Genomic DNA, 72089 nt, shown 5'->3' with positions numbered 1-72089 from the left:
TTATTCATTCTGATGTATGACAATATATTATATGTGATCACATTTGTGTATATGAATTTGATTCTCTATGACTTTATGTATTATTGATTTTGCATAAAGAATCTCTCATATGAGTTAGAGAGAATAACAGAATAACAATATTAGAGGACCAATAGAATAGGTAAGAGATCAACCTATTCATAAAGATAATTTCAACATGCTTAAGCACAAAAGGTGAATTATAATGTAGTACATGAAAATATGATATTTCATAAAGGAGTGTTCATCTCCATGACTCATATGATTCATTCTTGTGATAAACAGTAGCATGTGAACCTACATGAAGAATTAAATCGAGATAACGGTATAAACCTCAATTTAATGCACTTTTAGCATCAATGGGTCAAGTAGGAGAATGTTGAACATAACAGATTTGGGTTCAACCCATTGGGTGACCCGATTTTGACACCATTAGTGGGCCACATAATGGGGGTGATAGTGAGTGGGAGTTACATGACATAGAGAGACCATATTCACTTAACTGCTTATTCCCTTCATTATATAAGGGGGTAGGCTGCCATGAAAATGATAAGACATTCATAGCATATTTGCCTACCCCAAAACTATCACATAAGGTTTATGTGGTAAGGGTCCTGCTCACCATCGACCTTAGGCCTGGGCTCATCGTGGGCGTCTATCGGCTGAAGATAACGCTGAATACTCCACACTCGCACACCATGGCGTCTTCAGGTATGCATTATGTATTTGATTTTACAGAAAACACCAACACAGAGGCATAACAACGCTAGCTCAGCCTGCCATACTTACGATCATTGTTCTGTCAGCATAAAACTCCAAGGGCTTACCCCTCTACCCAAGGAGTCAACAAGTAACGCCTATGAGATTTGAACCTAGACTAATAGTCTAGGCCCATCCCACTACGCCAAACCCCTTGGAACTTGTTCTTTGAAAAAAAAGGATAGACTTTTATAAAGCACTTCGTGCATTGTTGGCACCGTCCATCATCATCAATAGAGGACCCTGGTGGATAGGTAGGCAACTATCCTCTTTTTATCTCTCTCTCTCTCTCATTATATATATATATATATATATATATATATATATATATATGGTCCATGCTAAATCCATTTGGTGCTCAACTGAGTGCTAAATGGGGTTTTCGGGCTTCTCCGGTGCTTTTTATGTGGTTTCGGTCTCATAAATGTGTTGTGCATGGTTGATTTACTTAGAATCCACACTTGAATCATGTGTTTTTTATAAAAAAAATGATGTTTGGAGGCTAAAAAATTTATACAGATTTTTGCACAGTTGACTTTTTGAACTTTATAAAAACCCACCCATGTGTTTGAATCAAATGCTTCAAGAGCTAATCCCTATAAAATCAAGTACATAGATCACATATGTACGGTCAAAATTTTAAAATAAAATTAAAAAAGCTCGAAAAAACCATTTAGCATAGACCCATATATATATATATATATATATATATATATATATACACACACAAAAATGTGTAGGTGCATTATTACTTTTGAACATGACAAAAAAAAAACTCGCACTGTATAACACCTTTACAAAAGTTGCTGGTAAAGGTCCCTACTAAGACTTTTAGTGGCAACAAAATAGTGTTGCTGCAATGGACGCTCAGCGCAAGTTTGTTTTGGTTCGAAAGTCATCATGCATTTACACACACACATATATATATATATATATATATATATATATATATATATATATATATATATATATATATATAGAGAGAGAGAGAGAGAGAGAGAGATGATCATACAGAATATATATGGATGCAGGGAATGACTGAAACATTCAGAAGAAGAGAGCCCATGTAAAAAGATGATAAAAGGATATGATTTAGAAGAGGAAAAAGAACAAATAGTTAACACAATCAACCAATATTTTAGGATGAATGAAGCATGCTTTCCACACAGTTCACAGCGAGCGTTCAACTTGGTCATGGTTTCAGCTAGAGGCACAATATCAAGTAATAATCCAAAGCTTCTCTTGCCAAGTATTCATTAAAAAATAGTAGCACCAATGCTAAGTTAGTACGAGGAAAGCAAAATAAAAAAAACTAAATTATAAGACCCCAAATAAAGAACTCCGATTCAAACTGAAACCCTGTACTATGAACCCTATATCAAATCAAAACCCTAAACTAACTTCCCCAAACAAATTACAAACCTAAATTAAGAACCTCATATCAAACCAAAACCCTAATGAGGATCAAAACCATTATATGAAACCCTACATTAAGCACCCCATATCAAATTAAAATTCGAAACTAAGGGAACCAAACAAATTAAAACCCTTAAATTAAAATCCCCATATCAAACCACAACCATAAATAACGAACAAAAATCAAGACAAAACCTTAAATAAGGAATCCAAATACTCAAATCGAAACCTCAATTGAAAACCCTTCAAAATTCTAAGTAAAATATACTTACTTCAAAGAGAGTTGTCCTCTAACACTTGGTGCAAACGGGTCTTTCCAAAAGGTAGGTGAGATTAGAGGATCGATGGGGGGCAGTGGTCATCCTTTTGCAGCAAGCTAAGCTACTACGTGGTAAACAAGGGGTGTTACTGTAGGGTGGTGGCATACATGTAATTTTGAAATAAAATAGATCCCTCTTACCCTGGTAAGCTACTAACCGTGGTTAAACTCACCTTACCAGACGGAAAGATTGATTTGACCTGACGGAGAAAAAGGCGAGGGACCATTTTAAGATTAGGTGTAAGGTGGGGACTAATGTGAGATTAGCCTATAAGGTGGGGACGAATTTGTAAAAAACCACATATTGTATGGCCCGATTTATCATGGGTTAGGTCGGCCGCTCGTTGGGCCAAGCCGACCCAGCCTGCCATGTACCCCGGAAGGTTTTAGGCCCAGGCCCGTTAGGTACTGGGCTGAGACTGGGCCGTGGGCTACCAGGTAAGCTTGATGGGTTTGAGTTATTTATTATTTTTTTAATAATATAAATTTTTTAAAAATTAACTATTACATGATAACTTGGTAACTATTATTATTTACCTAATTAGTTACATTAATTTTATAAAAACTAGTAAGATAATTAATTGGGTGCATGAAAAGTTAAGAACTTATTAATTATTACTCTTTACAAATGGATTTAGGTTGAGCTGCTTTACATTGGCTCATTGGGTCAATGGGCTGTGTTGGAGAGAAGATTAGATGGGTGATAAAAGTGGAGATATAAAATTGAAGATGATGTTGGAATGTTGTCAGTGTGGGAATCGGACATGTATCATTTGGCCAAGGATCCAGGTGAATTGGTTTTGAATTGGCCAAAAAATAATTTAAAAACATTACGTGTCAATCAAACCATGACACATGTTAAAACTATTAAAATAATTTTAACTTATTTTTTACATTTATTAAAAAATAGCCAATTTTCTAACTATATGATTAACATCAGCGGATACTGACAACATATGTTGAAAATGACTCATCTTGACTCTCAACACCAGCCTCATCTCCTAAAACAGGGTTTTCAAACGGGGGGGGTATGCAAGCACTTTTACCGAACTACCCTTGCACTCATACACCAATTCCTTCAATGCCACAATTGTAAATGTAGCAGAAACCAATTGGTGGCTAAAATATATGTCAAATTAATATCACGAAAATCTTTTCTTTTTATCTTTTGAATAAAAGGTTAAGGGAGAATGTTTTATAGAAGCCATTTTAGTTAGGGAGGTAAACACTTTGGATTTGGCCAATACCAGATTGGTCTAATCAGATGTTGGCTAAACAGATCATACCCTATCTGATTTTTTACATCATATAATCAGATTTTGATATCTATCAAATCCAAATATCATTTGGACTCAGTAGCAAAAAACTAAAACCATATCTGCCGTCAATTAGAATAGTTTTGGCTTACCAAGTCCGACTAAACTAAGTTGGACTTGATCGGGTATCCCATAAAAATCTGCTCCATTGACATCTCTAATTTTAGTGAAATGCAATAAAAAACAAAGACAAACTGGTCAGTATTTAAACATTTAGTTGATTTAACCATCAGATTCACAAGAGGTGACAGTAGCATAATTCTTATATCAAGAAAATGCACATATAAGTTAAAGGGTAAATCTCCCGTGACCAGTCCGGATCAGGTGCAATCACATTCAGAACCTGAACACCCACCATCTTTCTCATGGTGAAAAGATCAGGTGCAATAATCGCAAAACTATTTGTGCATTAAGCCCTCCATGTTGGGGACAGGGCCAGTCAGGTGTGGGACCCAGGACTTGATGGAGGGCGATCGGGTGCTTAATGCATATGTTTTTGTGCAATCATATCCCCCCCCCCCCCCCTCTTCCGGACTCTTTCTCATGCAGCCTGTGAACCGTGTGGCCTAACAGTAGATGCATGGTGGGTGCTCAGTGTCACACAAAAAAATGTAATGTGATTGCACTTGATAGATTTCGATTTTTTTTTTTTAAATCTCGCATTTTTGGTAAAATCTCAGTAATAATAAATAAATAAATAATTTTAAAATAATTTTTATAACAAAATAAAACTAAAAAGCAAAAGATTTTTTCATGATAGATAGCTGTTTAAAACGTTAATATCGTGTTTAAATCATGATATTTATGTTTTGCTGAAAATCATGATATTTTGAAAATATCACAAGAAATTATCGTTTTTAACTTTCAAGTAATTTCTTGCGATATTATCGTTAGATTTTCATAAATCAAGCGATATTTGTCACTATGTTGTACGGGACTCATTTGCCATCAAAAACACATTTGAAACTATTAAGTTCTTTAGCTTATGTTGACTCAATTATTATTTAATGTTTAAGTTAATTCTGAGAGAGAAAAATATGTTAAATGAAACACGCTAAATGGGTTTTTTTGGCTTTTCTTGTGCTTCTTTTGCGATTCTGACCACATAGATGCATTTGGCATCGTTGATTTACTATCAATCAACACTTAGACTATGTGTTTTTTTTTATTAAAAAGCTATTTTTGGAGTCCTAAAAATTTACAAAGATTTTTTACAGTCGATTTGTCGAACTTTATAAAAACCCACCCACGCATCAGATTCAAATGCTTCAAAAGCTGATCAAAATAAAACTAAAAAAATTAAGAAAAACAGAAAAACCAATTTCTCTATGCATGACAACAGCCAACAAATAGTTTCTTTTGCTTAATTAATATTTGTTACCAGAAAATGTAATTAGAATCTCCACGAGGTTTAAGCTATCAAACGGAACCCATTTAAAAGAGTAAAGCTACCTATATGAGAACAACGCTATAACAAGGACTCTACGGCGAAAACGACGCACAACCAAACAACTATGATGACCAAAATGAACATCCATAAGATCCTCTCTCTCTCTCTCTCTCTCTAGCATTATTTCACTTATCACATCTGATGAAGGCGACCACCTTGTTGGTTAGGTCCACAGCCTCACTAGATCTTTTGAACTCATCATACAAGTAGAAGCAGTGGCCCATCTCCTCCTGCTTCACCACCTCCACCACCTGACCCTCCGCCCTCATCCTCTTGCAGAACTCGGCCTGCCGATCCCTCAATATGTCTGCACCACCTATGAACACCAAGCAAGGAGGCAGCCTCACCTCCCCCACGTTGGGCACGCCTGGGTTCAACAAGAAGTAGTCTTTACTCTCCCCCTCCGGCAGCACCATCCTCTTCCGGGTCTCGAACGAGCTGATATCCAACAGAGCCCTCTCCGAACCGGTTTTCTCCGATTCGCTCGTCTCCTCCCTGATAATCCCTGGGTGCAACATCACCAACCCCAGGACCTGGAAAGTCTCGGATATCGATTCGTCTCGGGATGCTTGCAGCGCGACGTGGTAGGCTAAGTTCCCGCCGGCGCTGTCGCCCACAAGGAACACGCGGCGGAAGTCACCGAGTCGGGTGAGGAGGGATACCGGCGAGTCGTCGTCACCGGAGCATACCGACTCGGACAGACAGCGGAGCCAGCCGAGCGACTCAAGGCAGTCATGGAACCCGGCCGGGAGGCGGCTCTCGGGGCCGAGACGGTACGCAAGGGATACCCAGATTGCCCCTGAGGAAAGGCAGAAATGACTGACGGTGGTGTGGTACATCCTCCATGAGGGTGAGCCGACGCAGAAGGCTCCGCCATGGAAGTGGAGGGCTATGGGGAGGGTGGCGGCGTGTTCGCCGGGTGGTGGTGGTGGAGGGAAGAAGATGCGAGCCCAGAGGTTGGTGGCGGGGTTGAGGGTGATGTCGTAACAGGAGAAGCTGCTGCCGCTGGTCCTGGTTGGTGCAGCGGGAACGCTGAAGGTTGGGGCGTCAGGGTCGGTGGATTCATGGCGGACAACTGACCCGTCTGTGTATAGAGTGACAAGGCCAGGGAGCTCTTCTAATACTTGCTTGTTTTCTCCTTTACCTTGCTTTGCCATTGCTTTGATGAGAGAGAGAGAGAGAGTATGATTCCAATTTTATAATGCAGAGAGAGAGAGAGAGAGCTGCGAAGTTGGCTGCGCTCTTTGAATTTTGAGGCCAGGGCCGCTTATTTGAATGGAGTTCACGTGGGATGGACACATGGCATGCTCTGATTACGTATTTTCTACCAATATCAAGGAAAATGTTGCTAGTCAAACTGATGGCTTTTGTTTGGTCAAACCGGGCACAATCAAGATTCGAACAATCTATTTGAATTGAAATCCGAATCCCAATCATCTATCCTATAAAACACAGATTTCATACATGTAATCCAGCAAAATGAATGTGGGTCGGTCTGCTGCCCGACCCAAAATAAACATTTAAAAAACTTACCAAAATTTACGATAAAAAAAATTAGAGAAAAGAGAAAACGGAAAAGTAAATAAAAGGTGTAGCCTTTTTAATAAATATTTAATTTTTTATGTATAATGAAAAAAAAATTAGAGCCTTAACTTCTCTTGGGCGGCCCCATGCTAGTTGCTTATGGTTTCAATTGTATAATATATATATATATATATATATATATATATATATAGAGAGAGAGAGCATTCATCATTCAACATTACCAAAATACATCCAAGAGAATATTGGATGAGAGAGAAACATAAGAGTAAGACAGCCACTATGTAGATGGTGACTGTGCACAATTTAGAGTACAAGTAGATCGAACCCCCCGTCTCTACTATGTAATTTAAGAGCCAGATACACCTCAGACATAACCCGCTGACGTAGCCTTTCAAAATCGATTTTGATGCCCCTGAAAAAGATATCGCTTCTTTCAGTCCAGATCACCCAACATGCTGAAAACAACCATACCCGCCACAATAATCTCCATTTTTTTTGTTTCATAAAATCATGGGACCAAGCACGAGGTCCCGAATAACAGAACTCGAACGAGTTTAAACAGACGGTGCACCCCCCAAGTTTGAAAAAATAGGTCTAGAACTACCGGGCAAAACCAAAATAGGTGAGTCGTGTCCTCTACTGCCTTCTCGCAAAGAACACACATGCTGGGAAATTGAAGCTCCTGTTTCCTGACATTAATCTGGGTTTGAACACGATCCAGAACCACTAGCCACGCCAAAGCTTTTGCCCTCAGAGCAGGCCCCTTACCCCATATACAATCAGTGGAAAACCAGTTCATCCCGGATGGCAACAAGGAATGGTAAACTTGCTTAATAGAGAACCTATCTTCGTTCGCCATGGCTTAGTGAAACCACGGGCGGCCATGGCCAGGCCTAAGATCCCTGTCACTGAATGAGCGAAGTGTCTTCCGTCACTCCAACCAGAGGGACGAATGGCACACTAAAATGGGCGTTGAAAGAAGGGAGTAAGGTAGACTATCATATTTTTGCCTAACAAACATAGCCCAAGGAGATGGAGATATGGAAGCGAACCAGGCCCACTTCAAGACTAAAACGATGCTCCTCTTTCTCAGAGTCGGAATCTCCAAGCCGCCTCGCTGCCTTGGGAGAACGATCTGCTGCCAAGAAACAAGTAAGAACTTTTTGTAAGACGCATTCCCAGACCAAAGAAAGTGCGAAAGCAAACAGTTAATCGTTTGTTCTACTGTCGTCGGTATAATGGACATGCTCATATGAAAATCTGATAATCTGGCCAAAACATGGCGAATTAGCATCAATCGTCCCACAAAAGATAAATATCGGGCCTTCCAAAACTGCAATTTTCCTTGCACCCGCTCTATAGTAGACATCCAAGATGAAGTTCTCGACGGCTTCAGTGAGTGCAATGATAGACCCAAGAAATTAACAGGAAGGTCGGATATCAGGCAGTTGAAGATCCTTGCAGCAGCCGATTGGAGAAGAGGGTCAGCATTGAGTAAGACCAGAGCACACTTACTCTCGTTCAGGCGAAGGCCTGAAATTGCAGCGAATACTTTAATAATGAATCTCAACCTAGACATTTGATTAACATTCGCATGACCAAATATTATAGTATCATATGCATATTGAATTGTGTGACCAACAAAACCAGGAATGCCCAACGAATTCAAGAAGCCTGTTTGTTCTGCCCTTTTCATGAGAATAGATAAACCTTCTGCCGTGATATTAAAAAGAATGGGGGCTAGGGGGTAACCCTGTCGCTCACCTCTAGCCAACTTGAATTCTCCCCCTCTCAGTCCGTTGATGCAAATCGACGACACGAATTTTGTGACCAGCTCCTTAACCCATGCTATAAACTGATTGTCGAACCCCATATTTTTTAGAGATTCAAACAGAAAATCCCATGCCAGACTATCATAAGCCTTGTGAAAATCTAATTTTAACAAGAAGTATGATGCTCTAGTCGACTGTAAAGAGTGAAGAAGCTCAGTTACACAAATAAACGACTCTTGCACACTTCGGTCTGGAATAAAAGCTCCCTGATTAAGAGATACAAGTTGATCAATGACAGCGCACAACCGGTTAGCCAACACCTTAGATATAATGCGATACAGAGCGCCCATCACCAAAATCGGCCTGAAGTTGGATACGTCTGACGCCCCTTGCCTCTTAGGAATCAAAGAGATGATTGTCACATAGTATGGTTTAGGCAGCCCAGCATTACGATAGAATTCATCATCAAACAAGTGGAGCAGGTTAGCTTTAACAATTAACCAAAAAGCTTTGAAGAAGTCTACGTGGAAACCATCAAGGCCTGGAGCCTTCCATCCTGAGAGGCCGCTAATAGCATTAGAAATTTCAGCTTCGATGAATCGAGCCTGCAGAGGAATAGATTGGTTTGCCACCAACCACTTATAACCCATATCGCCGATGACCCCCCCAACGCCTACATCAGCTGAATACAACCTGAAAAGATAAGAACTAATAACTGGCAGACAATTTTGCTGACCAAACTGACATCCATCGATCTCGACTGAGAGGAACTGGTTCTTACTGTACTTATTTGATGCATTCATATGAAAAAATAATGTATTATCATCGTTATTAACCAGCCATGCGACTCTGGCCCTCAACTTCCATCTAAGCTCATCTTGCGCTCTCCATTCTGCAACGAGGGCAGAGAGGACAACAATACACTCCTACAATTGAAGCACTTGACCCTTCGGCTCACCAACAAGATCGACCTGACGTTGGGCCAAAGAGGAGAGCTCAGCTTCCCATTGGCCGATGAACCTAAACTTGTTCAGGTTATTAAAGTTGAGTCATTCCTTAATACGTTGCCGAAGACGAAGAAGCTTTGCATGGATACGGATGGCCGCTCAAGATCCTGTAACAGGTTGAGCCCACGATTGTCCAACCAGCTGCTGAAAGTCTGGCACACGAAGCCACCACTCCTCAAAGAAGAACCTGCGACACGCTTTAAAGCATGCACCCCAGGAAACAACCAGTTGTCCATGATCGGACATGATCCGCGGCAACAGGCATGCAGTGACATCCAGAACTGCGTGAAATAGATCTGGAGAGAGAAATATACGATCAAGTATCCGCAAGCAAGGGCGAGACCTCATATTTGACCACGAGAATTGCTCCCCCACGTGAGGTACCGAGTAAAGCTGATTCCGCCGAACAAACTCTTGAAACCCCTTAATAGAAGGGTTGAGAAGAACCGATAGACTAGAATCCTGCATTGACAATAGGCAATTGAAATCTTCTTCTAAGCATTGAAGAGCTCCAAAAGTAACCAAAACACGGTCCAAGTCAGCCCAGAAAGTTGGTCGCGAGGTCGACACGATAGGGCCATACACAAAGGTGAAGACGATATCTTGTAGGGATGGCAACAAGTTTGCAGAAAGAGAGATGGAATAAAGACCAATATCCACTATTGTCGCCTTAAGAGAAGCTTTTCAAATAACCAGAATGCCCCCAGCAAACTCAACGACCGGTTTAAAAGCATATGCCGCACCTCTCCATAAGTAAGACACCACTGATAACGAAATATCCTCCATTTTGGTTTCACAAATTGCAACAATGTCCAGACTTTCATATCTAATCCAATTAGCTAAAAACAAGCGTTTGCAAGAGCAATTCATGCCCCTAATATTCCAAATACACATCTTCATGATAAATAATCAGGTAGCACCTAAGAACGCATTTGCCTGACTAAGCGTCGCACTGAGCTTGATCCATCTTCTTGAAATTGGGCTTGCGAATGGGCCAATGATTTCGTTCTACGAAGACTATTTGCGACCTTTGCTGCCGATCGTGCTCGAGGAACAATTTGTTGCTGGATCGAAGAAAGTTGCCCGAGTGAAATCTGTACACCTAGTGCCCGCGCAGCCTCGGCGAAGGACATACCCCATATGACGAACATGTCATCGACCCCCTATGACCCACACCCCGAACCTAACAAATCTGGGCATGGTTGCGGATGCACAGGTTGCAAGAAAGAGACCTCTGAGGCCCCCTGAACAGATGCTCTGAGAACCTCCACGGGACATCCCCCATCTTGATCGGGCAGACAGTCCGTCGTACACAGAAATTGAGTTTGTTGCGGCATGCAAGGTGAAAGTGAGACCATGCAAGTAAAACAAAAAAAACACATCGGGACAGACCCCATGCAAACCAGGACACCTTTGCACGAAAGGAATCTCGTCAAGATACGACGGGTAGAATCGATAGAACAAAAGATTCCACGATCATCAAAAAATGAATGACCCCCGGATCCATCATGGGCGATAAATGTAGCACACCTCCCGGAAGCAAGATCATGTTGGCGGCCCAATAATCGAAGAGGCAAACCAGATGAACGTACGGGGGATGTACGAACAAAGCCCAAAAATTTCTCCATGCAAGTAGACCCACACCCCTTCCCGAGAACAGTCGTACTCATTAACTCGTTAGGACGAATGTGATAGCTTGCTGACTGAGAAGGACACTTCCTGATGGTTGCTCCGAGATACGAGCAGTAGAACTCTGATGAACGATCGGCCTCGCGGGATGAACATATAGCATCAAATATCTTCAACGGTACCCAAAACGATCCTATCTTTACCGTCGAAAATGGAGAGGTGCCCGCCTCCAAGGTACACACCTGCGCCACATCACAGAAGGATGCACCAGGTCGACAAGGAGCAGGTACCCGTTGTCTGGCATGTGGTGAATGTTTTGGCATACGAGACTCACTGGCGAGGCAAACAATATGTCGAATTCTCGAACTATCCGAGCCACACCTATGACAGAAAACTCTTGAACGAAAATTGCGATTAAAACAAAAAATACACCATCAGTCCCTCGGCTTTGCCCGACCCACATCGGCTCGTCGCCTAAGGTTACAGAAAGAAGGTTGTCACGCCGGCCTAACCAACTTTCACCCCTCTAATACATCCTTGTTAGAGCACGACCAAAGAAAAGGAGCACTGAGTGACCCCCGAATCCCATTGATTTCAAGAGCTTCTGTGTGAAGGGACTTGACAAACCACCGAACGTCACCTAAATCAAGCGCTCGTCGACGCAAGCCGCGGACCAAGAACCTGGATAAGGATGTGAAGAATCCCTGAGACAACCTGAAAGGGACCCTAACCGAAGCCTCCCATTTTCGGAGCGACACCGCAAAGGCCCAAGCATTAATCCCATCTGCCAACCCCCGAAGAGCCTCTTTGTTGTGAGAAACCGAACGACTACACAAGATACTCCAAAATCGATCGCCCGTGGCTTGCCTCTCATCCTCAGCAAAGAGAGGGAGAGAGAGAGAGAAAGAGAGAGAGACTTACCGTCTCCTTCAACGAGACCTTTGTAGGGAAGGTATGGAAGGCCAATCTGAAGGCGGGAGACGCGATACTGATCCTCCTGGACTGGAATGGGGATTTCACCAGGGCTGCTGGGGTAATCTTGGATCTCAACAACAAGCCGTGGAGGTCGGGGGTGCGGTCTAGGCGGTACGCTCAAGGGAGGGAAACTGCGTGGCGAAGGTCTAGAGGTGCTCGATATTAGAGGGGGGAATACACGTGTCTGCTGCAAGGGTTTTGCAGAGGGAGAGATCGGAAGGGGCTCCGTTGGCTGAGCTCTGCCACGATGAGGAGAGGCTCTGCAGCGTTGAACAGGGAGGGGAAAGGGGAAGGGTTCAGCACGTACTGGTCAAGCTTGAGCTGCCGCTGACGGTGGTGGTCACAGATGGCTGCGGCTGGGGGCCGACGATGGTGATGGGGGTTTGGGAGTGTTGAGAGAGAAAGAGCAAGAGCCGGTGGTGATGGGGGTTTGGGGTTTGGGAGTGTTGACAAAAGAGCAAGAGCCGGTGGTGATGGGGGTTTGGGGTTTGGGAGTGTTGACAAAAGAGCAAGAGCCGAGAGAGAGATAGAGAGAGCAATGAATCAGATCAAAAGAGCAATAGCCGGTGGTGACATGGGTTTGTGGTTTGGGAGTGTTGAGAGAGAGCAATGGCCGACGGTGGTGATGGTGGTTTGGGAGTGTTGAGAGAGAAAGAGCGATGGCCGACGGAGGTGATGGTGGTTTGGGAGTATTGAGAGAGAAATTGCAATGGCCGAGAGAGCAATGGCCGACGGTGGTGATGGTGGTTCGGAAGTGTTGAGAGAGAAAGAGCAAGAGAGGGCGGTGATGGGGGTTTGGGGTTTCAGAGAGAGAGAGAGAGAGAGAGAGGTGGGATTGGTACAAAAGAGCAAGAGCAGGTGGTGATTGGGGTTTGGGGTTTGGGAATGTTGAACGAGAGCAATGGCCGACTGGGGATGAAAATACAAGACTTTACAGCCCCAAGGTTTTAGGGTTGTTTCTTAGAATCACTCCAACAAATATGGCCGATATATTATGCCGTTAAAAACACGATAGTAAAAAACAGTTTGTTTTTCTTTTTTGAAACATCGCGCTTTAGACAATTTTAAAGTTCAATTAATGTGTTAAAATAAAAGCTTTATTTTTTTCTTTTTGTGACATAGCTTAATTTGAGCCTTAGTAAGGTTGAGGCACAACCAATTTGGTCAGATATCAGACCTACCAAAGCTAACCCCAGATTTTTTCTTTTGATGATGAAGTTTCCTGTCAAATCAGGTAATCTACGAGTGGGGTCACCAACACTCGAGCTCTTACTCAGGCAAGCTGCCAAAGGTACTCGCACATCAAATTAAGAGTCAAACTTAGGATGAACTGGTCAGCACCTTCTCTCCAAGCCCACTACCACAAGACCTAATAACGCATAGCTGGGTTTAATGGGTATCTAGTATGTAAAACTAGGCTTTAGCCAACTCACTTTGGTTTGTATTTGGCCCAATCTCCATATGGTGACACCACTATCATTTTCATTTGTTGGTTTTCTAGAACATATCTTTGCCCTTTGAGCAACAATGACAGACAAGGGTGGGCCGGGTTAGAGTTGTGGTTTCACTCATCCCCTATGTCATCCTTCATCTTCATACCCCTCTTAAATCTTATTATGTAGGTTGTTTTGATCCATACATTTAATAAGAATCGACCATATTGTATTTTTCTAACAAAAAAAATATGATTTTTTAAATCACAAAATTTTGTGTTATGTCAATTGTTAATTTTTGAATTGCCAAAAAATCCTGCATACAAGTCGGATTTCGGGCGATTGAAATGTGGATCCTCACTAACTGAAAGACGTAGTAGATCACATTTATGGAGTCCGGTTTGATCAAAACAATATCCCAAGGATGGGTATTAAGATAGGGATGAGTGGAACTGATTTGACTGGGTTAGGAAATATCAGCCCTTGCAATGCTCGGAATGGCCAAGGATGGGTATAATTTAACCATCTTTCTTTTCCTAGTGCACTGTTAGAGCCAGCGGGTTCAGTATGAACCAGGCATACCTTAATTTGACTAGTGAGATTTTGCTGAACATTTAGTTCAATGCAGACCGTATGGTAATTTGACTAGTGAGATTTTGCTGAACATTCAGATCCAAACCAGCCATCAATGTAGACCGTATGGTACACCCGAGGAATTCTGACACTGATACGTACGATGACTCGGTACGAGTAGGTGACGTGTCGAAGATGCGATTTTTTATTATTTAACTGATGAAATATATATATATATATTTGAAAGAGATAAACTGGGTCCAGTTTATTAGATAACGCAAATAAAGCTGTACAAAATTACAAAGGAGAAACCCAATCTGGGTTCATATGGGACCAGTGCCTTTCTTCCAAAGAAGTGGCTGAAATGGCAAGAGTTAGAGCCATGAGATTGAACTCTTTAGAAACATAGTTTACCACACACCTCTCAAAACTCAGAAGGCATCGTATTAAAAAATCTAATTGTTCATGACATGGGCCCCTGCCTTCCATTTTTCTATTAATAAGACACACCAAGTCTTTGCAGGAAGCCTCTATGATGACCCTTGCTGACATGGGTATGTGAGTCAGAATTTTAAGCCAACATCTATACTCCCTATCAGTAACTGCTACTTGATTAGATACCCATCCTGCTTTAACGAATCAGACATACGAATCTCTAATCGCATATTCCACCTTCCAGAAATTCCTGTATAAACTGGACACATTGATCTTTAGCCATTGGTAGGGAGGAGGCAGGCAATGACCTGCAAATCCCCATCGACATGTAACAGGATTATTAGCATCCTTACGTATCCTTAAACATGTGCTCTTGCTGACAAGAAACAGAACTTGAGAATCTGCTTGAGGTTGTGAAACTTTTGCCTTCAAAAATAATCTGATCGCAGATTTTTCAGATTTGCCAGATATTGATTTGAAAAAATACTAACCATGCTTGCTGAAGAGATTTACCACAAAAGTAGCATAGACTCCATGGCTGTAGAGCTTGCGACAAACTACCAAAGGGATGCCCATGTTTTCTGAGCACCCTAAATGTGATGAACAAATGAGTAACTGTTTCTTCTGCTGCCCCACATAACCAGCAACGGGTTGCCACTCGAAAACCAAGATTCTTAAGCGGGTCCTGGCTTAACAGTCGTCCTTCAACTACAAAAAATAAGATAAATGCTGCGTGGGGAAAGTGTTGTTTACACCATATGAGCTTTGCCAAAGGAAACACAGGTCGTCTTTGCTGCCATGCACCACTAGTGGAAAAAGAATTAGCCGGTCCCGTAATCCCTTTTATCCTGATTAAGAGACGCTGGATTAAGGGTGATCCCTTCATCCGCTAAAACTTGAAAATTGTTAACAGGTACATCTCTACCAATGTCCTGCTCTATATTCATTATATCAGCCACTGTAACGGGAGCCAAGAACCAGCATAAAGATCCGAAAATGGGCATATGCAGATGATAAATGAGAGGATCAGAACCCGTCCAAGGGTCTTTACCCAGAATGAAAACTGATTGCCCCTTCCCACTTCTCATTTAAGGCCTCCCTGAATGAATTGTAATCCGTTAATTATGCTCTTCCAACCATGAGATTTTGGGGGTCCAAACTGTAGTAGCCTGTAAGTACTTCGGCTACACTAGCTGAACCCAAGGATTTGCATGTTGTTGAATCAAATTCTATCCCATACCTGATAGACATGCTGCAATTGTTGGTGTTCATGTAAAACCATAACCCAAATGTAAAAACAAAATATACATACCGGTAGATGCCAAGGATGAGACGAGCGTTGATGCAGGTGCACGGCGTTCTCCTCAGCCTATCGATATCCACGATGAGATTAAGCAGTCAAGTCGAGGACCCTAAACCCAATGAAAAAAAGAAAACACCTTGGTTGCTCTCATCAAGCCACCATGCCTCAAATTATAGTAGGAGGAAAGTGTGTGTGTGTGTGGGGGGGGTTAATGTCATGTATGTGAACCCTTCCCATTGAATGTGAACCTAACACTTTTCTCACTGATTCCCCACTAATGCCTCACTAAAGCCTTCATAACTGTCAAACCGGGTCACACTTAGGGTTAAACACGATCAGAAATGTCCAACATAACCTACCACCAAAAGGAACGGATGATGTGCTCCATTTGGGATATCACAGAGCTAGGAAGAGAAAAGCATGCCATCCAAAGAAACTAACATAAATTTTATGAGCACATTCTTTCCACATGGATATAACCCGGCAACTCCAGCTCTCAAATTGTTTGAGAAACTTGATTATCAACTGTTCACCGATGGATTTTTTCACTTTCCCTTTAAATAATGGAAGACCAAGATATCTCATAGGCAACTTTCCCATTTGCCACCCACTTAAGTCAGAAATAACTTGTGTTTTGGAGAGGGACAAATTAAAGGAATAAAGACCGATTTGCCAGGACTGACTACCAACCCAAATTTACCTTCAAACTCACGAATGATAGCTATAAAATTCTGAATGAATTGCTTTTTATCTTTCAATAAGAATAGGGAATCATCCGCAAACAGAGAATGACTCCAACTAAAAAATTTCACTGTAATTGGGAAAATGAGATTTTCATTTTCTGCCTTCTTAAGCCTTCTGCTCAACCACTCTCTATGACTATGAAGAATAAAAATGGCGACAAGGGATCACCTTGGCTGATGCCTCTACTACTGCTGAAATTTGGCCCTGGAACGCCATTTATCACTACATCAAACTTAGGCATAGATATGGAGATTTGCTATGGCCCATGGAATCAACAAGTTCATGGGCCAATAAAATACTCTTGAAAATTTTATATTTTATTACAAAAAGATATAATTAGATTCATTCATGAGTAGGAATGGAAATGGACCGGGGCGGGGGCGGGGGACAGGGTCTCCACCCCCGCCCCGTCTCAAGATTAGAACCTCCATCCCCACACGGGGATGGATTTTAACCTCCACCCCCGCTTTCATCCCCGTTAATTTCATGTCCTCCATCCCCAGTTCAAACGGGGGTGAGGCGGGGTGGGGCCTGTTTCCCGTAGTCTATTGCCATCCTTTAGAAGGACTGGGGATGGGGCGGAGCGGGAAGTGTAAGTCCATCCCCGAACAGGGATGGATTTTAACCTTCGTCCCCGCCTCCATCCCCGTTTCATACCCTTCATCCCTGGTCCAAACGGGGCGGGGCGGGGCTTCGCTTTCCCCCGGTCCACTGCCATCCCTATTCATGAGCGGTCTGCTCATGTAGCCTTTCCTAGATTATCCAACAAAATATAATTAAAATTAATTTATTATTATTAAAAATATAAAATAATATTCACACATTTTCTAATGCCATTAGGATGTCCACGTGTCGTGTTCCCACCCTAAATGTCGTGTCCATGTGACTGGATGGCTCATAGTTTAAAGCCAATGAAAGGGGATGCCAAGGACCTGGTACGGGAGGAACACCTACACCGAGCCACAAGATCTTGCAGGACCAAATTTAGATGCATAGTCAGGTTAGTTTTAGGGTTTTCCATATATAACTGAAACCTGAAAAAGTCCAAAATCCTACATATCAGAAATTTACTAGGCTAAATTCATAAGTACTTAGTGTGGAAAGCTAATTAGATCTAGATCTTTTAAGTGCTTCCCTTATCTAATCCAGATTCATAGTGAAACCGGTATATGTCATACCTGTTTGGGTGGATATCCAGACCCGAGCCAGATCTAAACAACTTACATCCTTTTGCTATGGCCCAAAATATTGTTTTTGACACAGAACCATGAGTGAGATTCTACCGGGTCTATAGGGTCCATTCATATCCATCTTTATTACTTTGTGTTTTTTTATAATTATTTAATTGGATATTAGTTTTTGAATCTTGTTTTAGACATTAGTTGGTATTGGATGTACCTCAAATACTTATTAAGATTAAGGTTTTATTTGGGTTTGCTATATATATTCATTATAGAGAGACAAAAAGAGATTGATGATGAATTATTAATAAAATTCAATTATTTTTCATCAAATTTTTGCTTTTGTTTTAGTTAGGGTATCGATTTTGCAGGGTTAAGGAGTGATCCTCATGTTCATTGCATGAAAATTGGTATTAGAATTTCAGTTGCTCTTCTTAATGGTCTCCCTATTGCGAAGTTTGACGGTGGACCTTATTGGAGCAAGGGATGGTTAATCTCGATTCATTCTGTTGGATGATTCGAGGAAACAATCCCGTTAGATTTAGAAATTAATCAACAAATGCATAGCTCAGGTAGCAATATCGCACGAGAGTCCTTGTTTTATGGCTACCCAATTGATGTTCCAGATCAACAGCAACTGAGGTCACCGGTGAACCAATTCTCTAGCAAGGCCGCAGGATGTTTCCATGCAGCAATCGAGGGTAGCCGCTAATCAATATGAAGATCCACTCTATTTCTCGATGAAGGAGCAACACATAAAAAGCTTTCATTGAGTTGTAGACACGATCACCACTGCCAACATCAGTCAGATATGAGTTTCTAACCGAGGTGGACCTGCTGGTGAAGCAAATAAGGTGGGATCGAATTCGTTTGAAAGAAACCCTAAAGATGACACTTGAATACATAGTTGTAGTTGTCCAAGCTGTTCATCTGCATAACCAGGTGCTTGAGCTAGCACACGGCATCACCAGCAACCACCCTCCGGTCATGGCCGTCGACCTAAGACAGCCCCGGCTGCTTGGAAACCCATTCGGGATGACCGGTGATGGGTTAAACCCCACCGTCGACGGACCCCATTCTATTTGCCTCAATCTGACAGCCGGAATATTCATCGTCGGTGTGAATCAGAGCGGCTACCACCCACCATCCAGAAAGGATTAGCTTGGTGGTCAGCCACCGGACGGGGCTCCTCCCCCACCGCATTCACAATCGCCGGGAGTGGGGCTGTTGCACCCTAACATGGGTGGGAGTTACCCACTTGACGGAGTATCGAGTGGGAGGCTCGCAACTGATGAAGCAGGCAATCGAACTGGCTCGACTTCTCATATTCAATCTGGGTTGGTTTAGGGACCCCTGGCTTGGTTCATGTGGGTTTAGGTCTGGTTCTGGCCCAAAACTGCACCTTTGGGCTAGTTTCGAGTTCCCAAGTCTGATTCCTTCGGGTCTGAGACCCTGTTTTGGCTCAAAATAACCCTCATGAAACCGGGTTTGGTTTGGATCTGTATCTACATATCATGCTCAAACCCAAAATTTTTGTTCTCACACTATAGATCTACACCAAACTTGGCTTTAATTAGACCCAGTCGACAGAGCTCCAGCTTGGTGTTGAACCAGGTCAAGATCAGAGCCATAATCTTTTTAGACTAGGATATGGATCAAACCAGACCTATTATCTCTCATACCATGATTCAGGCTTAGTCACATCCCATTTCCGGTCCGATGACTCATAGTTTACTTGATTTGGTCATGCTCTTACCGGATCTTAGCTGAAACCATTATCCAAAGCACCTATACTCCAACTCAAATTAATAGTGATCCATACATGGGCCCAATCAAAACCCAACCTAATCTACACCTAGCCCAAACCATTTCAACACCACACAACCCACCTAGGCCTACCCAGCATAACCCCAGCTCTCTTATTAGACCTTCTCAAACCCAGGGTCCCCAAATGCAATCAAATCCACAATATATTCATGGGATTCAATTCAAAGATCATGCACATCCCAAAGAGACCACTTGCAATCAGAGCACCTGCCAGTTTAGCAATGTTGGGATCGAGAGGCCATGCGTGTCAAAGTAGAGCTTTCAGAATTTTAGGGCCTATTGATTGCACAAATATTTTATGATTGGGCCTATGTGGTACTGTTCTTTAAGTATCATTATGTTTCGGTGCAAGCAGGGTTCCATTGGTAGCGACACAACTTAAGGACCAAGTATGGAGTTTGTCCCTCCTAACCAAGCTTGGAAATCCTTAAAACATTGTATCCAAGATAACCTACTTATTCCTAAAACTATTATCCAAACCCAAATAATTGAAACCGATTTAGAATTCAATCAAGATAAACATTCAATAGAACCTATCCGAAACATTGACTGTGAACACCCAAGATGGGCAGAATGAAGAATCTCCAAAAGGAAGAAGATGCCTAGTCCACTTCTCTTTCTTTTGTCTTTGTTTTGAAATTTCTTTAAAAAATATGAACTTTAACTCATCTCAATTTTGAAAAGTGATGGGATCATCCACTTACGAGCAAGGGTTGTTCCTCTTCTACTCATGAGGGATAACTCTAGCAAGACTTGGGCTTCAATAGGATTTGGATCTTTTTTAGGTGTTGTGTATCTCAAACTTTGAGTACTTGGGTGAGCCCCTGGTGGTGTTAGGTACACCGTCGTCGCTCAAAAATGAAAAACAAAAAAAGTACAAGCAATTAGATATCTAGAGTTAGAAAATATCAAGCAAAATCTTAGAGATTGGAGAGGTAAAGAGAAGCCTAAAGGGTCCAAAGATCCCAAAGTGCCATCGTGCAACACCTATGCGCATTTCCTATGTGCTTTGATCATTTTTCTTTTTTAGAAGCAAGTGGGGATATGACTTGATGTTTTCATCTAAGTTGGTTTTAATTGACTAGGTTTAACAAGGTCTCCATTAGGTATGACTTAAAAAAAGGGGGTTCTTATCAAGGTCATCACTGGTTTCATCAAAAGACTACTACTCGAGAAATCTTCGTTGTTAATAGATTTCATGCCACCACTAAAACCCCCTTTTTTGGAAAAATCACCGCAATGGACAGCGGTGCAGAACAAAAGAGATAGAGCCATGAAAGGCCTCTGGAACAAGGTTCGAAACTCCAGGGGCAGGCGAGGTGATTGGTGGTTTTAAGAGGAGCATCTGCATGACTTGCGGACTGCCTGTGGTTATGAACAACCCAAACCTCACAATTTGTAGTCAAAGCTGAATGCACAAGCGTCTCCCACCCTCTCACCACCATGGCTCAGGACAGTTATGTCAACATACACGGGAATACGAGTCTCATGTGCTTGTATACACAGACGTGGGATTCAGTGAATCATCGGGGGGAACATACACCACCCTATAAATAGGAGAGATCCTTAATGAAGACTACCGTGAGGATCAGTGCAATATTCGTGTGTGATCTCTTTTTGAGTTCAAGGGTCTTGCTCACCTCTTAACATTTTGGCCTAGGCTCATTGAAAGCATCGATTAGTTGAGGAGAACACCGACCACCCGCATCCACTGAAGTACTATTTAGATCATCCAAGTCCGCATCGATCCAGTGGCTCTTCCGCAATCCATTTTAAACTAACAAGGGCCCATCTCGTATTTCCATGGTTATTCTTGGAAATGGAAAGGTGTAGTTAATTAGTAGCATTTGATTCAAGCAGGAAGCAAATAGCATATTGGTGATGGTCACAAAGAGTTATTTTGGTATGAACCTTTGGGATGATTTCGGTCCCCTTATTCGACTTGATGGTGCTACTTGGAACACACAGACTTTGAAAAGCATTCATCGTATCATAATTGCGGAGATGGTCCATCCTTCTAGGGGGGATATTTGTTGTTTATCAGCGTCATCTCTACAGGATCTTGATGCTTTAGGTGCTTCGCATATTGCCCCACGTATTAGTGGAGTCATTGATATAGAAGCTCTGCTTCGGATGTGTGGACTTGGCAGAGCAGTCATGGTTTTTCTGCCAACTTTCTGTGGGAAGCCAATTGGTGGACGATTCCACCCTTTCCTTTACGTAAGCTCATTTGGTTCCCGCAGCAATTGCATCAAGCAGCGGTTACTCTAAGGATGGTAGTGGGTAGGAGATAATTTATGCAAAATCGCTTGCAACGTTTGAGTTTTCATCTGGCTTGTAGATGTATTTTGTATGGAAAGGAAAGCAAGTCGATTCATCATCTATTCATTCCCTGAAAAGTAATTCTCTCTCTATGGAAATGTGTTGTCCTCTATTTTGGTCGTTGAAAAATCCCTACAGACAGTCTCTCGACCGCTTTATTATGGTGGGGAATCCACAAATTTAAAGATAAATGTCTTCAGTGTTCTTGTTTAGTATCCTTTCAAGTTGTTAGGAAGATTTGGGAAAATCATGTCGCATCATTTTCAGTTCTCAGCAATTTCACAGTTCTTCAGTGATTTGCACGGTGCTTAATGAGGTCCACAGTCATGTTCTTCACATTTGGTGCAGGAACCCAACATCAAGTTTTTCAGGATTGGTTGTATGCCTCATGGTGGGTTCCTCACTCGGTGGGGTGGCTTAAGGTCAATATTTATTCTCTGTGTCTGAATGGTTGGAGGGTTGGTTTCACTATCCGGGATTCCACTGGCGAAAATTTGTTCATGGGGATCTTGGTTTTACCAACTTCATGAACTCGCCTATTTAATATTTGGCTAGGGTTATCATCATAGTGACAAATATCGCGAAAATCTCGCGAGAAAATGCCTGAAAATTTAAAACGACAATTTCTCGTGAGATTTTCAAAATATCACAAGATTTATGAAAAAACATAAATACCATGATTTAAAATGTGATATTTACGTTTTAAACTCCTATTTATAGTGAAAAAACCATGTGTTTTTATTTTTAAATAATTTTTATTAATATTTTCTTATAAAAAATATTTTTTTGTATTTTTTAGTTTTTTTTTTTATTGCCAAGATTTTGCCAAAAAAAACACGAGATTTATGAAAAAATTTCAAATTCTCGCGAGTTTTTGAAAAACGAGATTTTGCCATTTTTAACGTTTGTCACTATGGGGGTTATGCCCGAAATCTATCGGGTTTCGGGATGCACTGGGTATCCCAAACCCAACTCGTTTGGGGTTGAGGACCCAACCAGAAGTCCAGCAGCAGACTCCCCATCCAGCTCAACACCACTCACTACTGCTCCTTTGTCCTTGGATTCTTCTTATAGATGATCTGGGTCGGACCCAGTCATATCTGTGACTTGATTCCAACACTCAGATATGACCCAGAAAGGGGATCATTTTGCAGGTTTTGATGGAACTCAGATCAGCCTAGATGGATCTCAACATGGACCTTGTTCAAGAATCACATTTCTTTTGGTTCCTTGTTCTTTTTTCCCTTTCCTGCCTAAAAGCATTCTTTTGTTACTCCGTTGTTGAAGGGGTTTGGCATTGCTAGCCTAAGATCCAACCAGGGTATGAGCTTCCGTTCATGGATCTTATCTGGATCCAAATCTAGTGTACGAAATTAGAAGTGGGGGTTCAGATCATCAGTGTGGCCCACACTCTTTTCCACCACCATTCTCTTGGGCAGTGGGGCCCATGACCAGGATGGGTCGATAATTAGGCATTGCGTGTGTGGGACCCGCTGCTGCAGCGCAATTGGGGAATTTGGAGTTTTTGTTGGTCCTCTTCTCCCTGACCCAGATACAGGCTGGATCATGCTAGATCTTAATCCAAATCCAAAATAATACTTGAATCCAAAATCTGGATCTGCATCAAATCCGATGAGATGGTCTTAAATCTGGATCCAAAATAATACTTGAATCCAAAATCTGGATCTGCATCAAATCCGATGAGATGGTCTTAAATCTGGATCCAAAATGTATGTGGCAATCGTAGATCCAGTGGAAGAAGATTAAAATCAAGCCTTTTACATATAAATGATGCAAACTATACCATTGGGTAGTAATACAACTATACCATTGGGTTTTGAACCTGCACCGTCCCAACACAAGGTAACGTGCACTAGCTGCTCCTACCAGACAAGCGGAGCCCCCGTTGGTGAGAAGAAAACACTGTTATGGTTGCGGCCATGGCTCAGTTTCGGCGTCTGCAGTATAAAAGCCGACCCACTTAGCTAGGTGTTCAAAGTCGTTTGTGGGCAATATTTGACAATCTCAATCTCAACGCATGAACATGAGAAGAAAATATTCACTATATATAGGCTTCACTCTAGAGTATTGTATTCTCTAGTTATTTTTTTTAAAGAAAGGTAATTACTGTATTCTCTAATTAAAACTTAGGTGTCACCGGGTGGGGTTTAGTTCGGTAGACTTGGACCAAATTTTCGGGTATAGTATTGGGTCCGAACCCTGGTATAATCGGGTCTACTATAAGAGAAACCATACCTGGACCCGATAAGAACTAGATGAACTAGACCCGGACTATACCCCGTAAAATAATATTTTTTATCATTTTTACATTGAAAATTTGCGAGTCATAATCGGAACTCGGGTCAGGCTCAGGTCTGGCATAAAATTTCACAAACTATACCCGGAATCATGTATTAATCGGACCTTCCGGTCCAGACCGGGATCTTAATCGGGTCTTCATATTTGTCACCATACCCGGATCCTAGCTATAGGGTTTGGTCTGAGTAAACCCGACCTGTTGACACCCCTAGTTTCAACACAAAACCTTACTTTATAAATCATGAAATTTAAACGCATTGTGGACAGTTGAAATTTGAAGCCCTTAAAAATTCAATATATATATATATATATATATATATATATATATATATATATATATATATATATATATATATATATATGATCTGACGATTTAAACTCTTTTTTACTAAACAAACCATATAATCTATTCATAGAGCTTAATTCATGAAAAAATACAAAAATATGAAGAAATGTTCTGTTTTGATTGAAAGGTACGGTAAAGTCGAGGGTAGCCATTATTATCTTATACCTGTTTAGTTTCAAGTGCTGTATATGTTTGACTGGATGTATTACCTACACGTTCTAAGCACACTCAGGTGTCTTACCTACACGTTCTACAAGTTAAATTATGTTAGTTCTAAATTTGGTGTCTCATAATTGTGGCAAAATGATGTATGTGAATGCCAATTGTACAGTGACATTTGTCTTCTAGAATCGATAATTAACACTCCTTTCCTGTTCTGGGTGCCTATCTATCGTTAGGGGTGTCAATGGGTCTGACCTTTGCCAGAAATTTGTTGGTCCAAACCTAGATCTGATTAAGAGTGCTGGTACCAGATCAGAACCCGGGTCCTAATGGATCTTTCATAAGAAAAACCATACCCTGGTCTGGGTAAGGATTATCTAGACCAAACCTGGTCCATACTCGTTTAGATAATAATACTTTATATATTTTTTACATTTAAAATTTGTGGATCTTAATTGGATCTCAAGTCAGACCTGGGTTCAATATAAAATTTCATAAACCATTCTCGGGCGGTATGCTTTTCAGATCTCATGGCTCCAATCTGAATAATTAATCAAACACATTGATTTGTTACTCTAATCGACCCGATATATACAGGTGGGGCCAAGTCATACCCAAGCTGTTGAGACCCCTACCTATCTCGTGTACTTGACCTGATGTCCATCCACTACGGCTCTTTGTCCTGAATCTAACTCATAAATCAGTGGGTTGGGCATAGGGGTGTCAACCGGTCGGGTTTGGTTTGGACCCAGGTGGAACCAGACCTGACCCCGGTATTCGGTTTTGGTATCGGGTCTGAACTTGGGTCTAATCAGACCACTATAAGAGAAACCATACCCGGATCCAATAAGAACTACATGAACCATACCCGGTAAAACCATATTTTTTATTATTTTTATATTGAAAATTTGCTGGTCTTAATGGGAACTTAGGTCAGGCCCGGGTCTGGTATAAAATTTCACAAACTATACCCGGATCCATGTATTAATTGGACCTTCATGTCTGGACCCGGATCTTCTTATTTATTACCATACCCAGACCCAAACACGACCCATTGACACCCCTAGTTGGGCCTAGCCATTATCTCTGACAAGGGTTGCAAAAGGATGGGATATATCCTATTCGAGTCTGAAATGTTTTTTTCGTTATGGATCCTTTACGTAAAATCCAAATGTGTATATAAATCTTTTCAATCGGATTACTTTCTGATTCGGATCAGTATTTTAAGTTGGATCTGGAGTTGACCCGAATCAAAATATGACCCCATTGCACTTTTTACATGTAAATAGCTTGTTTTATTTTTTATTTTTTTTTCAGGATCTAGTATTACACAATGTATTCCAGATTCAATCTAACCATTATCGATCTGATTTGGATCTGGATTCAAATTTGAATCTACTGTTTGAATTTTGGATTTAGTTTTGAATCTGTAAAGATCCAGCCCTAATCAGAGCCGTTTTAACCCCTATCTCCAACTTGGGTTCCTACCTTCATATATGACAATAAAAGGGCACTATGTTTTGCTTCCGGTGAGACTCCTGTCAGACTGAGATTGGTTCAGATATCCCACCCTGAGCCATCACATCCCCACGTGGCCCGTCAGCAGATGTGGGACCCACTACTGCAATGCACTTTAACTGGGACCAGGACCACACAGACCTGTGGGCCCATGCGTACAGAGTGGAGAGATTCCGTCGCTCTTCACGCGCAAATCTAGGGATCACACGTGTCCCTGAGGAGGCCCACCAGATGATCGGGCCGATCATTAACTCTCATCTGTCCTGCCATAGCCACATGACCGTCGATTCAATCTTTGATCCCGACGGTCTTGGCCGTGCCAAGTGTCCTGATCATGGCCCTCCGTCGCCAGCCTTCAAGCCCCCACGTTCAACGGACGGCCCTCGGTCTGCCAGCTTTCAAGTGCCACGTTCGATGGACCCCAATTAGCTAGGGGTTGTCAATGGGTCGGGTTTGTTTCTCTTACCCGAATGTTTGGGTTTCAACATAAAAAAAATGCTGATGAGAACTTGATCAAAGTAATGCGTGGGTTGGGTTCGGGTCATAATTTTGGTCAGATATTCAATTTGACTCGATTTAACTCAAGTGTTTTATATGTATTTTTAGTGAGAATTACAAGCTGCTTAAATTATATGAGATTGAATTTAAAATTTTATTTTCTTGACCCGAAAAAACTTGACCCCTAACTGAAATCCAACAATTAATTATTTGGGTTGGCTTCGGTACACGCTGATGGGTTAGATATCAGACCCATTGACATCTCAAATGTTAAGTAGGACATGAGGTGATCCAGTTGGGCCTGATATGAAGGTTACATTCGGGTTCCAAGTAACCTGTCCCTGAAAACACCATACCTCCTAAACAAAAACTCCCGTACTCTTCCTCTTCCCTACCGATATCAACGAATCGGATTTTATCTGGTATCCGACTGAATTTTATTCCATTTAATTGCATTTGGTAAGTCAAACCCATTGGATGCGAATATGGTTTTGAATTTTTACTTCTTGATCCGACAAATATCCAAATTTGACAGATATCTGAAATCATTTACATGTAAAAAAGCAGATCTGGTATGATATTTTCACCTTCCAATATCCGATGGGTCAAATATGGTATTGGCCACATTCTATCTGAATCTCAACCGTTTACTTCCCTAGTCTTCCCCCATATTCTTCCTTGCATACTCTTCTCCTTCCCTACCCTAAGGGTACAGGTTGGATAAAAGACTGACTCGAATCCGTTTTATCTGATTCGGTAGACCCAACCCGAATTAATTCACATAGAGATGTGGGTCATAGGACCTGAAGTAGGTTTCTGAAATTCGATCCCTGTATAAGCCGCATATGATATGAATCTAGTTAATTAGCTGCCTGACATATTGATTTAAACCCCACTAAGGTACATAATGATTGGATCCAAGGAAGTTTACTCTTGGAAGTGATTGAATATATAGTTCTTTTACACTTCTAATACTTTGTGAGAAACTATATCACAAGGACGCGACTAAAGGGGACACGGGGCATGCTGTTTTTATGCAATTTTCTAATAAGGATAGTATATAAGGGGAAACTACACAAATGCAAGTTGCAGTATTTTTATTTTTTTTGGAAGGCAAGCTGGGGTTAGGCAGACTCCTACCAGTTATACAACTATACCATTGGGTTTTGAACAAGCAACTTCCCAACACAAGTATTCTTGTGACACAAATGAATAGTTTTTTTTAGTTACACGGAGAAACCCAAAGCCTGGTAGCAGGTAGATCATAGATCGAACCCCCAAAGGGGAAAGCTCAGTGGCTAGGACCCTTGCCCCGAAGGCCTATGGTGGGCTTGAGCTTGTGCAGGGATATGATAGCCAATGTCAATCCTCACTACACCAACACCCCTTGAACTGGGGCACATAAATGAGAAGCTTGCTTCCAAATAATTAATGTAAAGATTTATTTGTTTCAACATGAAATTATACCTTTTAAATATTTAAAATGATTTTTTCATGACAAGAGAATTATAATTTCTTAATAAAAAATTATGGTTTTATTGCATAACTTAATATATATGAAGGGTATATGGCACTGTACTTGAACAAGCTGTCATATACAACGCATTAACTAGCATATCTGATTTATATGGATAAGGTGGGACATCCAATGACACCCACCAGAACAATTCAAACTTGGAAATGAAGTCCTTGATTGTAAGGAATAATGAAAGCATGTGGGGGGTTGTACTGTTCATGTGAATCTAATTTCCTGTTGCAGGTTTGAATAGTGGGGAGCCTTTGATGTGCACCAGTAAGAAGCACGCCTAAAGCTGGTACAGTGAACTACGGCCACCCTTCATCATCTTCTGGACGCAACTTTGTGCCTTGGAATTCCTCCATCACTGTGCTAAATAATGTAGCAGTAAAAGGGGGGTAAAGAGCAGTTACTGCAGGTCACCTTGTGTGGGACGTTGCAAGTTCGAACCCCAAATGGTATGGTTGCATAACTGGTAGGGGTCTGCCTAACCCCAGCTTTCTCTGTCGAAAAAAAAAAGAAAAAAAGGGGTATGGATAGGGATGGCAATGGGCCAGGGCAGGGGACAAAGCCTCCACCCTGCCCGCCCCGTCTTAAAACCCAAACCTTCATCCCTGCACGAGGATGTATTTTAACCTTCACCCCCGCCTTTCACCCACCTCGCCCCGTACCGATCCTCGTCCCGCGTCACCCCACACCAATCCTTTTAATGGATGACAATAGACCAAGGAGAAACGGGCCCCCACCCTACCTCGCTCCTGTTTGGACCAGGAATGGAGGACATGAAACGAGGGTGGAGGCGGGGACGAAGGTTAAAATCCATCCCCGTCCGGGGGTGGAGGCGGGGATGGACGTGCACTTTTCCCCGTCCCCGCCTCATCCCCACCCCGACCACTTTTCCCCGCAATATCCTGCCCCGCCCCGCCTCATCCCCGTTTGAACCGGGGATGGAGGACATGAAACGGGGATGAAGGCAGGGGTGGAGGATAAAATCCATCCCCGCCAGGGAGGTGGGGCGGGGGATAAAATTTTGAGGCGGGGCGGGGGTAGAGACCTTGTCCCCCGCCCCACTGCCATCCCTACTAGAAGAAATAATTCCTCTATGTCAAATTTTCCATGTCCAAGTAGTTTGCCAAAATACTAACTATGAGTAGTATATTTATGTGGGTATACCTTTTGGTGTGCAAAATTTGAACACCGACGGATACACATAAGGCATTGTAGTGTTCATGGTTTAACAAGCTGTAAGATTAACTTTTTAAGTACAAAAAGGTTAATGATCTATATTAACCTAATATCTTTATGGATAAAAAAACACCCCAATTGTTGAAGGGTTTAAGCCCAACATATAAATTAGCACATACCAAACATATATGCCAAAGGATAGTTTTCACTTTTGATGATTATCTCTCTCTCTCTCTAGACAGAGAGATGCTGGTGTATAGAATTAGAAGAAAATGGGTAAGCTCTAACTGTAGCTTGTGACAAAACTGGGATTTTCCACTTCTAACTTTCTCCCCTTTTTAATCTATTTTTTTTTCTATTTCCAGTTGTACTATTTTTCATGAATGGAGAACCTAGACCAAGGATGCTTGGCCATAAGAATTATTTTAATAGAGCAAGGTGAGCTCCGCTTGTCTGGTAGGAGCAACTGGTGTACATCACCTTGTTTTCCAACGTTGTAGGTTCAAAACCCAATGGTAAGGTATGGTTGTATAACTGGTAAGGGTATGTTTAACCCCAGCTTGCCTTTTTTTAAATTTTTTTTTTTTACTTTAATAGATTAAGGCAAAAAAGGAGAGTTAACTCCACCTCTACCTATGGATGACAGTGGACCGAGGAGGCGGGGACAAGGTCTCCATCCCCACCCATCTCAACATTTTGCCCTCCATTCCTACACGTTTTGATTTTAACCTTCATCCCCGGTTCATTCTCTGTTTCATGTCCTCCATCTCCGATGTAAGTGGGGCAGAGCCCCGTTTCTTTGGTCATTTTGCTGCTGCTGCCATTCACCATTAGAGGAAAGAAATGAAAACTTGCGCGGCTTGTTAATTAGAGGAAAGAGAGAGGAGAGATTCGAGAAAGAATTTTATGTTAGAGTTATATATCTCTCTCTCTATATATATATATATAAGGGTATAATAATAATTTTTTTAATGAAAATCGAGGTTAGGGGCAGGGCGGAAGCAAGAGTAAGTCCATCCCTACCTTTATCCCGTACGGGTTTTGATTTTAACCTTCATCCCTATTTCATTCCCAGTTTCATGTCCTTCATCTCCGGTCCAAACGAGGCTAGGCTGAGTGGAGCACCTCAATCCCATAACCTATAAGCCTTAAAAGCTAATAAAGTGGATTCAAACTTCGATAGCGTGGCATTACTTTATCAGGCTTAATTTATCTGTTCTTGCTTGAATGTGGACTCATTAGACCTAGTAATATGCGACAAAGATTCCAATGGACACATACTTGAAAGAGTTGGTATACAAGACGAACAAATTGAATATAAAGTGTTAAACATCGGCTCGATTTTGTGGTGAGTTGGGAAGAGCTCAAGCTGAGTGAGCTGAGTCCGAACTGGTTTGTTTTAACAAAAAATTACATTGTTTCAAAGTTGGAAGTAATAAGATATGAACTCTACAATTATTGGGCCAATTCCATGCTAACTCGTTTACAAAAAAACAAAAGTACATTGTTTTAAAACTAGAAACAATAAGATTCCAACTTTATACCTATTGCTTACAAGTAGGGATGGAAATGGACGGGGCGGGGCTGGGGTACAAGGTCTCAACCCCCGCCCTGTCTCAAAATCCGAACCTCCATCCCTTGTTCAAATGGGGGCTAGGTGGGACGGGGGCCCATTTTCCCTTAGTCTATTGTCATCCCTTATAAGAATTGGGAATGGGGCGGAGCAGGGCAAGGCAGGAATTGGGACGGGAACGGGGCAGGGCAGGAGGAAGTGTAAGTCTATTTCTGCACAAGGATGAATTTTAACCTTCATCCCTGCCTCCATCCCCGTTTCATGCCCTTCATCCCCAATCCAAATGGATTGAGGCGGGGCGGGCCCCATTTTCCGTTCCACTACCATCCCTACTTACAAACAAAACACTTCAGCCATTTATTTTATATTATAGTTTGTATTTTTTTTAAAGAGATTTTATATTACAGTATGTAATATAAAATATATCTAGAATATATTTATTTTTAGTTAACAAGGTTATAAGAATTTTGAGCAAGCTGAAAACCTGTTTCATGAATTTGACCCAGCTCTTTAAGAATTAAACGTGAAGCTAATTTCCAGCTCTACATAAGAGAGAGAGAGAGAGAGAGAGAGAGAGAGAGAGAGAGAGAGATATTCTTTGATATAGGAAGCTTCACAATTATGGGTGTCATGAGGAAGAGTCGTTTTTTTGAATCAGGAAACTTCACAATGGGTATCATGGTTTGAACTGTAGAGCACATTGTGGGCTTCATTAAAACCCTAGACTTGACCATTGTGCTAGCACAGCGTTGGCGGTTGCCGTCAATCAATGGTGAAACTCTTGCGTGACATTTCAAGTGGAATGTGTGGAAATATGAATTGAAGAAGCCAAGTTTTATCTCAAGGTGAACAGAAGCTGCCACTGTGCAACTTGAGTAAGTTATTGACTTTGAAACCCTGCCAAGACGACTTCTCATATTCTACACGGCAACATGTACCATCTCTATCGACGAGAGGGTATGTGACAAAAGCCACAGGACAATCATTAAAGATCAAATTCTTTACTGCCCCCACAATTTTAGAAAACAAAAATTTTACTCTGTTTATCTCGTTTACTTTTTCCACAAGTCTTTCCAATATTATATATGTTGGTTTAATTGACTTGAAACATTTGTTAGCTCAACATCCAAAACTCTCTCTCTCTCTCGACCTGGTGCTTGGTCTCATGATTTTACTAAACAAAAAAAATGGAGATTATGGTTGTTTTCAGCCTGGTGGGTGATCTGGACCGAAAGAAACGATATCTTTTTCAAGAACATCAAATTCGATTTTGAAAGGCTACGTCAACAGATTATGTCTGAGGTGTATTTGGCTCTTAAATTACATAGTAGAGACGGGGGAGGGTTTGGATCTACTTGAAATCTGACTGTCTTACTCTTATGTTTCTCTCTCATCCAATATTGCTCTTAAATTACATAGTAGAGACGGGGGGTTGGATCTACTTGAAATCTGAACTGTGCACAGTCACCATGGCTGTCTTACTCTTATGTTTCTCTCTCATCCAATATTCTCTTCGATGTATTTTGGTAACATGGTATGATGAATGCTCCCTCTCTCTCTCTCATCATGGTCCTGCTCACAAGGGGTGGACGCAATTATTCGAGGCTTCGTCAGCATCCCACGTTCGAATCCAGAGGTGGGGCACCTGTGGCTCTGGTACCGTTGAAACTGTGGTAGTAGACAGGGCGGGACTACTATAAGGGTTTTACATCAGGTGATATGTTAAAACACAAAAATTTTGTGTTTTGAAAACACCACCCTCCATGGCCTTGATCTTTGTGTAAGCATGACATCAGCACTTTCGTGGGTCCCACTATTTGTACAGGCAATAATGAAGGCCGTAGATGGTGGCTATTCTAAAACACAAACATTTTGTGTTTTGCCATATCACCTGATCTGACCTCTTTTTTCATCGGCAAGCACTGGGAAGAAGCCAATAAATGCAAATTCCTTCCAAAATCCTAATTAAAAAAGTGTTTTTTATACCTAAATATTCCAAAGTTTTACCACTTCCTTGATCATGTTCAGACGAAGGAAGAGGTAAATATTCGTGGTAACTCTTCTCATTTGATTACTGCAGCTAGCGCCTTACGTATAAAGGCTAGTTTGATATATATCTATATCTACTCCAATATTTATTGTTTCATTATATGTGCAATTATACAGTATTTGGAAATATAACCTTATCAAGTCCTTGGTGTGTGATTGGACAGCAATCATTCATGCAGTTGCAGGAATGAAGAATTGAATCCTCCCTGTAGTGACAGGGCTCACATTGCCAAATAGATAGAGATCACCTTTTTTTTTTTGTTACTAATTGTATGATGAGGAGGAAGGGGGCCCACCGACCACGAGGTAGTAAACCCGGGTTGCAGCCTACCAACAAAGAGATAGACACTCTCGGGTATAAATCTAGTGGGAAAAAATAGATAGATCATTTAAGGTATAGAATGTAATTTTATTATGATCATTGACCTCTTAGGGCATGTTTGATACGCCAAAAAATTTCATTGGAGAACTTCTCCACAGAGAAGAATTCGGTCCCACATGGATTCGACTCTCTCTTAGTTTTGAAGATAATAAATCCAAAATGCGCCTATTGAGCGGAAGTATTTTTGATGGGTTTGATAGCGTGCCAGGCTAAGCCCCAAAGGGAGTTGGCTTAGTGGGTTGGGGGTCTTGTTCACAAGACGGGCAGTCAAGGTTCGATTCTCATGGTGTCTATCCTCTGCGCAAGCCGATGATTAGCATAGGCCCACCCTTCAGCATGATGACCGTAGGTATGGCAGGCTGAGCCTAGCTATGAGAACAGATCTTCGGGTCAGGTGCGGTTTTTTTAAGTTACAAATAAAAAAAAGGATAAGTACCCACCGCTAAATAGGAACAAGATATCCCTAGAGATATATTTTCAGCACCATCAAACTCCGCCTTAATGTTGCTATTGTTGCAGACGATATATTGTTATTGTTGATGACTTTTGTTCTAAAATGAATCATGTCAATGCTTCAGTCAAAAGAGGTGAAAGTTCCTTTCTTTGTTCCTTTCTTTATTCTTTTCATGTTATGAACTGATGTATGCTTTCAATGGGAGAGTAAGCACTAAAAATGGATTATGAAGCTTTGAAGTTGCAGTTTTCTCTTGGAAAATGGTGATGAATGCTATGAAATGCAAAACATCTAGCTACTCGATAACGTTTACCAAATTTGCCGCACGGAGAACATCGATTTTGCCCTCATCCAAGATATCATCATTAGATAACAAAGACGATAATGATATGATGTGATTCATTATCTAAGTTATACTGCTACAGATCAATGTTTCAATGTGCATATACATTTGTTACCAACACTGTTCAGATCTGAAGACAAATCGAGATGTAAGGAGGCTGGATTACATAAATGACTCGACTTAATGTAATTCATCATCCAACCTGACAAGTCTAAATTCACTTGAACTACAGAATATTTTAACTTTTGGCTACACTTTGGCTTAAGAAATTGCTTAAATGGATGCTTAGATTAATCCGTTCATCCAGAAATGTAGTATAAGTTGGGAAATTTCATTATGAAGCACAGCTAATTTTCCATCTTATCCAATTTTAAATAGACAAGTGAGTGCATTCAATCGCCATATAACTATTCATTCATAACTACTAACTACAAAAAGAGCAAACATCAGAGGAGTGAAGATGGGAAAGACTTGGTTTTAGTTGCTTCCCTTATTAGAATAGAACTATTTCATGCAACATATTAAGGTTTACTAAGACTAAAACTATGACCAATCAGAAAGAGTGCAGAACATATCTAACGATTTGAAATGCGGAGTTGTTAGCTTATACGCTCTATCATGCAGTATTAAGAAGAAAATTAAATAAAAACTCTGGTAAAATAATGGCCTTCAATGATTATGAATGAAGTAAGATGGACTTTCTTTATCTGGACATCAGGGTAAGTTCTCAAAACTCTATGCAACTGAGCTATAATTCATCATCTTAGACTAGTTACATTGAAAAAAATGATTGTAATTTGATGTTTAATCTTAGTTTAATAATTCAAACATTGGCCTTCTCCTTGACGACACATAAGAGATCAAGGAGTTCATAGGTCTAGGTGGTCTAATATATGTGAAGACAGTTCGTTTAAAAAATATGTGCTGAAGAACTACGTACTTTTAAATTTACATTCATTCATCCAAAGCTCCCTTGTTAAAGCTGTTTTAAAGAGTTGCATGGCAGCTTTAAGACTACCAATCAAAAGATATTTCAGTGAAAGCTATCTTGTTATTTGACTGTAGATATAAATAAAAACACCATAATCATGCATATGAAAGCAACTCCACATCAATATGAAACCATGACAAAGTGCAGTATGCATGAAAGAACTGTTTGCTAAAATCTCAAACAGAATCATATTGACAATAAAAACCATCACCCTCTTTCCAGATTCTGATCAATAATGAAAAACAGATATTATCATGCAACACATACTAATATTAGTGGTAGCATGAGTACAGTAGTAACAACAGAGCAGCCGCATTAATGATTTAAGTTGATCCAAGCGCATCCATTGATTTTGTCAACAAAAGCTGCTTTTGATGGAACAGTAATGATCAATCACTGTTACAAGGAACAATCTTTCATGCATGAAAACTGAATCACAGAAAGCAAAAAGGGAAAAGGAAAAGCAAAACATTCATATATATAAACTAATTATTAAAAAAAGAAAGAAAGCCCAAATTCATTCATTCCCTTCTTGACCTGAAAAAACATGTTATTCCAAGCTTCTCCTGATACATCAGTAAGACCGACTTGTAGCTGAGACCAAAGACTCGCCTTACTCTACCAACCTCAAGAAAACCACAATACCATTGTCCCGATACAAATTTAAAAGGAATATGTCAGGCACAAATTTTATGTACACAGTAACATAGTCGACTGAGATTAAAGGAAAAGATTGATCAGGAATTAGCCAAACCACAAACCAGTCTTCTACATTTTATATTCTTGCAACACTCAAAACTCACCAGCAGAAAAGGATCCGAGGTTCCTCTCAGTGCAAAACTTTAACAATTTGCATCCGACATGAGCACTCCGATCCATACTTCACCTGTCTTTCTTCTTTACCTTTCTTTTGACAGTGATACTGAATTCACATATCACATAGAAACAGAAACATCAACACAAAACCTCTATCCTGCCTTAACCCGAAAAAAAAAAAAAAAAGACAAAAAAAGGGGAGAGAGAAGAAAGCCACACTAAAAGGTCCATCGGTTGTAAATATTCTTATGTAGTCTTCTATTTTCTTCTGTTTTTGGTTTTATTTCTAGTCCCTACATCAAAGAAGCAATAGTTGACCCATAATTTGTGACATCAGGCCATGACCCAACGTTTGCATTCCAATAGACAGAAGAAGCTTCATTATTGTTTGTCCCAAACATGGTCTGATAATTTGAAACCTGCCAATCTAACTGACCCATCCGTTTGCTGTCCTCTTCAATCTTCACAACCAAATTCTTTACATCCTCTTCAGCCACTCTTGGTTGAGTACCACTGTTTCCCAATTCCTCCAAAGGTAGGAAAAAATTCGGTTGTTGGACTTGTCTCCATGGAGCCTCTGATAGCATGCCGTTGGAGATATTACCATTCAGGCTATCAAGAGAGTGATCCAGATGAGGAAATGTGGTTGGGAATAGAGAAGATGCTCCAGCTATTGGGATTGTTTTGTTAAACCCATTCTGATCATGCAGGAAATTGTACTCAAGTGTATTCCCCTTTGATGGGAAGGCTACCCCAGAAGAGAGTACAGTGTTTAGAGATGACACAAGGGAGTTATTGAGATGGAGATCAGGATTAAAAAAAACTGAGCTTTGGACGGGGCTTCTGGTGATTGTAGTGGTGGCGGCTGTTGTTGCTGCAGTAGTGGCAGTAGCTACAGATGAGAGTGGTGCTGCAGGAGGTATGATTGGTTGGGAAGAAGGTGCTGCAGTTGATGATACTGTTGTGCCTTTCAGGTGAGAAGAAGGGCCATTTTGGTCATGGTTTGTGGGTCTCTTGACCCTCTTGTTCTTCCTGCAACCACCACCCACTGGGACATTCCTCAGGGTGCCCCCTCTAGTCCAGTAACGCTTGCAAGTCTTGCAAAAGTGCCTGGGTTGGGAGAGGCTGTAGTTGTTGTAGTAGCAGAACTTGGTGTTAGAAGAATCGCATCTGGGGCACTTGAGGGCTGCATCATTTGGGTTTTTTATACCTGCCTGCTCCATAGCCCTAGAAGAAGAAGAGGATGGTGATGCCATCAAGCCCCTCTCCTGGATCTGAATCGAAACGAAAAGAGAAAAGAGAAAAGAAGTGGGGTAAAAAATAAAATTCGAGCAGACAAGTAACTCAAGGAGAAAACAGTAAAGAGGACATGAAAGAAAAGGAAACAAGAGAGCATATATTCGCTTACAATGACTAGAAAACAACAAGGAATCGATGTGAAATTATTGATGGAGAGAGAGAGAGAGAGAGAGAGAGAGAGAGAGAGAGAGAGAGAGAGAGAGAATTAATTAGAAAAGGAGATGAATGAGACGTACCTGTGGCCATTCAGAGGCCTCCATGCAATGTTGGGAGGACGTTAGCACCATTTTTTTTCTTTATCTGTTTTTTTTTTTGGTTTCTCCTCCTTGTGATCGTCTGCTGCTTGTGTGCGAGGAAGGAAGAAGGGACGAGAGAAGGATATGATAGAAGACGCAGAGAGAAGGGGGAGGAGGGTTCTAATGAGTATATGAGGAGAAGACGTCTTCTAAAAGGAATCGTTGAACATTGGGAAGGCGACAAGGGGAGTGGTGCGGTGTGGGACTAAGACGTTGCTTCTTCCAGATGGCTATCAGGAAAACAATGTGTTTGTTTTTCGTGTGGGGACGATGACTGCTGCGGTTGTACATGGAATGACCATGCGACGGGTCCCTCTACCTCATCAACAAATTACCCATGTCTTGCATGTATGCATGAGAGAGAGAGAGAGAGAGAGAGAAGCCTACACTTTAGTCCAAAGATGAGTGGGTCTTCAATACCTGCTGGCTGAGAGAGAGAGAGAGGCAAACTACCAGAGAGAGATAGAGGAACTGTTGTTTTAAGTCAAGGATAATAGTTACTGGTTGAGAGAGAGAGAGGCTGTTCTTTTAGGTCGAGGATAGTGGGTTCTAATAGTTACTACTTAATAGAGAGAGAGAGAGAGAGAGAGACGCTGTTCTTTTAGGTCGAGGATAGTGGGTTCTAATAGTTACTGGCTTAGAGAGAGGAACTGCTCTTTTAGGTTGACGATATTGGGTTTTTAAGAGTTAGTGGTTGTGTGTGTGTGTGTGTGAGAGAGAGAGAGAGAGAGAGTTCCATTCTTTTTGTTTTTATAGTTACAACTTACAAGGACAGTGGAAGAAGGAATCCCAAGAGAACAAAACCCGAGAGGAAGAGAACAAATCCTACATCGGTCTTAGTAAAATAAACTTTGGCTTGGCACCTATACATCCTTCACGTTTGTTTGAAAAAGGAAACCCATTAAAAAGAAAAGAATTGTGGGACTGAGGAAGGAAGAAGGCAGACGAGGCTTATGCCTCCATGTGGGCAGCTCAGCAATGAGCTCTAAAGCAAGCAAGATGTTGTAGGGCACAATTTGATTTTGTAGTCTCCGAGGGATCCCTCCCTCCAATCCCCACAAGCAAAATGTGTTACTAGGAAGGAAGGTAATCCTTATTTCTTAAATTAATAACATAATTTCATGTAATATCTTTTTATAACAGAAAAATGGAATATTTGTGTGTATAAATGTGCATGCCGTATAACTCGGTATACAAAATTGCCACATGAACAAGTCCATAGAATTTATGTATTTATTAGCTTCCTTGAAAAGGTATGTAGGTGCATTTTTGTTTGAAAACGAAAGAACGACTATCCATCGAGTGGTGGACAGAAGTCTTACATGTGGGTCCCACATTCCACCACTTAGTGTATGTAGGCCGGTGGAAGAGATTCCCATTTCATAAGGCCCAACGCCTGCTATGCCTAGGGATGCCAATGGGTCGGGTTTGGCCCAGACCCGACGGGTACCATACCCTATAGGGTCAGGGTTTAGTGATAAACAATAAGGTTCAATTAGAATCTGAGTCAGACCCGAATATAAAGCCGGATATGGTTTGTGAAATTTCATACCAAACTCAGGTCCGACCCAAGTTCTGAGTATGATCCTCAAATTTTCAATGTAAAAAAGATAAAAAAATATATTATTTTACCAGGTATGGTCAGAATCTGGTTCATGGAATTTTTATAGGATCCGAGTATGGTTTATATCTTAAGGTGAGTTCGATTAGACCCAGGTCCGAACCCAGTACCATCATCTCAAATCAAGTCTGGGTTTGGTTCTACTTAAGTTCCAACAAAACCCAACGCAATGACACCCCTAAGCTATGCCTATGCATGATCTTCAAAGCACAAACTAGGAGGGTAATGGTAGAGACCAACCCTCCCACACAATGATGGTGAAAGTGCTAGCTCTAACGTTGGATCTAGAAAATCTGTGAGGTCTTGGGGTTCCATCCAGCAGGCATGGTACTAAAACGGATACTAGGAAACGGCACAGAACAATGACCATGGATCCGGCCCACTCTAAGAGTAGACACATGTACCCTTCTTGAAAGTAACTAACAGTATCTCCATTACTGGTTTTACGTCAACAATACTCATTTATAATTGATAATTGCATTATTGTCTAACTGGTTATTTAGTCTCCTGTTGATCTAGTGGTACGAACAGAATGCACACTGCGACTAAACCTTCAATATTAGGAATGCAAATGGATCGGATTCAGATCAGATAAATACATGAAAGAGTCGGATTCAGATCAGATAAATACACGAGAGAGTCAGGTCCGGATCGGGGTCGGAACAACCAAAAATCATAAAACCCTCATCCTGGATCTGACCGATTTGCATCCTTAACCAATATAACAAGACTTTTTTTTTGAAAGGCAAGCTGGGGTTAGGCAGACCCCTATCAGTTATACAACGATACCATTGGGATTTGAACTTGCAACATCCCAACACAAGGTGACGTGCACTAACTGCTCCTACCAGACAAGCGGATCCCCCGTTGGTTCAATATAACAAAGCTTACTTGCCGGAAAAAGCTTACGTATTTCTATTTTACACGTTATGTCCTCTCATTTCAATCTAGCGCGTTTCATGTGAATGGGTAACGGTGGCAGCATTAGCGACTTTGATGAAGTGGACACGCGTCCGCTTCTGGGCGGCAGATCGGTCCAATTACAAAATTCAGCACGTCAAAATATTCCAAGCTGAGTACCACCCAAGTGCTGGGTGAATCGGCTCATGCCAGTTCTTGTTTGGCAGATGAAGATGTACACATGATAGGTGCTGATCCCACGAGCCACAAGGTGCACACATTTGAGCACCTGCTCTACTCCAGGCGATCATAATTGATTCTAAGAGACATTATGCCTGTGATCTCCCTCATTTCACACCTTGATATGCCCCCACCAAACATATATCGAAAAGGCCATATGGCACACTTATTAAGATATTATTTGGTGCATGTGGATGATATCATTCCTTTAATAATAATGTTACGTAAAAGGGAGGGGGACCAAAAATCAAAACCTAACCCCATCATACAATCCTCAATGCAGAGGACAAAGATCTCACTTAATTTTTTTTTTTAATGGGATGGAGAATTAGCAATATGATCATCCCTACCCACATTACAAAACCATGTTTTATAATATTTTAATTCATTACCTTCACAGTTTTATGGTTGGCTCGTGGGCCTCAAGTACTTGGTCTTCCTTCAATTGGAGTCCCTAGCTACACTTTTCTTCGCAGCATTTTTATAGTCTGTCTATGCTCTGACATGGTTCATAGAATTCAACGTGGGGCGTCTTGTAATGCTTTCTTAAGGGAGGAAGTGGGGTGTCAGATTCATACCATGGAATTTAGTTGGGAATTGGACGTCCTACGGGGATGCAGGTGAGAAGTCAAGACCTCGAGATTAACAAAGCACGTAAATACCAAAGAGAGGAATAAGAAAGTTTATTTTTAACAAGGGGATTAGAGGGAATTTTTTTTTTGGTATGTCTGTCTCTGTCCACACTACACGCCAATTTTCTCATGAAAAAATTGACAGTGAATGGCTGTCTCAGATTTCTGTGATTTTCATCACTCTAAAATAATGGATTTCTTGCAGTTGGAAGCCACGCACCTTCTCCAAGGACGTGTGCTGTGGGCTCTCTCTCTCTCTCTCTCTCGTCATCAATTATCAATTATAGGGATAGACCTGGAAAAAACTAAGATTGGTCCGAACTTGTCCCGTTTAGACCAAGGATGAGAGATGGACATCAAACGAGGAATGCACGGGATGAGGTTGAAAATTAAAACCCGTATGGGGATGAAGGCGGCAAGGATGAGAGATGAAGGACATCAAACGAGGAATGCATGAAGTTGAAAATTAAAACCCGTATGGGGATGAAGGCAGGGATGAACTTACTTTTGCCCTAGCTCCGTTCCCGATCTTCGTTAATAAAATTATTAATATATCTTTATATATTATAAATTCTTTATATATATATATATATATATATATTCTTAACACTAAACCCTTTCTCTCTTTAATTTTTTTAATCTTCTTAAAATATGAATAAAGTTAGTTTAAGACGGAGATGGGAACCGGAACAAAGATGGGGATGTGGAGAGCTATTTTGAAATGGGGATAGAAGGCAAAATTTTGAGACGTCCCCCACCCCTGCCCCCATCCTATACCATGTAGGGATGGCAGTGGACCGGGGGCATGAAACGGGGATGGAGGCGGGGATGATGGTTAAAATCTATCCCTGTGTAGGGATGGAGGCGAGGATGGACTTACGCTTTTCCCCGCCCCACCCCGCCCCATCTCCATCCCAATCCCCGCCTAGCCCCTCCGCACCCGGTCCCATCCCCAATCATTTAAGGGATGACTATAGACTAAGGGGAAATGGGCCCCCACCCCGCCTCACCCCCGTTTGGACCGGGGAAGGAGGACATGAAATGGGGATGGAGGCGGGGATGAAGGTTCGGATTTTGAAATAGGGCAGGGGGTGGAGACCTTGTCCCCAGCCCCCGGTCCACTGCCATCCCTACTACCATGCATAGTCAACTAGATGTTTGAGTGCAATGTTATCAATATCGGTTTTCTGAGCTGAATCTCATTTAGAGCATGGATTCAGACTCAAACGTACCGAACTGAACTAGTCATTTTTATTTTTTATTGTAAAAACATTAAAAATTATAAATTATAATATTAAAATACTTAAAAAATATTAAAAACAGCTGAAGGCTGATTCGATCTTGGGCCAATTCAATACAGTATGGACAGCGATCCTTAGAATGTCTATTGCAATTTTCATAAAATGTTTCTTCTGTACATTTTTTAAATCTTCAGATTACTAATAAATTTTTATTTTTAAAATTTTAATTCTATTTTTTTCCTTTCTTTTTCTTAGAATTTTACATTTAGATGTTATCCAACTGTAAGTTTTTGGGTGGTATTAGGATTACTTAGTAGTTGGTTTGAGGTTGGAATGGGATAACGGCTGCAAAAGCGAATGCATATAAAAATCTAAAGCCATGGTGGTGGATCTTGTGGTTACGAAATTAATTGTTTTTTGTTTTCAGGTATTGGTTTTGGAAGAGAGAGAGAGAGCCATACTTTTAGAGATACCGATAAGGATGGATGCCCGCAAGTACTCATCTCGATTTAGATTTCTGCGATTTTCTAAAGAGGGCATTTTTCTATGCAGCAACGCTGCATTTCTGACAGCCACCCATCTTCACATTTTTCGAGATTGAGACCACACCCATCTCGAGAAATGTCATGATGGGTGGTTGTGTGGGGCCATACATGATGGAGCGCTTTATTTTATGTGAACATTTTTCTAAAATGGTTGGTTCCTACTTAAGGCAACTGCTCAATCGAGATGATTTTAGGGAAAAGGCCGAGAGGCTTAAAGGAAGGGCATTTTTGTCTTTAAGTACTAAAATTAAATAATAATATAAGCAAAAGACAAAAAAAAAAACAATACCCAACATTACTAAGATGATATTTTGATGGTCATGTTTGGTCTTAAGATCAAGTGTGCACGTTATTACAATGCACAAATGATGGTTGTGCATTGTAACACGTTCTCTCTCTTTCTCTCACACTATGTATATATAACAATGATAGGATGCTCCCTCCGACTCCCGAATTACAGCTTTCAACTGTTAAGATGAATAGTTAAACAGGTGCATGTCTTTCAATTATTATTCAAAAACCCATGTGTTTAACTGGAGGAAAGGTGTCTATTTCCAAAGCCAGAAATAAATGCCTCTCCAAATTATTATTGGTAACTCTCTCTCTCTCTCTCTCTCATAGGGATGAATGATGCTTTGTCATGCATTTCCTTTTTTTTTATTTGGTGGACCATCGTGCATATATCATGGATGAACATGATCAATTATGCTGTCACGCTAGACTTTTTTTGCTGAACCATCTTGCATGCCTATATCATGGATGAGCTGAGTGGAAGATGCTCTATCATGCATGTGTCTTTCTTTCTACTTTTTGGAATGGACCATCGTAGATGCTGTCAACTTGTTCATGCATGTTCATATCATGAAGAATGATCTATCTTGCATGCCATCTGCATGTGTAACATGACATCATCCATTTAGTTAATTCATGATATAATCATATTGGTATGTACACATGATCCATACAATAAAGAAGAAAGAAAGATGCATGCATGATAGAGCATCATCCATTCAACCCATCCATGATAATAGGCAAGCAAGATGGTTGAGCAAAAAAAAAGAGAATTGCATGACAGAGCATAATTGATCCTGTTCATCCATGATATAGACATGATGGTCCAGCAAAAACAAAAAAAAGGGATCCATGACAAAGCATCATTCAGCCCTGCATGGATGAGACTGACAATAACAATAAAGAGGCATTTATTTCTAGCTTTAGAAATGACCACACTTTTACCCTTCCTCTAATTAAACACTTGGGTTTTTAATAATAATTGAAAGACATGCACAGATATAAGGGTTACAGGTGCTCCTGGATAACCCTATATATATATATATAGTCACTAGAATATGAGAACTAAAAATATGAGCATTTCAAATACTGTTTCGGTAAATCTAACCATGTGGATGTACTTGGCATGGTGAATTTGCTAAGAATCAACAATTGGATCGTATATTTTTGATGAAAAAATGTGATTTTTGAATGCTTGAATATTTATGAAGATTATGAACCATTGATTTTAAAGCCTTTAAAAATTCTTGTTTATGCATCAAAATTAGATGATTTAAGATAGGGTTGTTATAAAACCAAGCATAGGTATGTAGATCACATCCATACTCTTAGATTCAAGAGAAAAGAACAAAAAATCCATGAAATCGTGGTTCACACATTAGTTCTCATATTTTCAGTTCTCACTAAAAGAAAATAAGTCATTGCATACGATATTTATCGTCGACAATATATGATTTATGGTGACCAATAATATAAACAATGATAAATATCATCGCCACAGGTGTCGAACCTTTATAGTCGTTTATATTACTATTTTGGACGATGTTTTATATATCATTGTTTTTATAAAAATAAATTCAATGATTTCATTTAGTCAATATAAAACGGTCCACTTTAGAATATCGTCGGTAATAGTAATTATAGGTGACGATAATTATCATCAACTATACTAGTTAAAACCGACGATAAATATTGTCACTTATATTATTTAAACTCGACGATAAATATCGTTGACTATACTAATTAAAATCAACGATAAATATCATCGTTTATATATTAAAGTCGACGATCACTACAAGAAAAATGTTAATTAGCGACGGAAATTTGCGACGGATTTTTTCCGTCGCAAATTAGCGACAGATTAGCTAGAGAAAACTTTCTTAATGAATCCGTCGCTAAGTAGCGACGGATTAGCGATGAAAGTTGTTTCATCGCTAATCCGTCGCTAATTAGCGACGAATTAACGACAACAAGTATTTCGTCGCTAATTCTCAATACAAGAAAAACATTTTAGCGAGGGATTTAGCGAGGGAAAATTTCCGTCGCTAATCCGTCGCTAATTAGCGACGGATTAGCGACGGAAATTTTCCGTCGCTAATCCGTCGCTAATTTTCGATTTAAACCAAGCGCGAAATTTTCCCTCTCTCCCTGTTTGAAATTTAAATCGACCGCGCTCGATTTAAATCGACCGCGCTCGATTTAAACCGAGCGACGTCGGAGAGCTTATTGGAGAGCATGTACATGAGAGTGGAGGACGGTGACGCCGGAGGACAGTCGGCGAACGCTGGAGGACGTCGGCGCTGGTTGACGGAGGACGACAATGCCGATTCACGGAGGACGGCGACGCCGGAGGACGGTCGGCAATCGCTGGATGATGTCGGCGCCGGTTCACGGAGGACAACAACGTCGATTCACGGAGGACGGTCGGCGATCGCTGGAGGACGTTGGCGCCGGTTCATGGAGGACGATGACGCCGGTCCACAGAGGATGACGGCGACGCCGGTTCACGGAAGATGACGGTGCCAGTTCATGGAGGACGGCGACGCCGGAGAGCACCGGTTCATGGAGGACGGCGACGCCGGTTCGCGATGAGGCAGAGCGATCGTTATGTGCATGCAATGCCTGTCGGGTGCGGTATAAGTCCGGCTTAGTGCTGCCGGAATACCGCCCGACAAGGATCAATTTTTTTTTATTTTTTTTTAAAAATTTAGCGACAGATTAGCGACGGATAATGTCCGTCGCTAATCTGTCGCAAATTAGCGACGGAATTAACGACAGATAATTTTTTTCGCTAATTAGCGAGCAAAAAATCGCGATGGCCTCTATCCATCGCTAATCCGTCGCTAAGCCGTCGCTAAACAGTTTAGCGACGGCTTAGTGACGGATTAGCGATGGATAGAGGCCGTCGCTAATCCACGGTTTTCTTGTAGTGGATAATTATCATCATAGAGATATTGAAAAATCATATATGATCAAATAGTCGATGATACATATCGTCAGTTATAGTAATTAAATTCAATGATAAATATTGCCAGTTATAGTAATTAAATTCGACAATAAATATCATTAACTATATTTAATATCAATGACAATATTTATCATCGGTTATATATTAAAAACCAACGATATATATCTTTGCCATTGACTTTGAAATAGCCTATGATAAATTTTGTCGGCAAAATTTATCATAGGCAAAAGTCCCTATTTAAAAAAATATATAGTTTACAATCAAAAGATTTCTATGAGAAACAAAAATGTAAAAATAACCATAAGTAGCAAATGATAGAGAAAGTGCTCTCTCTTTCTCATATATATATATATATATATATATATATATATATATATATATATATATATATATATATAGATATTGCTAGTATTCCAAGAAAAACGATACAGGTAACTGAAGTTCATTTCAAACATGTGACTGCAACCTAATAAGCATCATATGAATGAGTAATATTACTCACCTCTTCTCGTGAAAGTCTTGCATCCACTACAAGTTAAGAGAAATATTAAAAATTAATAAAAAATTATCACACCAGCTTCCAAGGATTCTTTTAAAAAAAATCATAATAAAGAAAATGTACTTATTTTTACTAGTTTCTTCACTTACAAGAATCTGAAACTTCTCTATATGAAAAACCTTTTGCAGTTGCAAAACTTAAAAAAAAGTTCAGCTTACCAAATATGTAGTAGAAGTCATCAGAACCACATCTATTGCTAAGTTTTTTATGTACAGCACAGGAGAAGGATCACCGGCAGTATAATTCTGCATGAGTTAAAAAATATTATTTTTGAGAAGACTTCTTGCATGCATCCTTCACATGCACATAACATCATACATTTGTGTGTGTGTGTGATCGATCGATCGATCGATCGATCGAGAGAGAGAGAGAGAACCTTGAACATTGGAAACGATAAGATCTCCTCTGGAGGCAACTTTCCAGTCTCAAGAAGACTTGGATAAGGCTTAGCTTCCAGTTCCTCTTTATCTTCATCTATAGCTTTCTCCAAACTATCATTGGATTTTAAATTTTCATTTTTCACAAGCTTTGGAGCAAATTTTATCTGGAAACAATTAAATAATAAGCTCTTCAACTTGCTATTACAATGAAAAGGATAAAAATGTGATAAGAAAACCCACCTGAAGAACAAGATTTTTCTTTTCTATGATTGGAAGCTCTTTTGGAACCAATGCAACAGGTTTAACACCAGCAGCCTCATGTGACACTTCCTTATCAACAGCAGGACCAACAATAGAATCCTGTTTAGCCTTTTTCCTACTCCGAGACTTTCCAGGTAATGAAGCAGTGGAGTCCAGCCCCGTAAAGCTTTGAAATGCTAATTCTTTCATTGCAGAAGTGAGCTTTATATGGGATCCTCGATGCTACATAATCCCATATGTTTCTAAATCTAGCAGGAGTTGACCACCTTTAACATTTGGACCCATCTTCATGGCTCCAATCATCAAATCTGTTCGAAATTTAAATATAATCTAGAATTTGCCGTTTCAGCCTCTTTGAGGCATTCTAACAAACAGTTTATGTGCAGAGTGAATTATTTCTTCAAATAATCAGACACCACAAGAAGAGTACGAAGAACAAGGAGGACCCTACCTCAGGGCAATGCTTCATCCGTGTCCCCATCCTCTTATCATTAAAGCTGTAAACTAGCCAGATCGATCTTCTCTCTGCATAACAGATGATCAATTATTTGAAAGAGGGAGAGAAGAAGAAATAAAAGTGAGAGGACAGCATGAGAGAGAGAGAGGACGATTGCCTTCTTTTCCGGCCACCCGCCACCAGCCACGCATTGCCCCTGCTTTTTGTTCTCTCTCCCTCGGATAGGGTTCACGAAAGAAGAGAAATGAATCGGGAGAGGGGATCAGGGGGGTGTTGGTTGGGACCTGTCGGGTTTATTAAACCCATTTTGGAATGCAATTCTTGAGAAATTGCATTCATGAGATAAAAACATGTTAAGGGTATTAACAGTGTATCAAGGTGAGATCGATTTGCATTTCATGTGCTTACATTTTCAAGGATGTGAAGATGTATTGCTCTTCCATTCAAAAGATTCAAGTGGCATGGATCTAAATTTTCTTCTTTCAAGTTCACTTTCTTTCAGTAAGAAGGCGGTATACCCCAATCCATGAGACATCATGACTATCCCAACACACAAAAGCCACATCAAATATGAGTAGCCAATATAGAGATTGGAAATTTAGCCTCCCTCTTAATTACTTATCTAATGCTATAGCAGATAAGTTGCTTTGATTTCTAAGAACATTAGGGAGGCATGAATCTTTACATTTAGCAGGGCATGTGAATTAAAATTACTCTTGGCTTACAGATCACCTTGAATTGAAATTGTTAGATGCGATCCATGTCTAAAAAGCATGCAGAACTGAAAGGGAACTTGGAACATAGAGAACAAAAGATCAAAATTTACACAGCATAGAAATAACTAAATCACCAATTAACCCTATCTACATATTTACACACCAGTATACCACAGAAAGACAACTGCCAACTAGTTGTAAAACAAGTATGACAAAATTTCAACCTTCTCGGCAATGGTATTTTGTAATGCATATATGAAATTTATTTTCCGACCCTATATACTTATCCTCCATATTCATTAATCACGGTCCTTAATTATCCTGCAATAAACACACAAACCAAAATGGATATAAGACAGTCTTGGACTTGGTTATTAGGGTTTGGATGGATGTTCGATATATTTAGATATGGATAGAGTTTGCAAAAGGTTACTATGGATTGGGTTAAGTGGGTCTAGGGTTGGGTCTTTAGGTCCTAAGATGGGTTCAAGCGGGTCCATTAAAAGTGACTTGGAATTGATTATTGGATCATCAAAATTGGATCAAATGTAATTTTTTATGCATGCATGTTTACAAAATTTTTGAGCGGTTGATTTTTAAGCCTTAAATGATTTTTCTGATATATAATAATCGGATTATCCAAAAGTATATTTCTATAAAACCATGCATCTAGATAGCATCAATACAACAAAATTTTAGGAAAAAAATAAAAAAACCTATAAAAATATCGCTGCATACCAGTTTTGGTTTACATATTTTAGTTATCCTGGATGAAGGAAATCTATAACATGTAAACTAAAAAAATATGTAAACGGGCATGATCCAAGATTTTCATAGGGTTTTTTTGCAAATCTAACACTGCAAATGCATTCAGTGTGGTCTATTTGGTTGGAATTGACTATTGGATTATCGTAATAGGATCAAAATGTGATTTTTTTATGCTTGCATGTTTACAAAAATTCTTACTGATTGATTTTCAAGTCTTAAAAGATTCTTTTTATACATCGTAATCAGATGATCCAAGAGTCAGTTTCTATAAAACCATGTATCTAAATCGCATATGTACGGTGAAATTTTAGAAAAAAAAACTATGAAAATCTCATTAAATACCAGTTTACATATTTGACTGATTTATATATTTTAGTTACCTTGAATCAAGTAAAACAGTAACATGTAAACAAACAAAACATGTAAACTAGTATGAACTAAGATTTTTCATAGGTTTTTTCACAAATCTAACCATGCAGATGCAAACATTGTTTATTTGCTTAGAATCAATTATTGAATCATCATAATTGGATCAAGAAATGTGATTTTTATACTTGCATGTTTACAAAAATTTTAAGCATTGATTTTCAAGCCTTAAAAGATCCTTCTTATACATCGTAATCAGATGATCCTAGAGTCTATTTCTATAAAGTCATGCATCTATAAAAATCTTGGTGAATAACAGTTTACATATTTGACTAGTTCGCATATTTTAGTTACCCTTGATCAAGAAAAAATGTAACATGTAAACTAATAAAATATGCAAACTGGTATGAACCGACATTTTCATATTTTTTTGCAAATCTAACCTTGAAGATGCATTCAGGGTGATCCATTTGCTTGAAATCGACTAATAGATCATCACAATCGGATCAAGAAATATGATTTTTTATGCTTGCATGTTTATGAAAATTTTAAGCCATTGATTTTTAAGCCTTAAAAGATCCTTCTTATGCATCATAATCGGATGATTCAAGAGTTTATTTCTATAAAACATGCATCTAGATCGCATCCATACAATAAAATTTTAGAAAAAAATATAAAAAAAAACCTATAAAAATCTCAGTGCATACCAACATATTGATGACAACAATTATAGATTCAAATAATCGATATAATAATGATGATAATTACCGTCATTAATATATTACAAATAATCATCATATTGATGAGGATAATTCTTGTCATCAATATGCCGATCATTTATAATATATTGACAACATATTGACGATGATAATTATCATTATCAATAGATTACAAATACTCAGCATATTGATGACGATAATTATCCTGATCAATATGTTAATCATATGTAATCTATTGACATCATATAAATGACGATAGGTATTATTGTCAATATGCCAGTTATTTGTAATCTATTAAGGATGATAATTATCATCGCTAATAAATTCAGATAATTGATATATTAATGATGATAATTATCGTTGTCAATAGATTATAAATAATTGTCATATTCATGAAGATAAATATCTTCATCAATATACTAATTATTTATAATCTATTAACCATAATAATTATCATCGTTGAGATTCAAATAATCAACATAATAACGATGATAATTATTATCGTTATTAGATTATAAATAATCAATATATTAATGAAAATAATTATCATCGTCAAGAGATTACAAATAATCAACATATTGATGATGATAATTATCATCATCAATATGTTGATTATTTATGATCTATTAATGATGGTAAGTATCGTCGAAGAGAAGAATATATACGACGATAATTATGGTTGTCTATACTACGAAAAGCATAAAAGATAATAGGCATCAATTAATTATCATCTTATTTAAAAGGTGACGATAATATCGTCGGCCATATCTAGTCCTGACCATCTTTCACGTGCTCCTATTCATATTATTTATGAGATAGGAGTGACAATATTATATCGTCGACTATAACTATTTTTACTACGATATTGTTTATCGTCGGGATTAATTTATTATTGATGACGATAATTTATTGTGGTCAATTTTAATGGTCAGAATTGATATGTTTTCTTGTAGTGTCTCATATTCTCTCTCTCTCTCTCTCTCTCTATATATATATATATATATATATATATATATATATATATATATATATGAGTCACTAAATATGAGAACTGTAAAGTGACAACATATTGAATAGTAAGAATGCTAGCAATACAAAATCCTCCTTTGTCAATCAAATCCTGGGGAGGAGAGATTGCAAGTTTGCAAACTCAAAGTAATGATCACTTAGAACCAAGATCCTTGGAGGTCCCTAATGAGGGTTAAGATTTTTGGGGAATGAGGATTTGGTAGATCATTAAAATGAAGTTGTCCTCGCGGAGTTGTGTGGCAATGCCATCGAAAGGTCTCCCATACCTACGATGCATTTAAGAGGTAAAGGAGAGACTGGTGTGTGTGTGTGTGTGAAAACTTGTATAAGTGGATGACCAATCGTCGGACACGCATCGATCGAACGCACGTCCAACGTCAATTGCCATGAATTAGCTAATGTTATGGGCAGAAAGATGCCCTTTAGTGATCAGCGGTGGGGGCGATATATATATATATATATATATATATATATATATATATATATATATATATATATATATATATATATAGATAGAGAGAGAGAGAGAGAGAGAGAGAGAGAGAGAGAGAGAGAGTCCTCACTAATCATCCTCCCCACAAAATGCTGAACTCAATGAGGAGGGCAAATAATCCCCCAACATTTTATTTTTTTCGAAGAATAATACCCAACATTAGTGGGGTTACGTGCTGCCATAGCGCAGCTTCTGCATGATCAGGACGATCTGACCATGGAATTTTACGAATACGGCAAGAAAAGATACACCTGCCATGTGTTTGTTGAAATGCCCTGTAAGCATAAGAAAGGCAGCCACCGAATAAAGCCTACTCCAATTCATGCTTTGATGACCCCAGAACTTGTCAAAATGGTTCCTTGCATTAAGCTTGAACCCTTTGGAGCTCCCAATAAGGATGGTGGTAGTGATCTTTGATTCTAGTGGAGGTGGTTTCCATGGGTAGGACTTTGAAGCAATGGTTGCACCGACACAGTATGGACAAGGCAGAATCATCTAGGAGTAGATTAGAAATAGAGCAAGGTCTGATTTGTGGGGATAAGAGATTCAACCCTAAAGCAGTATTGCGTTGCTTGATGCCCGAACTCATGTGCTCACTCTCATCCAGAACCATCTCTGTCACTAATTTAACAAGTGCAACCAAATGCTTAAACTAGTAATTTGCAGGCCCTTCGATGCCCAGAGTTTTACTCAACCTGATGCATCAAGGAAGGGTTAAAATATTCACACTAAATTGGTTTTGAACCAAAGCAAAAAAATCTTTATTAACACCAAAAGTTTCAAACTTATGCAGCTTAAGGTAAACCTATGTACATCAGGGAAAGTCATCCGATATGGTCAAGAAATATTGGGCTCCTACCATAGAGATGGTTTGGTATGCACCCCATATATCACAATGAATCAATTCAAACGCCTTCTTGGTTGTGGAAGTGGTGCTGTGATGGAATGGTAGCTTAGTTTGCTTGGCTTTGTAAAATACAGTTCATGCACTTTATTTTAATTAACAAGAATTTCAAGTCTCAAACTAGACAAATGTTAAAGTCTAAGATGTCAAATGGGTGAAAATGAAGATAAATAAGTACTAAGAACACGGTTACCACCAATCACAAGAACATAGAGGTTTTCCTGTAGCCTACCCGCTCCAATCTTGTTTTTCGAGCGTGAGACCTGAAATAAGCACTAATCATCCTTGAATATGACTTCACATTGTAAATCATGAATTAGCTTGTTAATGAAAATAAGATTAAACTTAAATCGAGGGAGATGCAAGAAGTTTTTCAAGGTGATTTCTGGAGAAATCGTGATGCTTTCAATGTGCATCACGGGAATGGAAAACCGTTTGGTAAGCCAACAAGAGGAAAAAGAAACCTTTATGAAAAAACAAAAACTATCCAAAGAATTTGTAATGTGATCCATGGCACTTGAATCAACAATCCAGGATTGAGACATAGATAAGCAAACTGATGAATTAGAAAGGTTACCTACGAGATTGGCCATAGGTGATGGAGTCCGGTTAACTATATTGACAAGAACCATGATCTTGTCATATTGTTCTTGGTTAAGTTGGAGAACAACAAGACATGAATTCAGTTTCTTTGGATTTGATGTCGCAATGGAAGCATTGACGTTGACTTTGCTATTGAGGTGAACACTGGGAGAGTTTCTTTTACGGTTGGAAAAACTATAAAATAGGAACACTTGGCTTTAACGTGACCCATTTTACCGCAATGGTCACATTTAGGCAGAGCACGACCCTGTGGAGTTTTTGAATAATCAAGCTTCATAACGTGCCGGATCTTCTCTAAGCAGGTGTGGCTCAGAGGTCTCATTGCCTTTCTTCTTGAATTATCAGGGCATATGATTTAGAGACACTTGGTAGAGGACTCATGAGAAGCATCTAGCTGCAAATGATATTGTAGCTATCATTGAGGCTTATTAAAAATTGGATGAGCCTCTCACGTTGTTACATCTCTTGGATAATCTTCTCGGCTCCATGTGCACGGTGGGATAGTGACATACTTTGACATTTCATCCCACATACCTTTCAACTTGGTAAAGTATGCCGCCACCCAAGATTGTGTTTGCCTCAGGTTAATAATCTCTTGTCGATATGATAAATCCTAGGAGCATTTGATTGGGAGAATTGTTCTCGAAGCTCTAACCAAACTTCTGCTCCGAATTCTTTGTAAATCACTCTCAATGCAAGGTCCTTGTGCATGGAGTTGAGGATCCATGACAGCACCGTGTTGTTACATCGCTCCCATGCTATAAATGATGACGATGTTGACTCAGGCTTGGTGATGGATTCATCTACAAATCCAAGCTTGTTCTTGACGTTCAAAGCCATGATCATGGCTTTGCTCCATATGAAAAAATGATCTCGGGTTAGTTGCTGTAAAACCAACTATATTTTTGGGTTGTCGGAACGATGAAAGAATGGGTTTGACGTAAACTCCGTTTTGGACATCGATCCATTTTTTATGTTGTCGGCACCGTCATTACTGTTATTGGAAGCCATTATTGATGTCTCTTAGCTCCTGTGCTTTGATACCATGTTAAAATGGTGTCATGTGAGGAGAGAGTGAGAATTCTCATTTTTTTCATTATTGCAATATGGAAAGGATACAGGTTAAATAGGGTACATGATTTCTGTTCCTTAAATCAAGAAAGGTTACAACAACCAAAACAAGGCAAAAGGTAAGTTTACATAATACACGCAACTGCAGATTTCACCACAATAGGTGAAATGGTAAGGTAACGTGAAATTTGGTAAGGTTACCTGATAGGGTAACCTACCAAATTCCATGCAACTGCTGGCAAGCCAGATTTCACCGTGATTGGTGTGATCACGGTAAAATGGCAAGATAAATTTCCAATATATTTTTCTCTTCATGGTATGATTAGGTGACAAGCTTTTGGGAGATCAATGTGGGCAAATCCAAGAATGTGCCCTCGAATCGGGAATGAAGCCTGGTAAAATGGTTCAGTCCAGTTTGGTGGGGTCTGCACACCTAGTGTTTGTGGAAATGCCTGAGACAAATGCAGCTATTAGGAATGATAGAACTGAGACAATGACTTAGGTAATTCTGCTCTGTGAACTCAAAATTTCTGTGTATTTTCAACCTTTTAACTGCTACTTCTAGGTATACTCTAACTGCAGAGGTTGTTCAAAAAGTGGTGCTAAGTGGTGCGTGTGGTACAATGTTGATGATAACTAGATTGGGTTGAAATGTCATGTTTCATCTAGGTGCACAGCAGAGCACAATGACCCCAAGTTACTCACAGTTATTTTTAGTGAATTCACTGCAACTGGTAATGTGCCTAGTTTTGGAACTTCTATTATTGCAATGGACCAAAGTGTAAGTTTTGATTCAAGGACGACTCTACACTCTGAGAGGCAGTTTTGATCTCAAACAAAGGCAATTAAAAAGGTTATGAAAGGAGCTTTGAAAGTAAATTGCAAGCAAGCAAATAATAGGTTGTGACTTGAAAGTGTGTTGAAGGATTTAGACATTTTGAAGTTGATGGTTGCAGTTAATGTATTGAAATGGCTTGATTGGTGCAACATGAAATTGGTGGTTGAGCAGGGAATACAATTTTGCTTAAAAAGAATCTTGCTGAAAGGAGTGATTAGAAAAAAATTAGGAGTGGTTAGAATATCAAGCAGCTACAGGTGCATTTGACTATTCTACCACATAAAGATGGTAATTTCTACCCCTGTAACAAATCCATCATCAGACAATAAAACCTTATTATTGAATGCTGTCCAAGCTGTTGTTAGTGTTCTAACTGCAGAACAAAGAGAGAAACTGAAGGATATTTCATTGAGCATGCAAAGCAGTGACTTTAAGGCTATGTTTGGGAGCCTTGAATCTGAGGTTGTGTAGTGGTTTCCATCATGCTCTCATAATCTCTTTCTGTTTGGGGGCAGTGACGTTGCTGAAACAATACATTGGGACTAGTGTTGGTAGGCCCAACACCACATTTCAACACCTTCCACGAGAGGAAGTTTTTCGCAACTCCATCTCTCAACATCACATTGGCAAAACAATATTTTGGCAACACACTGAAACCGTGTTTCCATCCCATAGCAAGGCTCCCAAACATAGCCTAAGTGTTGCAGAAAGTATGTAGGTATAAAGAAAATACCGAAAGTAGTTTCAGTGACTTATGAAAAGCAGGAAGCTTCATGTGATTTCAGTCCATATCTTTTTGCAGCCCCAAGAGAAAATGGAGATGTTTCCCTTTTGACTGCACAACAGAAATTCAATGCAGAAATATACATAGTTGATATGAATCATGAAGTTACCTTTGTGTGAAACAACAATTAAAGAACACAAATTTGATGATGGAAAGGGAAAACCAAGGCCAGATTGATAATGACAACAAAAAAGTTATCCTAGAGCGTGATTAATCCATTTCCAAATCAAGAATTGGATACAAGCAATCTGGAGTTCACCATGAGGCAAAATTTGCTAAAATTTTCATGGCAGAAGTAGCCTCGTAAGTGCGAGCTGAGTCGCATGTTAATTTAACATGGAAAGTTAAACCACTTGTAACCTTTGGCACTGAACTTTCAATTGAAGAATTGGGATAATTCAATCATGTGAAAATACTATATTCACACACTTTTTGGGGATTCTCACCTTAGAGATAAGGCAAATTTGAAGGGGTGGGGAATGTTATGAACCTCACCTAGAGCCAGTCTCAAGAGAGGATTGAATAAAGTTATTGATATGAGTTGGATCTACATACATCAATTAAAGGGTCCAGAATGGGTCTTTGAGTCCATATTGAGTGTGGCGATAGATAGTAGTAGCTTGTGTTTATTGACTAGGTACTCTTGTAATACTTTAATGGTTGGTTACACAAGCTATGAGTCTCTTGTATTTTCAATCATCTATCCTAATAAAAAATTTCTTTTCATGGTCCTTTTTGAGAATTAGTCCTAGAGATGGATATTTAGAGGCCCTCTCCCTCCTTGAATTGGGAGAACATTGATACATGTATGGGAGTAACACCCAAACTCATAGCACATATGTGCATCATTTGATCTAGTATAAGTGTCATCTAAAGAGCAGAGAAGAAACTTGAATCCTTCTCAAATTCATTTTTTTTGGATAAATCCATGCTTAAGAGTCTTATCCTAGTCAATTTCTTCTCCTAATCAAGTTTGGATAGTTATAGTCCTATCCTTAACTAACTAGAGTTAAGACTCTAAAATCAAGAAGTGCACCTTCATCAAAGAAATCATATCTCAGTTTAAGATCCCTGATTGACTTGTTTCATACAATGGCACCCCCCTTTAAGAAAAAAGCGGTGGCAGCTCTATGCAAGAAGTATGAAATCAAGCAAGACTTTTTTGACAAGTCACATTCGAATGGGCAAGCCAAAGTAATTAACAAGCAAAGGGATATGGAAACAAAAGAGATTGAACATAAAGTCGATTGGCTTGAGAAACGGCATGAGCATGTTGGACTCCCTCCAAAAAGACAATCACCAGAGAAAGGTCATATACCTTGGTCTCTGGGATTGATGCAATATGTAGATTGCACCCTCACTAGTGTCATCCAGCTATGTTGTCCAATATGTAGATTGCACCTAGGGCCATAAGTAGGGCTGGTAACAAACTGAGCAGCTCGTGACTTGGCTCGGTTTGGTTCGGCTCGTCACGAACTCATACGTGATTGGTTCGTATAGCTGGTGAGACCAGCCACGAGCAGCTCGTTTAGCTTAAACGAGTCAAGCCTGAACATAGGGTGTTTGGCTTGGCTCGGCTTGAGAGAGCTCGTATAGATAAATAATATATTTTTTTATGTATAATACATACTGTAAGTGTAATATATAAAAAGAATAATGCTTAAAATATATATACCATGTATAAATAACATAGAATGTTTTTACACGAACCGGCTCGTGTTAGCTCAAGCTCGGCTTGGCTAAAAACAAACATGAGCCGATCTACGAGCTCAATCCACTAGTAAACCAGCCGAGCCAAAACATGCCCCGTTCCGTTGGTTCGGCTCATTTACCAGCCCTAGCCATAAGTATGAGTCTTTTGCTCAATACCCCAAGCGTGTGCCCAAACGGCAATAACCTGGATTCATCCCAACACGGATTCTTCAAAGATAATCCTTCCAAACATTGTGTTTATGAGTCTTATTCTCCTCGTTTTCCAATTTAATCAAGATAGGATTAATCCAAACCCTATTCTAAATGAGTTACGATTGATTTAGGAAGCCAAAACGAAGGAGAACTCTAGTTTTCCTAGTTTCAAAAGGTTGTTCCTAAAGCTTTATAAATAAGCACATATTTCTTGTCTCTAAGATCCATCCAAGAATATCTAAGAACCACTCTGAAAGATTGGTGAGAAAGATTTATTGCATAGACCCTCGAACTTCGGTTTTGATGGGGAGATTATATTCGATTGCGGATTCATGCAAGCATGCACCATCAAAACCTTTATCCCTCAAGAAGGATTCTGCCCAATTGGAATATCTGCATGTAGATTAAAGGAAGAAGTGGATTCTCGAGTCCAAAAAAAAGAGGAAATTTTCAGTTAATTTTAGTTTTAAATACTTTCTCTATCCTCATTGTCTAATTTAGGGTTTAAATCAAGTGCTTAAAATTGCTTTATTTCTTTGTTGCACAAAGCCCTAAATTTGTTCAAAATCTGACTTTGCCAATTTGGAACCAGTGCAAAAATATTCAAACTTGAAAAGACCAACAGACTCGTTATAACTTTGCCCTTCCTTGTGAAAGGGATGGTGAAAACTCTTTTCCTTTTTTTTTTTTAACAAGATGGGGTTAAGCAAACCCCACCAGTTTACAAGATCACTGACATAAAACCATAATAAAAACTATAAAAGGAAACTAGTCAAGCGGTTTATCCTTCCAACACCTATCACAACCAAGAACACCCAATTTTCCAAGCTGCATATGAGTGAAAATACACACCTCAGATCTTCATACACATTTTATTTGTATGAACCTAATGAAAAAACTGATCACACCCCAATCAACTCTGTCTCTACTTTACCTTCTAATGCCCGATTTATAATAAGAACCACATCTTGCAAGAAACTTCTAATAATGAGACAATTCCTTTTATGTTCACGATCTCCTTCAACCACTGTTAAATAGTAGTTTGGGTCTTAGTTAAAGACCAATTTTGTCTTTTTGTTATGTGTTTGGGGTATTTTGGTTCATTTGTCTTGTGCAGAGATTTTAAAGGTAAAGTTGGTATTTACATAATTATGTGTGGATAGCATAGGCATACAAGTTTATTTAATGAGTAAATGTGAGGTTATTTAAGCAGAGTCATATGCATTAGCGGGTCATTAGTAAGTAATTAAAAATGAATTTTCGTATCTTGCATTAGTTTATGAAAAGAATGCCAAAATTTATTTAAATTGTGAAAGAGTGTGTAGAAAGGCCCCAATGCCTATATATATACGTGTGTGTGGGACTTGTATTTTGGTGTGAACAAGTGATTTATTAGTGGTTTTTTATATTTTGTTCTTTGGTTTTTCTTCTTGATTAAAGGTTGTTTCTCCCTACGTGGAATCAAAGCAGAGTGTTAGGTGCTCTTAACAATCTTTGAAGAATGAAAAAAGAAGGCTACTCTTGATTCACTATGGAGTCATTTGGTCCAGGCAAGTTTGAAGTAGAAAGCTTACCAAGTTTGAAGTAGAAAGCTTACCAATTCTAATCACCAATATCCGAGGTTATATATGAAAACATATCTCCAAGGGCAAGATATGTTCGAGGTCAGATCCAGACCATACCCAGTAAAATAATATTTTTTATCATTTTTACATTGAAAAATTATAGGTCTTATTCGAAACTCGGGTCAAGCCTGGGTCTGGTATAAAATTTTACAAGCTATACTTGGGTTCATGTATTAATTGGACCTTCAGGTCCAGACCCCGGTCTTAAACGGATCTTATTATTTGTCACCATACCCTGACTCTATAGGATTTGGTCTGAGTCAGGTCCGGGTAAACCTGACCAGTTGACACCCCTACCCCAAAGCCTGCACTTGCTCATGCTTGCAAACAAGAACTGCTACACTAGGTTGAGGTGTGGTATTCACGGCCTCAGTATTTGACTCCTGCACCCCTAGCCTAGAGGAAACAACCCCCCCCCCCCCCCCCCCCCCCCCCCCCTCTCTGCAGGGCTAGCTCCATACCATCTCTATTGATTTGTCTTAGACAACCGCAGCTTATGGGTGGTCAAATGCCAATGTTTTGGGCCTACCAGCTAGTCTCACTCATTAGCATTCACAACCAAACAATCTGGTCAACATAGCAAGACTGCACATCCTATCTCACCGTTCATCCAATGAAGGAAGCATACACACTCACACATAGAGATCTCGCCGGGTGAGGTATGACCCGATCCAGACCTGTATTGGATTCGGTAGGGACAAGGTTTGGTAACAAAAGGGTTCGATTATTATATGGGTTGGATATGGTTTATAAAATTTAATATCAAACCTGGGTCCAACTTGACTTCCATTAAGATCCGCCAATTTTTAATGTAAACAACTTAAAATTATTATACTCTTATCATATTCAATTAATGTTTTTTTTGGTATTTTACAAATTAGACCCTACATTATCACTGATTTACAAAATCATCCCTGCCTTATTATGTCTTGCAAATCAGTCCCTCCCTTTCATTTAACACTAGCAAATTCATCCCTGAGGTTAAGTGCCGTCCCTGCTCTCTCATGGCATCCAGTAAATATCCATAAAATAACTATTTTACACCATTTTATTACAAGTTCTAATAGAAAGGATTTATTCTAAAAAAACTCTAAGTGCAGAGAGAAGAGTTAGAGGGCTGCTCTCTGATGTTGGAAAAAATAAAAGCATCCAGGAAAATACGAATGCACTATAAAATTAACACAGAAATACCAAGAACTCGAAATTGCAGAGGAAGAATCCGAGTTATTTTATCCCCTGAACAAAGAAAGATCAAAACTCAGAACTTTCCAATAACATCACAGAGGAAATAGATAAAACCCACGAAGGCAAAACAGAAACAACCAGGTAAATAGTGCAGTAAGTAATTACATAAAGAAAATGAGAGAAACAAACAAATAAAAGGGGTAAAAAAGAAAGGGAAAAGCTGAGATAGAGAGAGAGTTTCTCTCCAACATGAAAGGGATGCCGAGTAGCTACAGAGGGTGATAGATGCACGCTTAGCACGGGTTAATAAATATTTAGGTTTTGACAAGGGTAAAATAATCATTTTATTTAGCTCTCTTACCATGGTTATTTTCTAACAATAGTTAATCTACACCTTAACACTTCTTTGCAATGACATTACAAAAGGTGGGGGATGGATTTGCAAAATCGCATAAGGCAAGGATCATTTTGCAAATAAGTTATAAAGTATTAACCAATGTGAAAAAATACCATTTTTTTCTATGAAAGATCTGCTGAGACTTACTTCGGAACCCAATGCTAACAACTTTTAGTTGGATCCAAGTCTGAATCCACCAATTTTGATGGGGTCCAATCCATTAACACCCACGGGTGCTCGCGCTACACTTCTCAATACAAGCTTTGGTTACTTTTTTTTCCATAAAAATGGAAAAAACACCATCGAAGCGGTGTAAACTGTGAAAAGATAAAGTGCAGTATGATTACAGAAATATTTGTGCATTAAGCACCTCATCACCCTCCATCTTGGGGACAGGGCCTGTCAGGACAGGAATGGGACCCAAGACCGGTGCTTAATGCACAAATTTTCGTGCAATCATATTGTAGCTCTCGACTCCAGGGCGCCATTGGCTCATGGATAGCGCCGTGAAAAGCAAACCCGGATTGCCCGCCTGACAGCAAACGCCCGTTTCAACTAAACAAGCCCCTCGGGTCAAGCATTGGTTACTTTGTTTCTTGCAAAAACCAAGATCAACGAGGGAGGATCAGGTGCAATGTGATTGCATCGCTGCAGCTGATCACCCTCCATCTTGGAGACAGGATCCGACTGCTTGTCGAACAAAGAAAGGACGAAGGACCAGAGCTAAACCAAAAAAACAGAAAGGAGGCGAATACACGCACTGAAAACACTATAAAATTGTATAAATCACTCACAGAGGGTTCGACTGCCAAAAAGAATCCACCCAATCTCTCTCTTTCTCTCGATTGCACAAACCAAAGCACTGATTTATTGTACTGATTGATTGTCTGGAGAACACCGCCCCTTCCTTTATCGTAAGAATCACCCGCACATGAAGTGAAAGTGAAATGCCGTACGCTAGCAGAAACGCTCCCCATCGCTCACAAAACAGCTAAAAGATCAGGTGCAATAGGATTTAACAAAAAGCAGTGCATTAAACACCTGATCACCCTTCATCTTGGGGATAGGTCCTGTCAGGTGTAGGACTCAAGACCTGATCGAGGGCATGCACAAGTTTTTGTGCAATCATATTGCACCCGATCCGGACTCCACAAAACACCAACTCCACCTTTAATTCTCTAGGTCATATGTAATCTAGTGACCCCCATAGCATATCCCAAACATGGTTGTATTGGAGAACTCCTTTGTGAATTTTTCTTCATTCCATCGTCTAGAGAGAGAAGCGTTAATAATAAACAAATCTCGTTTGTTGGAGAACACGGAAGAAGCAAATATAATATGTTAGATAAAGGAGAGTGCCGGTTCGTACATTAATGCAAAGGAAAAGACGTGGTTGGTCGTGAAAAAAGTGGTGGTGGTAGCAGTGCATTTACTCACATGCCGAGTCGTCCCACGGCTGCTGCGTTGCACTTCCCGATGTCAGAATCATAGCAAAAGCCGACCGGATTGAGTGTATCAGGTCAGAGTGGTAGATCACTCTGATGCCATCTCATCCATGGGATGAATGACGTCTAATATGCCATATGGATGAACCGATGTTCTCAGCCGTTCATCTAAGGCATGGAAAAATGTGGAACCCAACCAAGAGATAGAGAGTCCGTCCATGGCATTCATGAACGGCATCAGAATGTGAGCTCTGACGGTAAAATACGGCAGAGCCCACTCTGACTTATAAGCACTCGACCGGATTCCAGTGCCCCCACTGATCTCTCTCTCTCTCTCTTTCATTATTCTCGGATACGTATTTACTGATAACACAAAGAAGCCACCTTCAATGAATCCATTCCTACGAATCCATGGGAAAAAACAAAAACGTCCCTGCCTTTATCACCTGCAAGTTGGTCTTTCTGTTAAAAGTCTATTAGGCTAACCATGGGTAGATGGTTATGTTAATTTAGTATTATACCTCCCTAAATTAGAATTCTAAATTCTACTGAACCTTTGAACCATCTTCTACCAAAACCTCTCTCTCTCTCTCCAGTGGCTTCTCAGAATAGGGATGGCAAGGGACAGATGTGGGTGCGGGGGGCAAAATATGAGAGAAGGTTTAGAGTTCCTTATGGGCAGCCTGCGCACAAACAAAAAAAATAAACAGCAGAAACTGTATCTATGTAAAACCAAAAAAACAAGAAAGCTGGAGTACCTAATGCCGCCATTGTATAACTGTTGTAGGTGGAGGTCAACTGGACAGGAGAAAATCAAACTGGTGGTGACGGGAGCAGAGGATGTGGTTTCTCCTCAATCGAACTGCGGCCATCTACAAGCGCAAGCTGCCGAATGCAGTCGGTGAGCAGGACCGACTCCTGCGACTGAATGAAAATACTCTGAATGAAGATGTAAGACTCTAAACCTTCTCTCATATTTTCTTATATGTGAAAACTAATTTTCACTTTATATTTGCCGTGATAAGGGGGTCGCTCATGATACCCCATTATAGGCACAAAGTGAAAACGGTTTATGCAACAGTTTCCCCTTGATTCTGTGCGGGCTTAATAGAAGCTATCAATCCATATGTGGGGATGAATCTACATCATAGATAACCACCACCTAAATCGTGGTGATTAATCCAACAATAAGTTCTCCAACCCCCATCCTGTCCAATCCCATGGTGAGATAACTTTGGACCTCCAACCCTTTCTGTAGGAAAAAATATTAAGAAGAGTCCCATCCCCGTCCCTGCACCCATTTTAATCATCATCCACTGCCATCCCAAATATTGATGCTCCTTCGATTGCCCATTATCTAGACCATCTATCTTAAAAATTCAATACTCACTTTGTTGCATATTTTTGAGGTTATGTTTTGTCCATGAAATGCGAGTCCAGGACGATTCTACAAGGTTGGCGTTCTTTGGATTAAGGTCTAAAAAGTGGGGCTGGTCGACCGACATGAAAGCATGTATCCTTTCCTAATTCATTGTTAGTTCTTTGGGTTAAGGTTTAAGGTTTTTCATTTTTTATAAAATATTAAGGGTATATTAGTAATTTTAATAATAAGAGATAACAGAGAAGGGAGGGAGGGAAAGAGAAAAAAGTAAGTCTATCCCCGCGTCAATCCTGATTCATTCTCCTTTTCATATCGTCGATCTCAATCCTAAATAAAACGGGTTGAGACAAATTCATCACTACTCATAAAGAGATAAAGCTTAACACCCTTTCTCTTTCTTCCTCTCTCAATATCGGGACTCAGACTGTTCCAATAAGATGTGGATTCATTGTTGCTTTGGCTGGTCCTGATGGTAGAGTGTTTGGCAGTATTGTCTTTAGAGGATTAATTGTTACGTCCCCTGTCCACCTTATCTCCATGTCTTCCTCGTCATGCCTTTTTTGAGGTATCGGTTTCAAGCACCCTTTGCATGTCAACCAGCAGGCCCTTCACTCCATTCAGAATGCTTTAAATGACTGGGGCACTACTTTTGCCCTCCAACGATGAGGTTTTGAAGTTGCCCTTCCATTTTGGCTATCGTTTAAACTATTTTTCTCTCTTTCGGTCGTGTTTTTCTCTTGTGTGGCTTTTGGTTCGCTCCTTCTCCTAGATATTCGAAATTTCATTCACGTGGTTAGGAGGGAGCCTCTTCAGAGTTGCTCGGCGGAGGCAATACTTCGCACATCATTTTTCTTTCGGGCCTCCCCTTGTTGGGGCGATGACCGGGGTTGGCAGGATGTTAATCCCTCCTGTCAACTTTCTTTCTCTGGATTTCATTCTCATGCTCAACTGCGTCGTGCGAAGCCTGGAGACTGGTGGTGCGTCAAGTGCTTCTCCCTTAACTTTCGGAAGCGTGTTGTCTGTCATCGTTATACCTCCTACTTTCTCTCTTAATGACATCCAATCTAAAAGAGTAAGTGTGCGCCCCTTAATCGCCCTTTGCGGTCGAAGCCAATATCTTCCAGGCTAGTGGGCGATCTCAGATGCTCCGACGCCACACCTCCTTCTCTTCTTGGGTGCAGGTTGGCAAACTGCATGAGCCCAAATCGTCTTTTCTGGATTTCAAAATCAGATCTATCTGGGTTTCGATCAGTCAATCGCCTTGGTGACAGCAATACTAGATTCTTCCACTCCTACGCTTTATATTGCCACAGAAGAAACGCTATTCCCTCTATCTCCATTGGGGGAGTCATGGCTATTCAGCCGACAATGTCTTACTAGCAATTTTTCACTATTTCAAGACCTTTTATGCTGCCCAGACCTCCGTCGATGACACTATTGATCCTCGTCTAGTTCGGGCTATTGATCAAGCTGAAGCCAGAGCTATGCAATCTAAGTTTGCTGACACTGAAATTATTTCGGCTATCAACAGTCTTTTAGGATGGAAAGCTTTTGGCTACGATGACTTTCTTGTGGATTTCTTTCGTATCTTTCGGTCTTGTATTCAATATGATGTTATCAATGTCTTCGCTGAGTTCCATCGCAATTGTCAGCTCACACGTACTTAGCCATTGTCTCTCTTATTTTGAAGGACGTGGCAGCCTCTGATATCTCGAGGTTCCGTCTGATTTTGGTTATAGGTGCGCTCTACCACATTATTGCTAAGGTTTTGGCAAATAAGCTCAGAGTCGTCGCTGCTTAAATCTTCTCAAACTCCCAGTTCGCTTTTATTCCCTACAGGTGGATTCATCACTCCTTCATCTTGGCCTCAGAAGTTCTTCACTCTTTGCATATCAGCGACTAACCTTTCTTCTCCCTCAAGCTCAACTTCCATAAAGCCTTTGACTCAGTCCATTGGCCTTTCCTATTCCACGTGCTAGCCAACTTCGGTATCGGTCATTGTTTCTCTCGATGGGTGCACGAGCTGGTTTCAAATACTCACTCTTTGATCAAGCTTAACGGAGCAAGAGGTATGCAGTTCAAGCTTGGGCATGGTATTCGATAAGACTGCCCTCTCTCCCCTTTGTTATTTAATGTCATTGCCGATGGTCTTCTGGTGTTGTTCAAGAAGATTGCGGAAAAAGACATTATTGTTCTCATCGACATTCAGGATTTCCCCTATCATATTCTCACCCATGATGACGACATGATCATTTTTTGTCGCGCTTTCATTCAACAGATGTTGAGATTCAAGCTCATCCTTCACTTTTTCTTCTCTCTTTCAGGTTTATCCCTTAATGACAGTAAATGTTGCTTGTCCATGTTCAATGCCCCCCTTTCATTGCTGGCTGCCGAACAATTGATTTTTAGCTGCGCAACTTTGGATTTATCTATTTCCTATTTGGGTCTTTCGTTACAAATAAAGTACATCCTCTCAGTCGCTTGGACTTCTACTATCCAAAACGTTCAGACAAAATTTCTTCTTGGCAAGCTTCCTACCTTTTCATCGTCGGTCGGCTTACCCTTATTAGGCACATCTTGTCTTCTATCCCAAATTTTTTATGTTCATGATTCTGATGCCTTTGAGTGTGGAGAAGAAGTTCTCTCGTTTGATGGTGGATTTCCTTTGGTCTGACTGCCAACCTTGGACTAAGCGTCACCTGATTGAATGAAACTCGTTGGTGTTACCAAGGCGTATGGTTGGTCTTGGGATCGTCTTTCCCAGACTAAGGAGTATTGCTCTCATCGTGAAGCAATGCTTGATGGCGCAACGTCCAGGCAATCCATGTGCTCTTCTGCTCTATGCTAAGTACGATTTTCTTAAGTCGATCCATTATAGTCGTCGTTCCAACATGTTTCATATTTCGCACATGCATCGCCTGTGGCTTAAGACCATGTCTTTCGTCTTCATGCAAGATGATGATTCCGAGCCTGACATGTAGCCTTTGCAGTGAGCAATTGCAATCAATTTCCACCTAGGTGTTATCCCAAGTGGTAAGCGATGTGATGTCCTGTGTCAAGCTGAAGGCCCAGGATCGAATTCTTCTGCCACATAGGGCGGCTGTTGTTAAGCCTAACCCCAGCTATAATTTCCAAATGCATTTGTAAATAATGGCTGATTGTCCCAAATGTTTTATATAGATGCTACTAATATTGAACTATTGAAAAAAATATCATGAGTGCGATGCACCACGGTACCGTTGGGTGTGACCGTCAGATGTATGACACATTTTGGCTACTGCGGCTGTAGATATCATTTTCCACTAATATTGTCAATATTGCTGAGAATAGGCCTCAATCGGCCATTTCATGCTATACTGATCTGAACTGACTAATTTTCAAATAAATCTGTAAAATGATTAAAAAATAGTTTTCAATAATGTTTAATATTATTTTAATATATTCGATTCGTGTCTTTCTGTGGTTAAAGGTTGATAGATCGAAATCACCCTAAGAGCCTGTTTGGAATAGGTAGCTGGGATGGGCGTTTATGGCATTTGAGGAAGTGGGAGCTGCTTTGACAACTACAGTGGTAGCTGCCAAATCCATCCATTAGTGTAAATACAAAGGAGAAGGTGCCTCACTTGCTATACCAAATGCATAAACGCCCATCGTTTGACCAAGATTTTGCCTTGGGAATACCAAATGAGATTCCAAACAGGCCCTAAATCAATTCGAGTCAGAGTCCAAGGCAATTGTTACAACATTTTTTTTATGACAAAAGAAAACCCTCATTGAGAACCGAGTCACTTAATGGGCCTACCTCCCTTCGAAGTTGAGGACACGGCCACCCAGCCTTGCCCCAACTGTGCTAAACCAACGACAGCCCCATGAACCAGCAGGATTCAATCATGAGCCTTCAACTAGGCTCAACACAGGACCCTACTGTTTCACCGTATTGAAAATTGAATCTTATGCGTACAGGAGATGATTATTGATTAAACAAGCTCACATGAGCAACTAAAACGTGACAAATTACATCTAATATTTGGTGTCTAGTTCCACACAGATCCAATGTGGGGTCAGGGTTCAGAATCAAGAAATTGAAAAAACAAATGCATGAAAAGCTACAGTCGACTGCACCCTTTAAGGTTAAGAGGAACAAATTCTCTCTCTCTCTCTCTCTCTACCTATATATATATATATATATATATATATATATATATATATATATATATATATATATATATATATATATATATAAAGGTGTTCTAAGAGCACCTACTCCTACCTAGTAGGAGGGGTGTCAACGGGTCTGGTTTACCCAGACTCGACACAGATATGGTGCCAAATAAGAAGACCCGGGTCCGGACCTGAATCTCCGATTAATACAGGGATCTGGGTATAGATTGCGAAATTTATACCAAACCTGAGCCGAAACCGAGTTTTGATTAAGACCTGCAAATTTTCAATGTAAAAATGACAAAAATATTATTTTACCGGGTATGGTCCAGGTTTGATTTATGCAATTCTTATCAGGTCCGAGTATGGTTTCTCTTATAGTAGAACCAATTAGACCAGGTCCGAACCAGATACCATACCCAAAAATCTGGTTTCACTTGTGTCCGAACCAAACCTGACACATTGACACCCTTACCTAGTACCTAGTAGAAGCTTTGATTTTTTAAAATTCTTAGGTTTTCTTTATTAATAAAGCCTTATATCTATCATTTAAGTAGAAAACAAGTTTTGGAACATGTGATTGTATAACTTTTGTAAGACCTGATATAGGTTTTTCAAGATTTTTAAAAATCACTGGCCCACAACGTACCAACATTTCAAGACCTAAAAAGCTTATTTTTGTGCTCAAAAACAAGATCTGAAGCATGATTCCTATCAAACAAACAATGTTGAATGCATCTACCAATTTTAGTTGAAAGATATAACACACGCATATGATTTTTATTAGGTGGAAGTAGTACTCTCTCTCTCTCTCTCTCTCTCTCTCTATATATATATATATATATATATATATATATATATATATATATATATAGAGAGAGAGAGAGAGAGAGAGTATTAGGCTCCATTTCTCATTCTGCCCTATAGGGTTAGCGTGTTTTATGACAGATCCGAACCATTAGATGTGTTTAGCATGCTCAATTTAGTGGCAATCGACTCTTGAATCATATTTTTTCAATGCAAAAACATGTTTTTTTATCCGAACAAAACTGGAATCTTTGTAACCATTGATTTTGGATCATTGGAATAAAAACTGTATCGAGGTCAGATTTCGGTGATCCTAAAGCCGGTTCCCACTAAACAAAACCTATAGATCACAATTAGGATGTTAGATGTGAGAAAAAATGTAATACCTATATTTTTTTTGATAATTATTTAAATAAATAAAATAATTTATTATCTTAAATATATTTTTTATTTATTTAAATATGCTTGTGAATTATAATTTATGTGGTACATTGATTAAAAATGAAATTTCAGGTGAATTACAATTTTGTCGAAAGTTAAAATAAATTTCGAATTTAACCCCAGAGTTAAAATCAAGTAAATTGGATACTAATGAAAATTTAATTTGAATTTGAGTTTCAAATTAATTTAACATAAATTTGGATTTAGTATGTGAGTTAGGATCCGAATTAGGTTTGAAAATATTTTGGATTTGAATTTGGTATGAAATCCAAGACTTAATATGGATCTAAAGATTCAATTTGAAAATATTGAGTTTTTTTTCTTAAAATTTAATAAATACATTAATTATATAATTAATCAAGTTATCCGAAGAGGGTGGGGCATCCCTCTAGGTGAACCCACTCCTCTTGGCTGGACATTAGTTTTCAAAATTCAAATAAAGAAATAAAGAAGAAAAAAATGCAAATAAGAAAGTTTTGAAATCCAATTTGTGTTAGATTTCAGAATTCAACAAGAGGAAAGGAAAGGGGGTTGACCAACCCTCTCTCCCCTCTCATTGTAGGTTGATAAGGTAAGTCAATGATTTGCCTTAGCCATGCACTCTCTCTTTAAAAGAAGAAAACAATGGGCTGTCAAGACCCCTTTCTCTCTTTCGATTTTTCTCTCTTCTCCTCTCTTCTTCTTCAAGCCTTGAAAGAGATTCCAGTAGCTATAGCTATTGAAGCTGTTCGTGAAGGTTTCATCAAGTGAAAAAGACATCTAATCTGTTGAAACTCGCATTCGAGGCATGTACCTCTATCGTATAGGCTCAAAAATAGATTTTGCGTATGTAGATAATGCAAAAATCAAGATCAATGGTAATCATGATGGATCAACTATAGATCTTGTATTATAGAGATTATATGACATACCTTATAATGATATGTTTAAAAAATATCATTTTTTTTAAAACAAGATTCGTTTTGGGGTCTTACCAAAAACCAGTTTCGAAAAATTGTTTAGTCTTGTACCTTAGATGCATATTAGTTTTGATTAAGCATCTTTACTAAATTGTATGCATAATTAAATGTTGTATGATGTTAAAAATAGTGTACAAGAGGTTTTAAATGATATAAAAAAAAATTGATTTTTACATGAAAATAATATTTTTTCTAAATATGTGAATTAGATCTTGACAAAAGTATGAATTCAATTATGTTTAAAAGCATGCATTGACTTCTATAACACGTTACAACATCATATTTGATAGATTATGGGTGTACCATGCTTAGAGATCCATGTTAGATGTATTTACATGTGTATTTTTATGTAGATTGTTAAATTAGAAAATAACTATATGTTGTTGAGATTTTCCTAACTAAACAACGTTGGTAAAAAAAAAAATAGCACTCAAACAAATTAGATTATGACAAAATCTTTTTTACGAGGGTCACAAACATATACACGAAGTCCCAATAAATAGGGTTTGTCCAGAAGGCAAATCGTTTGAGGGTTATAATTTTCGTAACACGAACCAAAAAATCTAGCCAGAGTACAGAACCAAATCTGGTATGTCCTACCACAAAAAATCCAATAAATCTATTCTATGATTTTATGATTTTTTCGACTAGTTTTTGGATATGTATTGTTAGACATCTTGAACATCACTCAAAAATTAATTTTTTTTTTTAATTTTGTCAATAAGTACTAGAACTTCATCTAAGTTGGTGAGAATATGTTACATACAGGAAAGCATGACCTGTGTAATTCTCTGATAGGGGTTCAGTCTAGAATAAATGCAAAAATATTTGCAAGGGGTTTTGCAGCAATAATAGATTCAGTTGAAAGGTAAAAAATATAAATAATATCCAAAAAATTATAAATTATAGGTATTCGAATAGGTTGCTAAATTACTACTACTTCAAATAACAAAATTCTACACCTATGTCTATTGACAGAAAAATGAGTTTCAGTCTTGAAATTTTTAATGTAAAATTATAAGAGGTTTTTCGGATCTATAAACTGAAGATGTTAGGGAACACATGTGAGTGTCACATAGAATTTTTGCTTATCAATATGAGCTCTGTGGAAATTGTGACAGAGCCTTTGATAATATGATAATTTATGCTATTTACTATTTTTAAATAATGCATTGTGAACCTATGTAATTGAATGTATAACATGTAGATCAATGTAGAGTATGAGAATCTAAAGAAATTGATGTATGACAACATGGTTATGATGAATGGCATGTATATTGATGTGATACATGAGATTAATCATGTATGATGATGAATTTTATAAGGAATGTATAATTAGTTTATGTTATGAGCATGGGCATCATGCATTATGTTGAATGGTTTATGCATAACATGTTGGATGTATTGTGGGTCATGAGAGACTCTATGTGCACATAGCTCACGACTGGGCTTGGGTTCGGTGAAACCACTTCAGTGTTTGTATGCACAATATTGTGAATGTTTGTCATACCTACTCATGCACACTCTAAACCTCAAGGAAAGTATGACTCAAGGGTACTCTCGAGGGGAGTATATTTTCACGAGTCAGGGTTGAAGGGTATCTTAGATTGGGGATATAATCTTGAG

General features: G+C 39.6%; 3 protein-coding genes across 3 annotated transcripts; all 3 read right to left on the bottom strand.

Annotated features, from left to right (window-relative positions):
* Positions 1-5181: 5181 nt before the first annotated feature.
* Positions 5182-6468, bottom strand: LOC149844654 (putative carboxylesterase 17). Its single transcript, XM_089997294.1, has one exon. The coding sequence runs from the start codon at positions 6433-6435 to the stop codon at positions 5404-5406; it is 1032 nt and encodes a 343-aa protein (XP_089853420.1). The 5' UTR covers positions 6436-6468; the 3' UTR covers positions 5182-5403.
* Positions 6469-36048: 29580 nt separating this feature from the next.
* On the bottom strand, positions 36049-38484 carry LOC149844653 (uncharacterized). The gene is made up of 2 exons (XM_089997293.1): positions 37712-38484; positions 36049-37450 (listed from the first exon to the last, which is right to left on the bottom strand). Exons 1-2 carry the CDS (start codon positions 37760-37762, stop codon positions 36470-36472), a joined length of 1032 nt encoding a protein of 343 aa, XP_089853419.1. The 5' UTR covers positions 37763-38484; the 3' UTR covers positions 36049-36469.
* Positions 38485-46688: 8204 nt separating this feature from the next.
* On the bottom strand, positions 46689-47928 carry LOC149844652 (U11/U12 small nuclear ribonucleoprotein 65 kDa protein-like). Its single transcript, XM_089997292.1, has 5 exons — positions 47861-47928; positions 47389-47773; positions 47145-47312; positions 46927-47013; positions 46689-46737 (listed from the first exon to the last, which is right to left on the bottom strand). The coding sequence occupies exons 2-5, from the start codon at positions 47596-47598 to the stop codon at positions 46708-46710; spliced, it is 495 nt and encodes a 164-aa protein (XP_089853418.1). The 5' UTR covers positions 47599-47773; positions 47861-47928; the 3' UTR covers positions 46689-46707.
* Positions 47929-72089: the final 24161 nt, after the last annotated feature.

The sequence above is a fragment of the Nuphar pumila genome, chromosome 2 (genome assembly GCF_984573655.1).
Source record: "Nuphar pumila chromosome 2, dmNupPumi1.hap1.1, whole genome shotgun sequence".
NCBI lineage: Eukaryota > Viridiplantae > Streptophyta > Magnoliopsida > Nymphaeales > Nymphaeaceae > Nuphar > Nuphar pumila.
This window is presented reverse-complemented; position numbering and strand designations above follow the sequence as displayed.

Excerpts from the sequence above, each read along its gene's own strand:
- LOC149844654 (XM_089997294.1), bottom strand. The coding sequence starts at position 6,435 with ATGGCAAAGCAAGGTAAAGGAGAAAACAAGCAAGTATTAGAAGAGCTC.
- LOC149844653 (XM_089997293.1), bottom strand. The coding sequence starts at position 37,762 with ATGGTGCTAACGTCCTCCCAACATTGCATGGAGGCCTCTGAATGGCCA. Across the intron at positions 37,451-37,711 it reads AGGCCTCTGAATGGCCACAG|ATCCAGGAGAGGGGCTTGAT; the intron begins GTACGTCTCATT and ends GTTTCGATTCAG.
- LOC149844652 (XM_089997292.1), bottom strand. The coding sequence starts at position 47,598 with ATGAAAGAATTAGCATTTCAAAGCTTTACGGGGCTGGACTCCACTGCT. Across the intron at positions 47,014-47,144 it reads TATCGTTTCCAATGTTCAAG|AATTATACTGCCGGTGATCC; the intron begins GTTCTCTCTCTC and ends TAACTCATGCAG. Across the intron at positions 46,738-46,926 it reads TGACTTCTACTACATATTTG|TGGATGCAAGACTTTCACGA; the intron begins GTAAGCTGAACT and ends CTTAACTTGTAG.